Source organism: Castanea sativa, chromosome 4 (assembly GCF_040712315.1).
Source record: "Castanea sativa cultivar Marrone di Chiusa Pesio chromosome 4, ASM4071231v1".
Taxonomy (NCBI): Eukaryota; Viridiplantae; Streptophyta; class Magnoliopsida; order Fagales; family Fagaceae; genus Castanea; species Castanea sativa.
This window is the reverse complement of record NC_134016.1, coordinates 8,324,209-8,396,297: the sequence shown is the minus strand read 5'-3', so window position 1 is coordinate 8,396,297 and position 72,089 is coordinate 8,324,209. Positions and strand designations below refer to the sequence as shown.

At 33.2% G+C, this 72,089-nt stretch overlaps 4 protein-coding genes and 1 pseudogene across 7 annotated transcripts; all 5 read right to left on the bottom strand.

Moving 5' to 3' along the window:
• Nucleotides 1-1,377: 1,377 nt before the first annotated feature.
• Nucleotides 1,378-13,837, bottom strand: LOC142632395 (putative methyltransferase PMT19; annotated as a pseudogene).
• Nucleotides 13,838-15,276: 1,439 nt separating this feature from the next.
• Nucleotides 15,277-23,143, bottom strand: LOC142631593 (uncharacterized). Of its 2 annotated transcripts, none has more exons than XM_075805792.1 (5): nt 22,260-23,143; nt 21,169-22,149; nt 20,366-20,710; nt 19,674-19,765; nt 15,277-16,568 (listed from the first exon to the last, which is right to left on the bottom strand). In XM_075805792.1, the coding sequence occupies exons 2-5, from the start codon at nt 22,120-22,122 to the stop codon at nt 15,713-15,715; spliced, it is 2,247 nt and encodes a 748-aa protein (XP_075661907.1). In that variant the 5' UTR covers nt 22,123-22,149; nt 22,260-23,143; the 3' UTR covers nt 15,277-15,712. The 2 variants fall into 2 exon arrangements, with proteins under 2 accessions (XP_075661907.1, XP_075661908.1); XM_075805793.1 differs by having other exon boundaries at nt 22,564-23,143.
• A 21,255-nt stretch (nt 23,144-44,398) lies between these two features.
• On the bottom strand, nt 44,399-53,387 carry LOC142631665 (protein TRIGALACTOSYLDIACYLGLYCEROL 2, chloroplastic-like). 2 transcript variants are annotated; one of them, XR_012843638.1, is made up of 6 exons: nt 53,246-53,387; nt 51,412-52,111; nt 50,931-51,260; nt 47,530-47,645; nt 45,007-45,114; nt 44,399-44,906 (listed from the first exon to the last, which is right to left on the bottom strand). XR_012843638.1 is itself a non-coding variant. In XM_075805896.1 (6 exons), the coding sequence occupies exons 2-6, from the start codon at nt 51,925-51,927 to the stop codon at nt 44,814-44,816; spliced, it is 1,146 nt and encodes a 381-aa protein (XP_075662011.1). In that variant the 5' UTR covers nt 51,928-52,111; nt 53,246-53,387; the 3' UTR covers nt 44,399-44,813. The 2 variants fall into 2 exon arrangements, 1 of the variants encoding a protein (XP_075662011.1); XM_075805896.1 differs by having other exon boundaries at nt 45,007-45,097.
• Nucleotides 53,388-57,971: 4,584 nt separating this feature from the next.
• On the bottom strand, nt 57,972-61,668 carry LOC142631201 (large ribosomal subunit protein eL38z/eL38y). Of its 2 annotated transcripts, XM_075805306.1 has the most exons (3): nt 61,566-61,668; nt 60,322-60,505; nt 57,972-58,215 (listed from the first exon to the last, which is right to left on the bottom strand). In XM_075805306.1, the coding sequence occupies exons 1-3, from the start codon at nt 61,566-61,568 to the stop codon at nt 58,193-58,195; spliced, it is 210 nt and encodes a 69-aa protein (XP_075661421.1). In that variant the 5' UTR covers nt 61,569-61,668; the 3' UTR covers nt 57,972-58,192. The 2 variants fall into 2 exon arrangements, with proteins under 2 accessions (XP_075661421.1, XP_075661420.1); XM_075805305.1 differs by lacking the exon at nt 61,566-61,668 and having other exon boundaries at nt 60,322-60,553.
• An 8,208-nt stretch (nt 61,669-69,876) lies between these two features.
• On the bottom strand, nt 69,877-71,607 carry LOC142630659 (protein SHORT-ROOT-like). Its single transcript, XM_075804688.1, has one exon. The coding sequence runs from the start codon at nt 71,501-71,503 to the stop codon at nt 70,199-70,201; it is 1,305 nt and encodes a 434-aa protein (XP_075660803.1). The 5' UTR covers nt 71,504-71,607; the 3' UTR covers nt 69,877-70,198.
• Between the last annotated feature and the right edge of the window lie 482 nt (nt 71,608-72,089).

The following is a 72,089-nucleotide window of genomic DNA, read 5'->3' as shown; positions in this document are numbered from 1 at the left end:
ATTTATAGAACAGTGACACTACATTAGTTAATCCATCAGCCATATACCAATTTATGTCCCCCATTTGTTCACAAGCCTGGAGTATCAAAAGTAGCGAATTACTAATTTGGTTATTCAATAATTTTGTATACAAGCTGTCTTTATCTAATCAAAATTTAGATGCATAGCATTCCGGAAAAGCTATTTCACATGCCTAGCTTTGTTACAAACTTTTTTATGCATTGTAAGAAGGATCATAATCCTTTGTCAAAAAATGTGAGAACAATAGTTAAATGATTAAATTCATTATTTTCTAATAGCATAATCTTTTAGGACAATTGATAATTTATTATGGTATAAGAGCAAGTAATCCTAAGCTCAACAATATCTCCACTCTATCTTCTATTTAAAAAAAAAAATTTAAATCTAGCGTGTTGAACCTCACTTATTAAGGATTTTGGCACACGTGAAAAAGAGTATTTTGATAATAGTTAAATGATTAAACTCATAATTTCTTAATAAGTTTTTGGAACAATTAGTGATTTATCAAGAAAGTAGCATAGAGGTTTGGAATATTTCATAGAAAATTTAAGTAGCTCAAGGAAGAGTGAAGATATTTTGGTTAAACATTTATATAATTACTAATTTACCACCATGCACTTACTTTTGAACGCTGCCAAAGAATAGAGCTGTCAAGAACTATGATGATTCATTAGAAAGAAATATTTGTTGGTAGAGCTAATGAAATGATTACGATAAGAGATGCGTTATATAAGATCAGCTTGCTTCAAACCATGCAAGGTACAGTTCAGAAGCAAGTTATAAAGTACATGACAATAATAAGGTAATTTGAAGATATATATCTCTTGTACTCTTACAATGCAGTCAATGCTGAGTTCCCTGCAGATTGCTGCAGTATTTGCTATTATGCCGGAAAACATTAGTGTTTATGTCTAAATTCATGTTTTAATCTTCTAAAATAAGCTCACACATGCTTATGCAATCAGGAGCTCAGATCTCTTTTCTCGTCACTTCAATAGTTGGAGATAAATGACAATATATATATCATGGTCAAGGTCTTACAGTATGAGGATTTCACTTCAAAATTTGCCATCTCTTTGCTTTTCATTTAAGTTTAATAAAATTCCACAGGCAGAAAGGTTGGGGGTACATTTGTAGCTTAGACTCATCCTTTCCCCTTTAGCTAAAACTTTTGGGATAAGTGGTCATTTATCACTCTGTAATGCATCAATTTTTCTTGGAAATACAATATCATTCGGATAAATATCAAAAAGTTCACCTTGTGCTCTTGACATGTTATTTGTAATATTACAACTTACTGACAGCTTAACAACAATCAACTAGTTTTCTCTGGAAAAAGGGTAAGCATAAACATACCTATAAAGAGTTGTCTACAAGAAGTATTTTCTCAGAGTGGAAAGGCCCATTCTCACTGTGCAATATCTTGCCATTCTATCTCATCCGATCTGTGATGTCTTTTACTTTCACAATGATGTCCACATGTTCTCTTATTATTATAGCCCCATCAGGGCGAAGAATCCTATACATCTCAAGGAGTAAATAAAGAATGTCACACCTGAATGAGACATTACTAATTCTAGTTAGAAATACTAGAACAACCAAAAACTAAATGGTTTTTCTCTTGTAACTTCTAATTCTAAATTATTTTGCCTCTACACACCTCATAATCTCAATCCTCGGGCCAAATTGACGGCTCTTCTGAGGACATTGTAAAATATGCTATATGAAATAATGATAAAGGTAAGAATAATGTTGCTACTAATGATGATAATAACAAATAAATGGATGGATAAATAGGGTTCATTAGATCTCTGTTTTGTAAGGAAACATTAACGTGTATTATAGAGTGCAGAAAGAACCCCATATCAAGTGACATATTGACTACAATGAGTTTGCGTAGATGTTGAAGCCTTCTTTTCAATGATGAAGATGTTAGAACTTACAACCAAACTTTGCATATGGGGGGACCTCCAACTTTGATGGAAAAGAAAAAGAGTTTCCACTTGATTCTCATGTCAGCCAAAATGACTAAAAGCTTACCACTTTAATCATAATCTTTGGTCCAGTTGTTTGCACTTAAGGATTTAAGAGAAATATTAACTCAAATTTGAGGACCAATCACAAATATACAGAGGCGGAACTAAGTAAGGGCTGGGGGGCCATCCCCCCCCCCCCATCCCCCCCAAGATTTTTCAAAAATTATGCTTAGTAGGTACTTATTCTCAAAAAAATTAAAATGTACCCCAAAATATTACTTTTGGCCCCCCTCCTCCAAAAATAATTTCAAATTGACCCAATAGACCCAAAAATAAAAACTATCTACTTTGCCCGATTGCCCCATGAATAACAAAGAAAAAAACCTCTGATCAAAACAAACCCAATTGTCCCAAGAATAATAAGAACAACCTTTAGATAAACCAAAATTGAAAAAAAAAAAGAACATAAATCCAATCTAAACAAACCCAATAACACAAATAACCTTAAAATAAAATTTGAAAATTCCTCAAACTTTTTTTGGTTTATACTTTGGCCCCCTAGGCTCGAATCCTGGTTCCGTCCCTACAAATATAGATCACTTTAGGAAATACAACTAAATGCTTACTGATTCTCTCTTTTTGTTTTTCTTTTCCCCCTCCTTTCCAAGGGTGTTTTTCTTTATATCCAATTAAATTTTCCTTTATTAAGTGGGCAGGTGTTGAGTAAGAGAAGTTTTGTTGTAACCACAATTCTTCCATAAACCAGATAGAAATACGAAAGCTTACTTGTCCATGTACATGCTGAATACACCATTGGCATGTATGAAATCTTATGTTCGTGGGTATGTTGAGAAAGCCTCACACCTGCAAGTAAGCAGTAACACTGTCCATAAACTTAATTTTGTATTAAAAAAGAACATCTAAATAATGTAATATAAATTATCCCAGAAATTCAGGAACCAAAAATGGTGGGTACCGCATTGGGCAGAAGATGATCCAAAATGTGGCAGGGAGAACACTTGACAGGAGATGGGCACAGGTGGAGGCGGTAGAGAGAGGAAGAGGACTTTTATTTTTTATTTTTTCTCATATTTTCAGCCCATTCTTTTCCAAAAGCAATTCATTAACCCAATAGACTACAATATTTAATTAAAGTAGATCACCCAAAATTTTGTATAGAACATAGAGGTAAAAGTACAATATATGAAGTAAGTACGATTCTCATTGAAACATTACAGTAGTTCGGAGGGCAGATGAGTCCAGCGTATACACTTGCAACAGTCACATACCGAACTTCTGATACATTTACATGTCAAGCATGCCATAATAATAGTTACACTATTGGAAACTCATACTTTGGAAGGCATCACAAATTTTGCAATTGAGGCCAACCATAGAACATCAAGGAAATTAAATGCAATAACGCAAAAATCCATAGAGATTAACAAATTCCTTCCTCCATCTAGATCATACATTGCCCAACCTGCCTCAAGGATTCTAAAAAACATGACAAAGTACCAGATAAGAAAAAATAGGAGACAGAGAGAGGGCGTTTGGATTCCACTGAAAAATGTTGCGTCTGCGTTTTCAGTTTTTTTTTTTTTCCAGCCGCAGTTGTTGACCCAGTCTTCTGTGAACAGTGCATTCGTGCACTGTTCACGGACCTACAAATTTTACTTTTCAGCAACTTTTTCATTAAAAATGGGTCCCGCGATACTATTCACACATTTTAAAATTATTTTGCTACAATGTTTTCAGTTTTCAGTTTTCAGTTTTCAGCAATAAGTTCTATCCAAACAGACCCAGAGAAAGATATTGGCTCTAACTCTTACCAGTTTATGTAGGTTCTGATTAGGCTATGAGAAAACAAAGATTTGGGAAAAACTGAATTGTATTCAATTAAATTATCTTGTGCCTTTATATACAACATCGGGCAACCCAAAAAGAAGCAGATCAAAACAAACTAACTAACAAAACTAACAGAATCACAACAACCACTCTCACGTGTGACGAACAACCTCAAGAACGTGTGAGTTATTAACAACATAAAAGAAAATTAAGCTAAACTACAGGTCATTCTATGTATAGTACTACTAAACTACAAGTGCTTCAGATACTACTTCTTGATCTTCAGCTACATCTGTTGAGGCTTGCTCTCTCTACTTTGATTGATCACATGAACTGTGATCTTGATCTTGATACTCCCCCTCAAGATGGACTATGGATTGATAAATGTTGATCAATCCCATCTTGAACAGAAGCTCTGAAAACTGTTTATGACTTAAAGCTTTAGTGAGCAAATCAGCTAATTGTGACTGAGTTTTGACATGAATAATCTTGATAACTTTCTCTAGCACCTTATCCCTCACAACATGACAATCTATCTCTATATGCTTCGTTCTTGTATAGAAAACAGGATTAGAACCTATGTGAAGAGTTGCTTGGCTATCACAAAACAACAATGCTTCTCTATTGTGACTGACCTGAAGATCCTTTAACAAATAAAGAATCCAAACAATTTCACAAGTTGCAATGGCCATAGCCCTATATTCTGCTTCAACTGAGGATCTAGAAACAATGGATTGTTTCTTGATTTCCATGAAACCAGTGAATCTCCAATGAATATGCAATATCCAATGACTAATCTCCTAGTATCTGGACATGAAGCCCAGTCTGAATCAGTGACCTTTCACGTGAAACTCTGAATTTGCAGAGAAGAAAATGCCTTTCCCAGGATCATTCTTCAAGTACTGCAGAACCTTAAGTGTAGCCTCAAGATTTGGTTTTCTTGGTTTAGCCATAAATTGGCTTAACTTATGCACTGCATAAGTGATATCAGGCCTAGTGATAGTCATGTATAACAATCTTCCTACCAATCTTCTATACTTCCTAGGATCATCAAGTAATAGACCTTCATACTTACTGAGCTTTAGGTTCTAATCCATAGGAATCTTGACAGGTTTGCAACCAAGAAGTCCTGCATCCTCCAAAATCTCAAGGGTATACTTCCTTTGACACAAAGAGATGTCTTTGGCTGTCCTAGCAACCTCCAAACCAAGAAAATACCTCAACTCACCCAAATCCTTCAATTTGAATTTCCAATTCAACAGCACCTTAAACTGATCAACCTGCTCTTTATCATTACTTGCTATGAGAACATCATCAACATACACCAATAAAAAAAATAAAGGAAGTTCCTTGCTGCTTGGTAAAGAGAGAGTAGTTTGCCTTAGATTGAGTGAATCCAAGGTGAATCAATGTAGTTGAAAATTTTGAGAACCATTATCTAGAAGCCTGCTTAAGACCATAGAGAGATTTATTTAACTTGCATACAAGCTGCTCTCCATGCCACCCCTTGCTGTGAAAGCTTGGTGGAAGAACCATATATACTTCTTCATGCAAATCATCATGAAGAAATGCATTATTGACATCAAGTTGGCTAAGAAACCAACCTTTCACAGCAGCTACTGCAAGCACACACTTCACAAAAACCTTTTTGGCAACAAGACTGAAAGTTTCAATATAATCCAGACCCTCCTTTTGAGTGAATCCTTTGGCAACCAACCTAGCCTTATACCTTTCAATGGACCCATCTGCCTTGTACTTAATCCTATAGACCCACTTGCACCCTATAGGATGTTTGTTATGAGGTAAAGGAGTAATAGTCCAAGTAATATTGGCTTCCAAAGCTACAATTTCAGCATCCATGGCTTCTTGCCACTTTGGGTCAAAGACTGCTTGTGAAAAGTAAATAGGTTCTGTGGTAGTGCAAATAGAACAACAAAAGGACTTGTATGCAGGAGATAAATTGGCATAAGAAAGATAAGAAGATATGGGATGGGAAGTACCTGATTGGGACTAATTAGGAATGGATGCAGATGAGACTTGGTTACAATGATAAGCCTTAAGGTAAGAAGGGGGGTTTAGAAACTCTAGTGGACCTTCTAGGAACATCAAGCATAGCTAAAGTATCATAATCATCATGATCAAGAGCATCGAAAACAACATGATCAAAAGCATCAGGAAAAGCTTGATCATCTGTATCAAGATCATGATGAATCTATACAATAGAATCAGCAGTGACTGAGGAAGAAGATAAGGAATCAAGAAAAACAGAAGAAATAGGAGGTATGCTAGGTAAAGGAACCAAATCAGTAGAAGGAATGGTACTATTTGAAGTAAAAGGGAAAACCCTTTCATGAAACACCACATCCCTATAGATGAAAAAGGAATGTGATTGAAGATCAAACAATTTGTACCCTTTAATATTAAAAGAATAACCCAAGAAAACTGATTTCCTAGCCCTAGGAGAGAATTTGTGCTTATTTGGACCAACGTCAGTAGCAAAACAAAGGCAGCCAAAAGTCCTAAGATGAGAATAAGAAGGGACTTGTTTGAAAAGAACCTCATAAGGGACTTGTTTTGCAAAAAATGAGTAGGAAGTCTATTGATCAAATAGACAGATGTGAGAACACAATCACCCAAAAAAATAAGAGGAAGACTAGACTGAATTTGCAAGGCCCTAGCAGTGGCTAAAATATGCTGATGTTTCCTCTCCACAACTGAATTTTGTTATGGAGTGTAAACACAGCTTTGTTGATGAATAATGCCCTTAGAATTGTAAAAATCAACCCTATTGAACTCCAAATCATTATCAATTCTGATGGACTTAATGGTAGTCTTAAATTGTGTATGTACCATATTGTAAAATGAAACAATCAAGGGCCTAACTTCTGATTAGCTTTCAAAAGAAAAACCCAAGTAGCCCTTGATGCATCATCTACAATGGTAAGAAAATACCTATGCTCATCAGTATTAGGAACAGAAAATGGCCCTCAAACATCCTTATGAACAAGATCAAATGAATTAACAGCTCTTTTATTATCAAAAGGAAAAGGCAGCCTCTTTTGCTTAGCCAATGGACATATATTGCAATCTTTAGTACGACAATTTTGCAAGAAAGGAAAAACATGACTTAAAGAATGAAGTTTCATATCAGATGGATGTCCTAGTTTAGAATGCCATAAGGAATATAAGTTGGCATGTGAAACAGAAGAAGAAAAAACAGTAAATGAGCTGAACTTATGCCTGAGAAGAAAATCATCAAGGGACTTAGAAGCTTTAGAAAGACTTGATCCTTGTAACAAGTACAACCCATCATGCATTTGGCCCATTCCAATCGTATTCCAACAAGTAAGGTCCTGTATAAAAATAAAGGTTGAAAGAAATACAAGATGAAAGGGCTGAGAATGAGTCGAAACACTAGTAGATAGAAAGTTGAATGAAAAAGAAGGCACACAAAGGACATTTTGTGAGGATGATATGGGATGAGAGTTTAATTGTTCCAACATGAGTCACAAGAGCAGCTCCCCATTAGGCAATTCAACCATAGTATGTGAAATTTCATCAAAGGAAGTGAATAAATTCATTGAACATACTATATGATTTGTGGCACCAATGTCTATAACCCAAGTTTCATCACCAAAAGCCTTTCTATTCACAACCTTAGCAGAAAACACTAAATGTGTTAAGCAAGAAACATTACCTGCAACAGCATTGGATGGCAAAGAAATAGTGTTAACCATATAGGGTTCTTAAACTGTTGAAGCCTGTTGAACTCCAATTGAGAAGAACCAATCAAAGATAGAAGTTGTTGATACTGATCAGCTGTAAAAGCAGGTGCTTAACCAGAAACAGAATTATGATCTGCAATTGGAGCAAGTAATGACCTTAGGACTGGTCTGCAACAGATGAAACTTGATGAGCCATTACATTTTTGTTCTTAAACTTGTAACCTAGGGGGAAGCCATGCAGCTTGTAACATTTATCCATAGTATGACCCAACTTTCCCCAATGAGTACATAAAGGTCTTTTCTTCCCTTTAGGATTGTTTCTTGAACTCTTGGTAGCCAAAACAGTGGATTCAACCTTAATAGAATTGGTGACATATCGTGGACATTTCCTATTGAATGAACAAAGAATGAGCCTTATTGACAGAAGGCAATGGATCCATTAGCAAGATTTGTGTTCTGACTTGAGAAAATGCATCATTTACTCCAATGAGAAACTTCATTGTGGATTCATTGGCTTGAAGACTCTTGAACCTCTGATTAATGTTGCGCACACACTTTCCACAAGTGCACTGAGGAAATGGGCTAAGATTCTGAAGCTAATCCCACAAGACTTTAAGCTGAGTGAAGTAATCAATGAGTGATTGTTCTCCATATTGAATCTCAGCAATTTGCTTCTGAATATTGAAAACCTTAGTTGTAACGCCCTAAAAATCATAAGCAATAAAATTCTATTTAATCTGAAAAATCCATAAAAATATTAAATAAAAGAATCCAGCAACCTAAAAATTTCATCACAAATACCAGAGCTCTAATCCACCAAAAATTAAAACATCCTCAAAAAAATTCTCCAGTACAATGTTTAATATCATAAAATTAAAAATAAAATCTTCAGTCCCACAAAATAATTTGTAACTGCTGACTTCCAAGAATCTCTACTCCAATAATCCATCTAATGTATTTGTAAGGGGAAATAAAGGGGGGGTGAGATAACTCAATAAGTGGAATTCACTAACATTGGGGTGTGGGAACAACCTTTAAAAAAATAATTCTTACAAACAATTCATTACTCATACCTCATCAATATTTTATTATCAAATATTTCATATAAAAGAAATAATAATCTTTATATAGTGAGCCATCATAGTGTATATATATATATATTGATACCATCACAAACACAATTTCCTAGGCTTTACTTGTGGTCAACGTTTACGCCCCGTTGACAAGGTTATGCTATCCCCTTTTCTGGGACTGGAACCTTCTTTTCATTCCCTTTCTTAAGGATGGTTCCTTTGGAACCTAAAGGTGCACTCTCTTGCTAAGGAGTTTCCTTTTTGGATCCTCAATAGTATACTTCCTTGCTAAGGAGCTACCAAATATGCACTGTCCCCTTTTCTAGGACAGTTCCTTGCTAAGGACTAGCTGCAGTATGATTGTCCCTTGCTAAAGACTAACACAATACTGAGCTTTTTAATCACGACTTGCCATAGGTTTTCAAAACATATTCAAGATGCTCACATAAATAATCCATTCATAATTCTCAAAATATCAATATATATTCACACATACAAGTTTAAATAAATTTAGGTTGTCCCACATGTTTTTCGTAAAATGAATATTCAATGTGCACATCAAGCATTTATAAAGTATCAATTTATATATAATATCAACATATTTATTTGATATCAAATAGTTTAATAATCAAACACTGTTTTGGGAAAACCCCCAAAATTAGCAAACACCACTTACCTCTTAGTTGCAAAAAATAAAGGAAATCAACCTCCCTTGAACCACAACAAATCTGTAGAATTAGAACCTAGCAACATCGAAAATAGGTTCATCAATACACAATTTCCCACTTAAAAATCTATTTTCACGCTTAAACGGTTTTATCCTAGACAAAATTGTTATATCCAAAATCCTCTATTTATTCACTTAACTATCCAATTTAATATTGGAAGCCACATATAGCCTTAATTTATCCATCTAGTTGCTTAGCATTCCCACTTGATGCTGCTGGGTATTGACTCTAATATTATATATATACATCAAGTGGGATATCTATTGACTCTAACATTATATATATATATATATATATATATATATATATATATATATATATATTAACATGGCTCCCACGTACAAGCCTTAATTCATTTATCTAGTTGCCTATTCCTACATTAAAGCTGCAGGACAAGTTTTAGAAAACAATAAAAGGGTGATAGTTGATTTGGTCAACAATGGAGACTGTGTGAATACATATTAACACAAGCACCCTTATCCCTTTAACATAGTCACAAAGTCCAAGCTTATTACTCTATTTGTTCAATTTCAAAGTCTATGGTGACCATACGGCTATATATATACAATTCCTACTACAATAATCATCATGGTCTGCTAGAGAAGCCAAAACTCCCTTTTAAAAGCTTTAAATCTTCATAGTAAAACATTATTATACATATATCTATTCAATCAAATATAGGAAGCCAGGTAAAAGCCTTAACTATCAATCTAGTAGCCTATAATTCCCATGATGCCGTTGGACTTGTTTTAGCCAATAACAAAAAGGTGATGGTTGATTCGGTCAACAATGGAGGCTGCACTCTTTTCTAAGTATAGAGATAGTCTAGATTCATAACAATTTCTACCTATGACTATTCCAACTTCTTAAATTTAGAGCATTAGAAAATCATACCTGTAGACTCTAACTCAACACCACAGTGAAGAAAGCAGAGTTCAATAGTCAGCTGAAGTAAAAGGAAATACACGTGTGACCAAAGATGAAGAAAGCTAGGGTTTTATTTATTTAATTTTTTTTTAAAGCTTAACAAGGCCCATATATATATATATATATATATATATATATATATATACTTATGTCACCTCACTTGGGCTTCATATTCCAAAGTATATATCTCACTTTTAATATCGTAGGCCCAGATTAATTTAATCCATTTAATTGTACTCCTCTTTTATAATTGAAGTATAATAATTAAATTGGTATAAAAAAAAATACGGGGTGTTACATTAGTTCCATTTCCTTGGCTGAATGTGTCCCTAAGATCAGTCCAAATCTTAAGTGTTGTATCTCTGTATATGATTCTAGCTAGGAGCTTTGGTGAAACTTAGTTGATGATCCAAGTACCAACCATGTTGTCAGCACGAATCCATGCTTGAACAGCTATTGGTAAATCTACCAATGGAGAAGAAATGGTTAAAGAACCATCTATAAAACCAAGCTTATTCTTGATAATCAAGGACTTTCTCATTGATCTTGCCCAAGCAAGATAATTTTCTCCCCCAATTAATGGTTGAGAAGTAAGAACAGCTCCTGGATTTTCTCCAGGATGTAAAAACATAGGATCATTGAGATTATATGAATCTTTCAAGGAAGATGAAGATTCAGTGATAGAAGTTTTAGCTGCTGTTGTGTCAGCCATTAAAGAAAATGAAAAGCTTGAAGAAAAACAACAAAGATTTGAGAAAGCTTGAAGAAGCAACAATGGTGGATGAGAAAATGAAAATTCCCAAATCTGACAAACCTTAGAAATGGAAGCGTCTAGAAATTTGCCCTGATACCATATGAGAAAACAAAGATTTGGGAAAAACTAAATTGTATTCAATTAAATTATCTTTGCCTTTATATCCAATATCGGGCTCCACCCAGAAAGAAGCAGAGCAAAACAAACTAACTAACTTACAAAACTAACAGAATCACAACAACCACTCTCACGTGTGACTAACAACCTCAAGCACGTGTGAATTATTAACAACAGAAAAGAAAATTAAGCTAAACTACAGGTCGTTCTATGTACAGTACTACTAAACTACAAGTGCTTCAGATACTGCTTCTTGATCTTCAGCTACATCTGTTGAGGCTTGCTCTCTCTGCTCTGATTGATCACATGAACTGTGATCTTGATCTTGATATAGGCCTCGCTCATAGATGATACCAAGGGTATTATTTTTTGCATCAAAAGGAACAACATTCATCACCCAAACTGGAAACTTTGTCAGAGCAGCTGCAAAACCCCCAAAGCCAGCATTCATATCCATAACATTTCTAAATTTACAATTGTTGAGAGATTTGAGTATGATCCCATAGTGGGAAACTCTCCTTCGCCATAACTGAACATCTTCATACAAGGTCCTCACAGTAATTCCGTAAATAGTTTTACTTGTAATTCTAGGTGAAGCAGCATTCAACCGTTTAGGCCATTTTTCTAGAGCACCACCAGATATATCGTGGACATCTTTCACTTGTGGAAGAGGGAAAATGCATGGATCCATTTTTGTGTACCTGTTCAGAAATGCTTAAAGAATTACCCAGTACATCTTATTGCGAGCATAGTTAATTACATTGGATTTAGGAAAATTAGAAATAGAAAAAATAGAACAGAGGATGAGAGGAATCACAAATGATAATTTTTGTAGTTTGACCTTAGGCTTATACCTGTAGTAGGAAGAATATAAACGTGGTTTAAAACTCTCACAAACTCAAACTCCAAATATTAGCAAAGAGCAGTCACTCATAAACAAGACAAGAGAGTTTCTCTTAAGCCTAATTCCCTAGATGCAGCATCCACCAAGTAGAATGAACAATCAGCAGACAAACATGTCAGACCCAAAGTTGGCTAAAAACGGTGCAAGAAATATCAGGTTTCTAAACCATTTAGATTTCAGCAAGATCAAGCTTTTAATTCCACTCACGTTCAGCTAATAGCTTGGTTAATTCAAGCCATGTCATCAACACATACTGAGAGAGCATAGTTGTCAAGACTCAAAAGAGTTTGGACTTCTATTAGCCATGGGAAGTAGACATACGACCTGTGCTACATTTGATGGACATTCCACAAGACACATTGTTTTTGTAATGAAGTGGTATGCTTCATATACTTGCTAAGAAAGCAGAGGACAAGAGTATAATTTGGAATTTACAATAATAATACTAGCTTAAACTTTTGTAGTCTTCCTACTAACAAAATGTGCACTTTCTTTCAAGGTTCCAATGCTAAACACAGTAACCAAAGTTGGAACTTTGAAACCATAAGTGCAATTTGCTTTAAGTTATCCAAGTTGGACGTCTGATATCTCAGTTGGACACAACCTATGTCATTGAACTCACTATACAATGTAAATGTGAACTAGGAATAAGAAACTCACCAACCAGCATCAGCATCAGGTGAAGTGCAGAATTGAGTTGATTTGCAAGCCTTTAACTTTTGGATGCAGTGCATATGATTACTGGGTTCTCCACACAGCAATTGAATCTCTCTCTGCTATCTTTTTCCAGCACAATCGCCTAGCAAGATCTTCCAAACTGATTTGCTCATTTTCCAAGTCCTTAGCCTGTCTCTCCCAACCTTTGAAATTGACCCTCCACTTTATGGGTGGCCCAGACAGTACCCAATAGCCACCAGGACGTAAAATTCGATCAATCTCCATCAGATATAATCCATCTGTAGTAAATGAAAAAGGATCAGACTATAAAGCAACTTTAATTGAAAGAAAGTCAATCACAACCAGGCCATTGTTTCTATACTACAGAACACAATGATTTGATTATAATTCACTTAGTAATTGGAATTATTCCAGCCTCCTCTCATAGGACGAATCATTTCCACTACTGGAACAAAGACAACTTAGGATTTCAAAAAACCTAAGTCATTATTGAGGTGTTGAGATAAAGATAAATTCACTTTTGTTATTTGGTTTTGTTTGATTGCATACACTTTATTATTTATAATTTTTTTTAAATGGATACATAAATAGTGTATAAAATTAATATTTCATTTGAAATTATGAATAATTTTAGAGGAAAACTAATCACAATTGGTGCATAATTTAAGATAAAAAGTGTTCATAAGAATTTTGTTACATTTAATTTTGCCTCCCCTGAAAAGAAAATTATGGCTATGCTCTTCAGGCATATTTAATACACTGAATGGAGATTACAATAAAAATGATAATTTTTATTATTGAAAATAAAAGACATTTAAAAGAAGAGCAAAACTTTGGTACAGTACTAAGATGTTGTTCTTTAGGTTCCCCCTTCTTAGGATTTTGCCACGTAAATTTTTTCTCATAGAATGAAAGTGTATTTTTTAGTTAAATAGCCACATGTCTTAATCTTAATATGAGAACCTAAGAAACAACACCTAAGATATTTTACCTAAATTTGTTCTAAAAAAAACAGGAAAAGTTACACTTTATAACCCTAGACTAAACCTCATTTACACTTTGCAGCATAAACTTTCGAATATACATTTTGCATCCTAAACTATAATTCTTGTTACACTTTGTACTCTGATGTTAAATTTGCTATTAACTTGAAAGAAAATTCAAAATTTAAGATGCAAAGTGCAATCAGGAATATAGTTTATTATTAATTTTCGAATGCACGTTATTCTTATTAAGTTTAAGGTGCATGAGTTTTAGAATAGAAACACGGTTTTCAATTTGTATGGGTTTACTTTGTTTATACTTTATTCACAGGGCTTTTCTGTATAAAAAAGAACCTCTTTTATTTTTATTTTTAACTTTTTAATTTCATATTCTTTTGAAAGTTTCCTGAATAATAATTGAATAATTGGTGCCAGGACTGCCATTTATTTAACTCTTATTTTTTTTCTTGTTGATTATTCTTAAAGTTTTCATCTCATTGCAGGTAGAATCTATGGTGATTTTTCAATTTCCTGAAGAATAACTTCTCATTGCTACATCAAATCTATTTGATCTTCATAAATATTTTGCATCACTTTTGGAGTAAATAACTATTATGAAACGACAAATATATTAAAATTGTGCTTTTTTGTGGATGTTGAAACGTTCAACCTTTTTTTTCAACCAATCTTATGCACAATGAGTTCAGCATTTTACGTACAATATTTTGGTGATGATATGCAAAAAGATTAATAAATTAGATAATTCCAATATTTTTATTAAAACCTAAATTATTATTTGACCATTAAAGTTTAGAGTTGTTTTTATTTTGATCCCTTAAGTTTGAGATTTTTTTTTTTTTTTTTTAAATTTCAGTCCCCTAAATTTCATTCCAATTTAAAAGTGGTTTGTAACCCATATGCAAACAAATAAAAAAATATGTTTCCTCAATTTCACCCATTGTAAATATATTTAAATACAAACAACTCTTAAAATAGTTAATTGGCTCTCCTAAAATTTTGGTTTGTTTTTTCTACATGTATTTCACGTTTATTTTCTTATTTATTTTAGCTCTCTCAACTTTCACTTTTATATATTATATTAGCACCGTAAAGAGTCATGTATCCTCTGAAACCATTGATGCAGCAATAAGGTCTTGATTAAAATAGGCTTTAGGTAAGTTTGGCTACTCCTCCCACTAAAAGAATTAATATGTCTACATATTTTGAAAATTTAATCATTAGATTACATGTTCTTTATATTATTAATATGCAGTTCAAATTTTATGTCAACCAGAAGTTATTTACCATTCGATCCATAAACTTATTTTTTATGCATAATTTTAAACTAAAAAACTTAAAATTTTAACATTTGATTAATAATATACTTATTGATCTTTGATCTTCTGAAAATTTTGTAAGCATAAGCATTGCGTTGAGGATACAAAAAATAAATGTTATCGAAAAGTAAATTTGTCAAAACGCTAATTGCTGATGTGGTAATGTTCCAAGAAAACGAGGCCCATATCTGTGTTCCAAAGAATCTAAACCAACACACTGGAACTTGTATTGTTCATATGATTTCCCCCCTTACAAGACAACAGACTGGAAATGTTCAAGTTCATCCTAAGACAGCTAAATTCATAAATTCTCTTAGCAATGAAACCAAATGTTAAGAAAACAACTCTGTTCTGCATAATCTACAAGGGGGAAAAGGAAAATAAACAATTTCTCTAATTTCCAAATTGTTTCAATTTGTATAGTTTCACTGAACAAATTTCAAGAAAGGGGGGAAAAAATCCATGCACTTCATATCCAATGCTTTTCCTGTCAACTAGTAATTACTCCATCTATACCCAAAACCCATGTAGGATATATGTACACGAATAAATAGACTGCAGGCAACGGGCACAGCAGCCACAGATTAGTACCACATTTACGAACTGTAAACACCACATTTTGCGGCCAAGCTAAAATCAAGTCACCTTCTAACTTTTGTTTCTGTTGTTTGGATCCTTGGTGATGATTGTGAACCACCACCGAGTGCAGCAGCAGCTGATTCAACATGTGTAAGAAGATACTCATATATCTTTTTCCTTAACCTGTCAATTGTCTCTGCTGAAATATGTGGTGTTTCTTGTCCATCCTTGCTTGACCCAATTTGGTCCAGCCAGTCATTCACGCTCTTGAGCTGAGTTAACATTCCTGCTATTTGACCATTATCTGACAATGCCGAGGTGTCCACATCAGCATCCAAGAACCTCTCCACAAATCCCAAAAACCAATCCTGGGACTGCAGTTGCAACATCTCAGCCAAATCAACTGCCTCATCAAGGCCATTTCCTCTAACCCACTCTGGTGGAGGTTGGGCCTGTGGCTTTTGGCTGTTGGCTGAAACATCCCCTTGCCGGCGAGTAGTTCCTTGTGCAATCTTAGAACTAACTGTCTGGCGGGCTTTGCCTTGGGTTTTTGTTGAGGTATTCTTGGTAGAATTTTCTAGGACTAATATTGGTTGATTCACTGGGATTGTCTTTTGGGTAGGAGCTGAAATTCGAGTTGAGTTAGGTTCTTTGCTAAAAACAGCAAAAGATGATAGATTGGTTGCCAATGCAGCTTGGACCCAACAAGCTGCATGTTTTTGCCTGTCTGACATGACCTTTAGTGCTTCTTCTGATAGGTTTTCTTCATGATCTGGAAACGTACCACATGGAATAGTTTTTGATATAGAATCAGCAACCATGCGAGCATTATTCAAGCTCGCATGAAGAGTCAAGAACTGCTCAACTGCGGGCTGTGGGTTATCTTCCTTAGATGACGTACTTAATTCAGAATACATGCTGCAAATAGGAGAATTCACACAACATTATTGTCACAAAAAAAAAATGCATGAATGTAGATCACAGCCATAATACTGTAAAGCAGAAAAATAAATTTTTTTTTTAATTAAAAAAACCTTATAAAAGCTAAAGGATTGGTAGTGGAACTTCAGCTAAAAGTGAAAGCATGATTAATTCATTTTGCTAAATTATCAAATTCTTGACATTGTATATTTACCCATAGCTCAAGGTTAACCGAATTTTGAGCAGTATCCAGATACAGACAAAGCTCCTAATTGCCACAAAAAATTCTAAAATGGACATGTCCTTCATCCTGCTTTGCTTTTCTGAAGCAATTATTTTGTGGTTTTACCCTGACCATCTCTAATAAGTTTTTCTTTTTCATACGTAACAAAACTTCATTGAAATTAAGGAAAATATAACAAGGAACCAAAGCACACAGGTAGTGTTCTATGGAACCATCAATACATCAAAATTTTGGAATATGGAAAGTACAACTATCAAGAAAATCAGTCAGAAACAAAAGAATCGACACCCAAAGCATTAGTCCACTCTAGCAATAACTGGAGGAAAGACAGCTTCAAGTCATTGATCAATCTCTCATTTCCTTCAAAAATAAGAGCATTTCTCGCCTGCCAAATACCCCACATGCCGTGAGGGATCATGCTCCAAATCACCACAGGCATAACTATTTTACTATTAAAATTGATCGACCAACTCAATGGCAATTCCACAACACCACTCAGCATAATCCATTAGACCCCAAATAAAGAAACTACCCAGTTCCACAACTCTTTAGCCACAGGGAAGTGTATAAATAAATGATTGATCGTCTCCCCGTCTGTCTTACACATGTAACACCAATCAATCACCACTACCCGCCAACACCACTCGGATAACCCATTAGACCCCAAATAAAGAAATTACCAAGTTCCACAACTCTCTGGTCACAGGGCAGTGTATAAATAAATGATTGATCATCTCCCCGTCTTTCTTACACATGCAACACTGATCAATCACCACTACCCGACGCTTCCACAAATTATAGATCATTAAAATTTTCCCCAGAGCCACTGTCCAAATAAAGAAGCTAACCTTTATTGGCACTTTCAGGCATTCAGCTTCCAAACAGCTTTCCAAGGAAACAGGGATTGAGTAGTGGAATGTAGTACCTTGTAATAGGATCTAATATCGAAAACCTCCCTGGAAGAGGGAGGTTTCAAAATCCTCCAATATTAATTCCCAAATGCAAAAATTGTCACAAGGTGCTCTTTTTCAAGCAGGGACTGCTGTTATTGTAATTACTGCAGTTGCAGCTGAAGACAATGATGCTAATAATGTTCATAGGATGTTTCATATTAGTGCTGATGTTCTCTGATAATCTAAGAGCTTTCACCATCTTGCATTTACTTCCCAAAAAATCAAGTCAATCCCTTCCATTTTTCTAAGTTGAAAATAGCACCAATATATCAATTTATTTATTGAGTTTGATTTCAAGATACAGCTTAGAATACAAAAAGTGCCCCCTCCACTTTTCTTCCATGCCCAGAAGTGAGGATCTATCACTTTGAGGGAGCTAGTCCACCCCTCTTTCTACTTAGGCCCTTCCACTTTCTTATGGGATCCTGAAGGCTCTTCTTTCTTAATTAATAAACATAAAATATAAGACAGGTTTTGAAACTATGCTCATCAGATTTCTAAACTCCAATAAAATTTCATTACATACTTATCAAAAAAAAAATTCATTACATAGTTTTACCTCCACTCCTGCTGTGGTGGTGGAAATGCCATGGTAGATTAAGTTCAGGTATGCCACAAGGCCCACAACCCATATAATTAATTTTTTAACTCAACAACTATCAATACTAGGGATTTTCTGCTTTCCAAGCCTGCAATGGCAGGCTTGTAACATTTCATGCCCAGCAAAACATCCACAACCATGTTTTTCAATTAATTATTAATACATGATTAGTTTGTCAATCAGGTTTTTCTAAATCCACTCTACTTTACTCTATATAAGAAAGCTCTATAACTCAATTCCTCAAATACGGCTACACCAACTCCATGTTTTCTAGATGCTATCCTTTAATTGCTATAGGCCATCATGCCTCTTCCCCGTCTCACCCATGTTTTTACCCCTTGTAGCACTATTCATTCGGTATAAATGATTTTCACATGACCAAGCCATCTTATGTGGTATCCGTAATCAACATAGTCAGACTACTAGAAAAACACGAGATAATTTCAATTGCTATCTTATGCAAACCTCCAATGTCGCTGACGTATCCATAGATTGAGAAAGGGGAAAATTTAAGTTGACATATCCAAAAATTAAAGCCTAGTCAATTAAGTTAGACATATTCAAATACTGGACAACCCTACTATTTTTTTTTTTTTTTGAATGAGGACAACCCTACTATTATATAAGACCTATATAAAAAATTAAACATGAATAAAAGTTGTCCCACATGACTATCTCAACCAAAATGTGTCCAACAAACTATAGCTAATGCCCAATTTTTTAGCAAAAAACCTAAATTACAGTGTCCTTGTTGCATAGCTTTGTGCTTTGAAGGTTCTTCCTCAATTAGATTCCTAAAGACTAATCAGATGTAAGTAGAATAACTACTATTTTAACGCAAGAACGTTCAAAGTGCTTAGACCAAGCAGAGCCAACATTATCTTTCACAATCTACATCGCAATGCTTTGTAACTTTGATCACCACCATACATACAATTTCATTGCAAATAGTTTCACAACTACTATTAATAACCTAGTAGATGCTTATCTGAAACAATAAATAAATAAAATCCCCTAGTAGAAGCTGGTGCAGGCTATAAAATGATGGATTTCCTCAGACTCTAGTTACTCCATCCTACAAGTTCTGGATATAAAATGAAGTTACATGATTTTTCCCTCCAGGGTAACATCGGTTGTGCTGAATCTAGCTAAAGATACTCAAAATTTTGACCATGGGATGTATTGAGAGTCATTATCAGAAATCATAAGCCAAGGATTGATTCCAAGCTTACAAAATAACAAAGACTACTTCTACTTTCATTGCCAGTAACTTATTATATTAATTTTCATTTGGCTATTTATACCTTAGACATCGAAGTAAGCTCTCTGCCACAGAAGCCTCTTGCATAGCCTCTATTGCTGCCACCTGCGCAGCATCTCTGTGCTTCATAACTTCCTGTCAAATGAATGTGGATGCATAGAATAAGAAAAATAAAATCCAATAGCCATAGTACTTATGCTCTAAAGGAAAGAGTGCTATTTAACTAGGTGTCTCTACATATAAAAGAAAAATTGAATCAAAACCCATGCTACTGTGCAGTAACATATTGCTATATCATAAGGTTTTTTCAAGTACAACAGTACGAGATCTATATAATAGATGTTTGCCCCAAAGGAAATGATTGGATGACTCAAATCACTGTACTATTGCCTCAGAAACATATGGCTCATGACCTGAGGATTAAGCTACTTACAGATCTCTGAGCCTCAGAAACATATGGCTCATGACCTGAGGATTAAGCCACTTACAGATCTCTGACACTTACTATTGGGTAATTCTAGCTTGTTTACTTCAGCAAAACTCTTAATACATTGGGAATCTTAAACACTTTCTTTTGATTGATGTCAAAGCAATATTAAAAACTACTTCCCTGGAATTTTCTGTAGCAAACATAACATACCATTTTCTTAAGTAGCAAAATCTTTCAATAGTGATGGCTCAAAGAAGAATAGTTCAAGCGCAGGTTATCAAGCTACAATATGTTAAAGAAAATACCTTTCCAAGCTTTGCAAGAGAAGCAGGGAGTGAAGCCCATGAAACACTTCCATCTGTCAATCTTCGACTATTAAGGGAAACCTTGACCAAGTTTCCTGGGAGTCCATTACTAGATACATCTGATGATTTCTTCCCAACAGAAGCCTTTTGCTTACTTGGTTTTTCTTGAGCATCCAGAGTCCCATTTGCAGAAACTTTCTTTACAGACATTTGAACCTTATCTTCCCCTTTAGATTTCTTTGTAGATGACTGCAACATATTTTCCTCTTTGGATGGCAACCTGTCACTTGTCGTACTTATTCTTGATGACGTACTTATCCTTGATGACGTACTTAGTCTAGGAGCCTGGAAAATACATGTTGATTAGATGAAACTCATGGTTGTTTGGCTTGAAGGTGGGGAAAAAAAAACAAAAACAACACAACAATTGGAGAAATGCAGAAAAAATTGTTTCCTCAGACCTGTCAGTAATTCATGACAAATAAAAGATAAGGACATCAATCCAATATTTGGGTTTTTTAGAATTGGAAACAAACACCACGATATAAATGATGACATCAACTCAAATCTTGCAATAAACACTGAGATGAAAATTAAATTAATCTGCACACCTCAAATTTTGAAAAAACCATCATTGATGCCAAGCTGAAAGACCAAATCATAGAAAATCCATAGGAAACCCAAGGTAGAATGAACTAAATTCAAATGCTTAGCATCGTTTAGAAGTATTTGAATAAAAGAGTACTATTAATCAAACTCCTATTCTATTGAAAATTTTAAGTAATAAAAATTATATAACTTACAGCATTTCGTACTTCGTGCCTTGGATCATGTTTGGTGCCCCTCAAATTAGAACTCTCTCTACCCTTCACCTCCATGTTCCCTTCCCAGCTCTTCCTCAGGGCCTTTGCCCCCAGCTCAATCCCCTGAACAAAACTTTTAATCGGGTTTCCCATCGCTAACTTCTTCCCAGAGGGCAGAGGACTAGTCGTGCGAGCAGCATTTGCCTTTTCCACCACTCCAAACTTAGCTGTTGCCTTCCCACTCTTTATATCCGCCTGCTGCTTGACCCCATTTGCAAACTTCTCAAAAGAAGACGGCAAGGAATAACAACTCGTCGGAGATGAAGGAATAGACCTTGAATTCAACGACTTCAATCTCACCAAAGATTCTTTCTTTACTTCCACATTCGATGCCGGTTTCAACGGCTGAGACTTTGATCTACTAAAAGACCCCATTTTCTTATCCAATTGCTCATCTTTAACACTACCATTCAATCTAACTCTTTCCTTTTCCCCAACATGATTATTCCCCAATAATTTCCTAGGTGAATTCACTTTCTCTCCAGGTTTAAGACCCGAAGACAAGTTATTGTTCAGAAATCCCAATGATTTAGTTGCAACAATATCTTCAGGGCTTCCCACACAAGGGTGGCGCCCGGGGACCGGCCTAACCCCACGAAGAATTGGGACCGGTGAGGCAGCTTCCAGCCTTTCAACATGAATAAACTGACCCAACTGAATCTTATCACTAAGAATTAGATCATCATGTTCATCAGGTAGAGATACATAAGTGGCATGAGAGGAATCTGAAACCTTGAGGTAAAAACCTTGATTTGAGAATAACTCACCTCCTGCAAGAGCTGGAACAATGCTCACAACTTGCAATAAAGATGACCTGTGCTCTCCAGCAACCTTTATATCAGTATTCATGTGCTGTAGAAGCTTCAGTAGTACACCAGGAACAAGATTGGCCATTGTTTGTGACCTTCAATTTGCATTACACTGCAAAACCCAGATAGACAAATTTTCAATTTCAAGCTTTCAGATGTGAACACAAAAAATCTTGCAGAAAGAGGTTACAAGACTTATAAATGAAGTGACTTTCTCAATACCCAGATTTAAAAAAAAAGAAGCGTTTCTCTTGTCAGTGCCCAAGTTGAGGCAAAGAATCAAATCTGTGGACTCTGATGGCTTTGCAGACAAGGAAAACTGGGCTTAGACTTTAAACCCAGATGGAATTCGACGCCAAATATGGGACTCAGCATAGACAACCAAAAAATGAGAAGACTTTTACACTGATTTTAGATTCAGATTTGGAAGGTCTCTCAGCTTTTTTTGGTACTAAATAGAGTAAAGAAAACAAAAAATAAGGAAATTACAGACCAACCTGGTGGATTTTTTTTATCAAAAGATTACCTTAATCATAGAACCCAACTAGGAAACTAAATAATTTGATTCCCACAATTGGTAGTAATAATTGTGTACAGCATGGATTAGAAGGAGAAAAACAAATGTAACATTCACCAACCCAGAAAAAAACAAAGACTTAGACTTGGTAAAAACTTTTTTTTCTTTTGCTGATAACCCAATATGGGAAAAGTCACAAATTTGGAGAAGGGTAAAAGAAACTTTAACTGAGAAGAAAATAAGGGGCAAAAGTGAATGTACTGGACATAGGGATGGTGCTGAAAATTTGCAGAAAACCAAAAAATAAAAATAAAAAGGTGGGAGAGGGAATAATTTGATAGCAAGTTTATTTCATGATTGAGAAACAATAAAAGCTGTCAGAGCTTGAGACTATGACAGACAGACATATGCACACATGCACTTAAAATCAAACGGTCATACAAGAATTGGAAGCTGACCCACTTTGGCTTTTGATTGGGTTCAGAACCCAGAGAAATATTAGAGAGAGAAAGTGTTTGGGAGCTGAGAGTGTTTTTGCTGGGTTTGGTGAGCAAGTGGATGTGATGTGAAGCCAAAGGGTTTCAGAAATTCTTGCAGGAAATGGATGGGACTCTTTACCAAAAAAATATATTACATATTTAAAAAATTAAATTATTAAATTATATATTTTTATAATCATATTAAATTTTGTGTCAGTCGTTCAATCGAATTTTTAATAGATAGACATATGTATATTTAACGATTTTTAATAGATAGACATATGCATATATATACATGTTAAATTTGATGTTAATTAAATTATATTTATTATAAACTTATATTTTATACATAATTGTAATTTAAATAATTTATTGGTAACATAACAATTAATTTTTAATTTTTGAAAAAATTTGTATTTATAGAGAATATAAAATAAAAAAATAATTCAATAATAAATTTATTAAAATTTATTTTTAATAAAATGATATTAAATAAAAATATTTTATACTATGAAGATATTAAATAAAATGATGTAATTAAAATTTTTTTTTCCTGACGTGTTCATTTTGATGTTTTAAATTCCATGTAAGGTGGGTTCTAATTTTTTTAAATTTTTATATTTGAGTATACGAAAATGGGTGCATGTGCAATGTAATAGGGATGGTTGAAACAATGTGATGGGATGGCGTGTCGGCTACCTAGAAAAGTGTCACATCCCCAAGATAATAGAAGAGGTTGTGAATCTCTATCTTATTCATTTTATCTTTATGTTTTTCTTTTTCTTTTTCTTTTTTTTGGCTATGGCCTCTGTTTTCTTTATATCTTTTATATTTTTATTATTATTTTTTAAACCTCGAAGCCTATGGTTGTTCTCAATCGATATATGCACATATGCGATCCACATTAAAGGTGGACCCAAGCAAACTACTCGTCTCCAAATGGGAAAAATATACAAAACGAAGGAGGTATGATTTTTTTTTGAAGAAGAAAATAAGGTATGAATTGGAGTTTTTGGCTAAATATTGGTTAAATAAAAGTTTATTTGTAATATGTATACTATTTTAAATTATTTAATCTTGTAAAAAGACAAACAAATTTATGAGAAAAAAAGAAGTAGGAGAGAGGAGAGATAAATGATGTGACCAAGGAAATGAGAGAGAAAAGCAATTTCAGCATTGATATTATCAAAATTGCCACTACCCAACTTTTCTTCTCTATGGCTGAAAATAGGAGAGAAAAAAAATTGTATTGTGCAACACCATTTTCGAAATAGAAGGGAAGAGAGAAAAAAAAAAATTGGATTGTGATAATATAAGTGCCAAATATAGGTAAGAGAAGAGAGAAGAAAAAACTGTTTCATTCAAAGAGAAAATTTATCTGATAAAATTCTATTTTACGGCATCTTCCTATTTTGACATGGAGTGTGCAACTTTTAATTTATTGAAAAGACAAAAAATTTATCTCTCCCACTCTTTCTCTCACCAATTTCGGCGCTATCACATTACAAAGGACTTTTTCTTTTTTTTTCTTTTTCTCTTCTATTTCGGAAATGAAATTGCTAAAATATAACTTTTTCTTTCTTTTCTTTTCTCTCAAGTCAATACCATACTGGTATCTTCAGTACTAGGAAAATATACCATAGTGACCATTAAACTATTAACAGACTTACCAATACTCCTCCGAAATGTATTAGAAAAAATTCTAGGTTGTACACTATATTCATCAATACAATCCATTTGATTGAATTTATTGAAAATTTTTACAATAACTTAAAAATAAGAGTATTACTACAGACACAAACTATTTTACAACATTTTTACAAAATGATATTGTTGCCAACTTCTTACTAGTTTTCATTTAAACCAACCATTTATAATACTTTTTCATTTACCAATAATCATTCACCACATTAACAGTTTGTAAAAATTTTTATAAAATAGTTTGTATTTCTAGCATTACACTAAAATAAATCCTAAGTTTTGTTTATTAATTTATTATTATAGCTAATTTCAGGATATCACTTACTAAAGTTTAGTTCCTGGGTGGCTGTCTCTAACAGTCTAACCCTCTCAAATATGGCCCCAGCTTACCCTTTTTCTTTGTTGATTCCACATTTATTCTTTTGCACGATTTACATATTCTTAACATAACATTTGGCTGTGTTTATATCTATTGAGTTGGATATCACTATCATAGAAACGCTAATAGCCTTCGGCTCACGTTTTTTATATCTACTTTATAAAAGTTGAATTAGCATTTTCAATATGCCAAAAAAAAGTATTCTGTATATGCATACCATTAGGTAATGCTAGGTTGTCAAGGGGCTGAATACAAATTCATGACGTAACTTGCTTAATTTTCTTCTAAATATAGCTTTATGCTTTAATCAAATCCTAAATACAGACCCGTGTGCTTAATAGGGTTATTTAATTGGAAATCTTGACCATGATTTAAAAAGTTTATAAAAGACGGTTGTTAAGCATAAATCAATAAAAACAAGATTAAAGTAAATTATAATTAGTTTAATTAATAATTTTTCTTCTCATAATCCAATTCAATTAGCGATTAGGGTTTAATGATAAAAAACAATAACAATGTCATTAATTATCAGTTAAAATGTTATCGTTTTTTTTTTTTTTTTTGAGAGAGAGAGAGAGGGAATAGTAAGATTTTTTTTTTTTTTTTTTTAAGAAACAAGAATAGTAAGATTAGAATAGTCGAAATAGGGAAAAAAAATGAGCAGTTAATAATTGGCCACCAATTAGGGCAGGAAAGAGAATTACTAGACCAAGCTCAGCAACTCAGCATAGGTTAAAAAATGCAAAAATATTCTCACGCAAAACCGAGATTTGTTGTTGAACAAAACAGTGGTGCAGCATCATGTGCGAATTCTTGGAAAACGGCAACAAAAACTTTGCAAATTAAGAGGAAAAAATATTAGTTCCAAAAGCTAACAACCAAAAAAGAAAACAAATTTTATGCAAAAAAAAAAGTGACACGAAAAAATCCATGATTGGGTACTTCTTCAATGATGGACTAGTTGACATGACTAAGTCAATCCACTAGATCTATATGCTAGAGTAGTGGCAGTAATGCTGCCTAGAAGTCATACAACATGACATGCTTAATTATGATTAAGAGCACAATTATTGTTTCTTTCATTATATGTCACCAGTAATCAACCCCATATTTATTAAGTGCAAGTTAACAAAGGCATCTTTAAGAAGGTAAAGGTGGGTTTGCACACCTTTTTGGGAGAAAAAGATTTAGTGCAGTGACGGGCATAGTACATGGTCCACCAGACTTGTCCTATTGAAACCAAACCCATTGAAAGGTGGTAGTAATTACTCACCTTCCTTACTAGTAATTCCCCTCGTTAATTCCCATGCATGCTTATCTCCAATACTGACAGGAATACACTGAAAATAAAAAGTTATCTACCTACCATAACTTGACAAATAAAAAACCAATTCATTAATATGAATGTTATGTCAAAAATTTCAATTAGTTTAATTGATAAAATATTTTGAATAGAACTTGTATTAAGTGAAAATTTTTATTGGATACAGTAGAATTCGGACATGTGTATAAATGTGAACACGTATCCGCAATTTAACATGCTCAATAAAAATTTTTACTAAATACAAGTCGCGCCCAAATATTTTTATTATTAAATAAGAAATTTGAAAGTTTAGAATCATTATAAAATAAACTGTATAAATTAACCAACTGTGAGAAATATGCTCATCTACATCAACATGAACATCGTGAGGAAGCATGCAGAGGACCCTACAGGTTTCCTTCCAGCATTTCCTTTTGTTGGCTTTAATTGAGGGGGTAGGGGGTAGGGGGTAGGGGGTTAGGGGTTAAGAATATTGGAAATTCCCTTCATCTAGTTTGATTCTGAATAAGGGTCAGATTTTTAATTCATAGGCAATAAAATAACATGATTTGATTCTCTATACGTAGTATTCTCCTTCGATTTTGCAGTTTGCTATTATTATAACAAAAATGGTTTTAAAAGGTCATAAGAAGTTATATTATTTTATGTATCATTCAAGAAGTTTTAAGTGAAATAAAGATAATTGTTCTTTAGAATTTTTTTACAAGAAAATGTAAAATTGAGAGAAACACTAGATCATTTGTCCATTCTAGTAATTGCATAGCAGAAGCTAGCTGACACATCAGTTACGGACTTATTACCTAATGATATTCTTAGTTTCTTACAGGGAAATTGGTCCACTTAATTAAAAAAAGAATAAAGTCTTACATGAAATATTAGGTATGATTAAAGTAATCGTAATTATTTGCTATTGCAAAGTTAGTTAAAGATAAAGCAAGAAATTTAAGCTTCCTAAACACACTTATTGGCAATCAGACTCAAAGCAAAAAGGTCAATGTTAGTTAGGATAACCTACCGCAACTGCAACAAAGATTCTTGTTCCTTCAATCTTGCCCTAATTAATATATCTTAATTTTTTTATATATAAATAAATTTATAAAGGGTATACTAGTAGTATTTTCATTCAAAAATTAGTTAAACTTTAGATAATAACTTTATAGATATAAGATATTTCTACTGTATTTTTTTGGGTATGTATCGTTCTCGTTCAATAATTTTTTTAGATTTCCTTTCCATACATCGTAAACATGATGATGGTTATGTTTCTCAAAAAAAAAGTAAACATGATGGTTATGGAAAAACAATTAATTCAACGTTGTTGTAATAAATAAAGCCAATGATTGATGAAAAAGGTGTAACTTAAAGCTCACTTACATAAATAAATCCTAAATTCAATTCAATCCTAAGCCTTAATCAGTTAATCCTGATAAGCAGGATCCTTTAGTTGTGATAGTTTAATAGGAAATGTCTATTAAGTAAGAACCCTTAGTTGTAATAGTTTAATAGGAATGGTTTAGTGCACATCCCTCAATATACACGCATAGTACACACAACTTCAAAAAAACAAAGGAAACCGTGGCTTTAAGTCAAAGTTTTCAGGTTCAAAATAAAATCACAATTTCTCTTATTTTTAGAGATTGTGTGTACTATATATGCGTGCAAGTATGTGTTTGAATCTTTTTTTTGTTGAGAAAGTGTGTGTTTGAATCCTGGATGTTTTCATTTGAAACTTTAAGAGGTGTTAACCAATTGAGCTACAAGGTTCTTAGCCACTTTCATTTTATCAAATATTTATATTATGTCAAAGTATTAATTCATTATCATGTGTTGAAGAATACATGCGTTTATTTTTATGTATTACTTATCGATAGGTGATACATTAATTTTTATGTCCAAAATTTATATATATATATATATATATATATATATATATATATATATATATATATGTCGCCATCTCTTTGTATATATAATAAGAACATTATCTATAGTAGCTTAGTGCTAGTTTAAGGAGATTAGTTTTTTTTAGACTGCAATATATTGCATAATTAAATAAAACCTATAGTGCAATGATATAAAGACAGCTCTTTGTGTAATTAAGTAGTCAAAGGAAACCTTGAGTAATTAAATAAATTTTAGAGTGCAATTATATTTTTATAGTGGAATAAAATATAATTAATTGTAACTTTGGGTTAGTTATAAGATATCAAGAGCCTAATACCCATTGCCTCTAGAGTATGCAATGTTCTTGAGTTTAAAAAAAAATATATATATATATATATATATATATTATCAAAATCATTTCTTTCTAAACTAAATTATTGGAACAATTGATTGATATAATCAACCAAAGAGAGTGTCAATAATAAAGGTTATTTCTGAATCTTCCAATCAGTTAGTTTATGTATTTACTTACCCAATTGTGTACTAAAATTAGATTAGTAGTGGATGCTTAAACGATATTGGGCACAAACCCCAACACCCTAGTGATTTTAGTTATTAAATTTTGCCAAACTTTCTGTGTTAGTTTTAATCATATTTTCCCATATATTATTAGTGCTTTTGATGTATTCTTGTTTTTCATTTCTTGGTGGAATGATAACCTTAACTACACTACAATTTTTGTCTCAAAATTGGACAACATCAAGTAGCTACACTAGAGAAAGAAGAAAAACCATTTTTCCTCTCATTCCCTCGTTAGCTCACACAGGTTCTAGGTTTTGTCAACAAAAGAAGTGGCCACACTCTTGGCCATACATGCAGTCATTGAGGTGAAGATCAAGTGGTACAAGGATTGAACATATCTTTGGTAAGGATTTAAGTTCTTGGTTTTCAAGGTTGATATATTCATCCAGGAATGATTTTTCTTGTTATAAATTTCATATTCATGGCTGTAATGCATGTGGTTTTCCAATAGTTATAACCCTCATAGTGTTTTTTTCCTTAATTCGTTTCATTGGTTTTTTATTTTGTCAACAAATCACGTATTATTTTTTTTACTGCACATTACTTGGTTTTTTTTTTTTTTGGTAGTTATTAACTAGAAAAAATAATTGAAATACATAATTGGTTAAGATATTAAATTGATTTAATTCCAAAAATCAATCATTGGGGTCTATACTGTTCCTTTCAATTGGCATCAAAGCCTAGATAACGCTAGTCTAGAATTTTAGACTGAGTTGATCCTTGAACTTTATTATCAATGGATATTGATCATTCACTTATCATTGTATTACAATTTGGCGGCAACAAGTACACATTGAAAAGTGCATATGTGAGGGTTTTTATTATTTTTTTATTCGAAATCGATAAAATGAGAAAGTTTGATCCATTAGAAAAGAATGGACCAAGTCCGTAGCCTCAAATGTTGAATGGTCTGCATAATAGTTAGCTGTAGCCCATTAAAATAATCATTTGTGCAAGAGAAATACAAGAATCAACGTGAATCATTTTAGTTTGTGGAATCTTGATGCTTTACACACGATTTGTTCAATGTTCCATTGACATCATTTCCCCATATCCACTATATTAAGAATCTGGCATCTAGCCTAGTAATTATATATAGGAAAAATAACAAGCAAATAGAATGTCAATCGTAAAATATTGGTTAAAAAAAAAACCATAGAGTTTGGTGTCTAACATCATAACCCCACAGAATAGATAAAATAAACAAACAAAGCACACACAAATGCATACATGTATATATGATCCAATATAAAGATCAACTCCCACTCGTGACATCTGTTTTGAGTTTGGAAAGCCTCAATTAACATAGTTTTAGGATTCAAATACATAATAGTATAAATTTTTTTATAGGATAATAGTATAAATTTAGGCAATACAATATCTCAAGATAATTTTATTACAAACCTAAAAATAACACAATTAAAAGCAAAAGACACTTGAAATTTTCACATAGCAAGTCTAAATCTTGGACCATCCTTGAGCTTCCTCCAATTGCATATGTAGCATTAATTGTAGATATAGCACACAATAGATATAGAAGAACATACACTACAAAAAACGCGTTTTTTTAAGCTGCGTTTTCAAAAACGCAGCTATAGACTGTGTTTTAGCCACGTTTCACCCAAAGGCCGCTTCAGTACCAGAAGTATAGCCGCGTTTTTAAAACGCGGCTATAGGACTTTTTTTTGTAGTGGTGAAAGATTTTGTTTCTAGTAAAACGAGTTAGTGATCAATTGCTTCTCAAAAAGTTTAAAAAAAAAAAGTTAGTAATCAATTATTTAAATATGATGTTTAATGCACAAAACAAAGACGACAAAATACAAAATTCTCTTATTGTGATACCACTAAGCATATTTGATGAATTGCAAAATTCATAAGTAATCATGTATATCATGAAATTCGCCACTAGACTATATAACTAATGAAACCATAATATATTAATTCAAAAAAAAAATCATCCTAAGGCCTTGAATAATATTTCTTAACGTATTTGCAATATATTATTTTTTTAACTGCACATTAAATTCCAAATTACTAATAATATGGTACACGACTCTTGTTAACGTTCATCATAATCCCCAAACTATGTGAGACAACATAAAAGTACTTTGAAGAAAATTATTAAAGGACTTGTCATTGTAGATTTTTCATAATAAATACATTCACATTTTTTTTTTCATAATTACAAAAGAAATTGTCATTGACATAAGTACGCATGCTATCATGATAATATTCCCCCAAGGCAAAATATTTTGCTCACAAAGCATCCCAGAAATATTCACAATTAAATCAATTAGTCTCATTGTTTTAATTTATAAATGTTAAAGAAGTTTTTATTTATTTATTTATTTATACAAGATATAGAATTTCTACTCTAACCTAATCTAAGTGTATATGTGTGTAAAGCCCCTTTTTGTAGACTTGAACCTCAGCCTTTACCCCCACATCCCACATGCACTTATACTTGTGAAGTGACCACCGCACCAAGGGTGCGCGGTGGTAAATGTTAAAGAAGTTGAAAATAAAATTTTCATCCCAACAATAAATAAGTCAAGGTTTCTCCCTCATCCAATTTGTAAACATAATAATTTCGATAATTTTCTCTAATATACTATAGGTTTAAGGAAATGAAAAATAACTTTTTTCCACAAATTTCCATTTTTAAGAATAACATACTTCATTTATTTCCAGGTAAATAAATTCATAAAACTGTGGGAATTTCGGAAGCAAAATAATTAGAATTTTTTGTAAATAGTTAACTCTCATCAAAAGACTTGAGGTCATATCATTAGCTTGCACACTAGTGAGAAACATGATAACAAGGTCTAACATCACCATAATAAGTTTTCTCATTAGTATCCTAGCAATCGGTTCTCTACCAGTTCTAAAATTTCTGAATTCAAAACAATATATAATTTGGACATTAAACTCTTATGTCTTATATACAATTGAAAATTTAGAAATATTTCAAATAAAAAAAATTTAATCAATAAATTGGTTTTTTCTTAAAATATTTTTATTCATATAAGCATTGTCTAAAAATTTTGGCTTTTAGAAGTGTAGGGATAAAAGGCCCAAAAGCACATATTGGGTCATGGGTTTTGTCCGAGGGTGTTCTTTTGTCCGAGGATAGACGAGGAGGGGTGTCTTCTCGGCTAAACAAAGCAACGGCCAGATGTTACTACCTTTTGCCAAAATAATTTTCTAGAAGGTCCCATTGATGAGAATACATTTCATGGAAGCACAAAGTAAATGAACAATTATAAAATATCTAAGGGAAAGCTGTTGTCATCACATTGAATGCTTTGCATCCAAAACTCTAGCCGCATTAATGAGGAAATAATGTTTGAATAATGATTTTTAGCCTTACAGCTACTACCCAACGACTTCTAGAAGGCGCTGATGGGACAAATATCAGCACTAGCAATCTAGACCTACATGTGGAAGGGAATGAGAACAAGAAAGAGGTATAAAATAGAGAGAGATCCTTGAGAAAAAAGGGGGTCAGAGAAAAAAGAAAGAAAACACTGTAGACTAAATATTTGTAAGCTGTTTTTAAAAAAGAAGAAATATAAGAACCAGCTCCTCAGCTTGAATCTAAGGACAATTCTTCACCATACAAACTAGTCCATCATTATCATTTTGTGATATTGGGCCACTACCGTTGCTATCTAAGCTCATAAGAAAATAAATTTCAAATTCATTCTCTACAAATTTATTGTTTTGGGCTCTTTAAGCCTAACTTTTTCTATAAATTGGGCTTAGGTACAAATTGTGTCTTTACAAGAAATATGAGCATTTTAATTTAATTTTTTACTAAAATTTAAGTGATGCCTTTTGGTCAGGGTCGCAAGGTTTTATAAAAACCTTTTAATTTTTACGCATGATGTTTATGAAAAGTCAAGTGTACTTTTAAGAGTATTGCAATTTCCTTTAAATGAACATGTGAGAATGCATGATCCAATAGTCACATATTCACAATATCTTTGGTCAAGGTTCCCATTTAAATGTTTTAAAATAAAATAAAGATATAGAAAGAATGATACGCAAGTCATATCAGTGCATATGGAGTTAAAAACCATCTTACTAGTCGTTAATTAAAAAGACAACATATTGATCAAAGCTATATGCTAAAGTTACCATTCAAAAGCATATATTCGTTGAGAACAAAACATATTGAAAAAAATTATTATTTCCAATTGTGTTATCGGTGTGAGAGACCAATACAGTAGCCCATTTGTTTCATTAGACCAAACCCACTTGAATGGGTGGGATTATAATATTGTCTCTCAAAATGAAGATTCAACTGATGATATTGTTCCCCCAATAGATCAAGGGTTTTACAATTGGAGTCACCACTTATGATAATTTAAGGAAAAATAAGAAAACCATGCATTGAAATGAATTCCTCATTTTATTGATTGATAATTTACATTTAACAAATATATATATATATATATATATATAAAAAGAAATACATTGCCTTCTTCATAGATACAATCTAAAAGAAAACAATCAGGTTTTGATTCCTAGTTACATTCTAAAAGATAAAAATTACATGATTAAACTTAGTATATGACCATTGATATAAGGTCGGATGTTAAATGATGGATAGCCAGGAAGGGTGATAGGCACCCACTCCGACTAGTGAACCGGTCTTCTAGAATATGACGGCCATGGATTCATGTCATGTAATCAAAGCATCCAAACATGTCATATAATCAAGGAAACAACATGTTATTGTGTGAAAAACGGATTAAGAAATAAGGATTTTTTTTTTTTACAAAAAATGTTTTGAGCATATGAGTTTATATTATAAAGAATCTAGCATGTTTAAAGATTCATCCCATATCCATCAATTACAAACATCATGGCATATCACAAATCTTGGGCTTCTTGGGTGTAAACTACTCGATTAGAAATTCTTACGTACATGCGATATTGTATTCAATAGTGGTCTTAAATGTTCTTGTGGTCTTGGTCGTTGTACATCTCATTCTTCCTTCAAAGTTAGAGATATGGGCAGCACCTTGAGATGCTTTGATTCAGATCAAAGCTTGGTTCCGTTGGGAAAGTACCTCCATGGATCATTGGGATGGTTTGGGCAACACCTCCATGGATCGGCTGGACAACACTATTTGGATTAGTTGGGCAGCACTTATGTGGATCAACTGAGCAACACTTCCTCCTTTTGAAGTGTTCTTGAGATGTTCTTTGTGTTCTTTGAAGATTTTGGTAGAATAAAAACTTTTTCAATGATTTTTTTAGAGTGAAAATTGATTTGAGGTCATAAACTTGAGGTTTTTAAGGGGGTATAGCGTTGCGATTAATAGAAATGATCAATATTCATGTAATGTCTCTTACCCCGAAAGTCCTCTCAAAGGATTTTTGTGTGCGAAGACACCTCATTTCGCTACCACATTTAACATCATCCAAGGACGTAATGGTCATTTAACATCCCAACTGTGAGACCATAATTTTGATTGGTTGATTTTAAATGCATTTCATTAAATAATTCTTGATGTCTCAAAAATCAAACTAATAGGTTACAAGCCTCAATCGAACCCCAGATTGAAAGATATCAGGAATTCAAGTCTTAACGGTTACTATGCACTTGCATGAATTAGGTCCTGACTATACGTAATTATTAACAGTTGATTTTAATTGGTTCAATTTAGGTAAAATTTAAATTCAATGACGCATTGTAACACTGCTTATCGAGGATATGACTATTATGATTTGCATGCATATATTTCAATCCAAGGGATAGAGGATTAATTAATTCCTTAAATTCAGTAGAATTTAATTGTTAATCGATTGAAATAAGGAAGTTAGGAGTGAATTTTTTAAACTTCAGGTCCAAGGAGGGGCTAATACAATTGCAATTCGGAGAAAATCCAAGCATTAAAAGCACATTGAATTAAAAAATGATGGAAATTTGTCATAGTTGGGCCTAAGTGCCGATCAACACTTAGACTAGATATCATTCAATTTTATTTATTTTTGGGTTTTTCCTTGCTCCCCACTTTGGTCAGACCTTCATAACTCTGAAATTCAGTCCAAATTTAGAATCCTCCTAGTCCTACATCGATTAAATATCATTTTAAAATCCTCCAACACTATTCCAAAGCACCCCACTCCCTTAGAACTCAAGAGGAAGTGATAAGTAAGGTTCTTTTGGTGTTTCGGTCCTCTTGATCTCGAATCAGTACAAGGGTAAACACTAGCTAGTTCTCTTGGTCTCAATTTTACAACTTCAACATGTTACGGCGCTCCTTTAATGTTCTCTCGCTGTATCTTCATTCTTTTTACCCTTTTGGGATAAACATTAAATTCTCTTGGTTTTGACTTTACAAACCTTCACATTTGTTGCCTCACTCCTCAACAATCTCAAAGAGGAACCTCCCCCCCCCCTCCCCCTATCCCTTGGAGTGCTAGTGCAGGCAGGTTTCTTAACCCTCTCTTTTAATTATGTCCTAGTAATTAAGCATACTTTTATATTGATTATTTTTTAATGTTTGTTTTTATATAATTTTTTTTTTATATACAATATAGAATTTCTACTCTAGCTTAATCTAAGTGTATATATGTATGAAGCTCCCTCTTGGAGACTTAAACCTCGGCCTTTACCCCACACACCTCACAAACACTTATACATGTGGAGTGACCAATGCACCAAAGGTGTGCGGTGTTTCTTCATGTGTTCTTGTACGTTAGCATGCTAGATCTTATCTTAGGTTGTCATTCATTTTGGTAATAAATATGTTTCCATGTTTTTCATTGAAATAATGTGATCATATGTTTAGAATTAGGTTTTTTTCACCAAACTTTAAACATGTTTTCACTGCCTTTGATTTAATCACCATATTTTATTTCCAAGTTATTCAAATGTCATTGTATGCTTAAATTAGAATTTTTCCACCATGCATACACAAATGCTTGTTTAAATCTTAGATAGTATGTTTTTAAATGCTACAACTTATTATTTACATGATGTAATAAGATCATTGGCCACCATATTTTAGAAGACCGATTTCACTGGGTAAGGTATTAACACACTCATTTTGTAACATAACCACTAAACTTATATCAAGGGTTCATAGATTAAAGATTTTTTATGTACTTTTAAATTTCTAGATTGTAACTAAGATCAAAGTAATGTACTTGTTCTTAGATTGTATCCAGGATCAAAGTCATGCAATGTTCTAGTTTTTTTTTTTTTTCAAATGATGTACATTCAAATATATCAATAAAAATTCTGTTTTTTTTAATATGGTTTTTTTTTTTTCTTAATGAAAATAAGTGGTGACTCCATTATAAAACCATTAATCTAGGGGAAAAATATAATCAATAAAACAACCATTCTAAGAGCCACTAACACGACTTCATCCGCTCACGTAGGGTTGGCTTGAATCTGATTTGAATGAGCCAAGGTCGCAATTTCTCACAATATGCCTTGAAAATTAGGGGGTTTCCTCTATAAATAAAGTAGGGAAAAGCATTGTGCCTAAGAGTTAGGATGAGTTCCATGGCTTGAATTTCACATATTCATTTAGATAAACTGGTCGTGTACGAGCAGGAATGGGAAAAGTCCCAAAAATAAATGAATTGGGAGGGATGGACTTCAAGTGTCGAATTAGCACTTAAATTAGGCATTTAAGTGCCGATCAGCACTAAGAGTCTTCATCCAAGTGCTGAAACAGCACTTGAACCCAGTCATTCGCTTGCCCTCTTTTTTGAGTTTTAAAGAATTTGGAATTTGTTGGATCAATTTATAGAGCTTGTCCTAGCTTGGGAGTCTGAATTTAGCCTCCTAACAGTCTAGAAGAAATTACACTTTATCATCCTATTTTATACCCCATATTGCACTTTATATCCTAAACTTTTCGAATGCACGTTTTGCACCCTAAACTATGACCTTTGTTACGCTTTGCGTCCCAACATTAAGTTTGTTGTTAATTTGGATGAAAATTCAAAGTTTAAGGTACAAAGTATAATTAGGAATATAGTTTAAGGTGATAAAATGTAATTTATCTTTTATTTTTAAAACATTGAGAAGATGGGTAATCAGGTCTTTTCACGTGGTACCATATTTTTTTATCTAAGTTAACAGTAAACTTAATGTCAGAGTGCAAAGTGTAATAATGTTCATAATTTATGATGTAAAATGTGCATTCGAAAAGCTTAAGATGCAAAATGTAATTAAGGGAACGGTTTAGGGTGGTAAAATGTAATTTCTCCAAAAGTTTAATTCATTTTTTAGAATAATTATTTCTTTTAACACTTGATTAATTAGAATTTTTTTTTTTTTTTTTTAAAAAACTTATAGACATTGTCATAATTCAAAGTTCAAACTTATAGCTCATCAAAAGCAAATGCCATAGGTAAACTCTCTAACAAAAAAATAGTAAAATCATGACACCTAATTAATTATATTTATTCTTGTTTACAAACCAATCATAATTAATTATAGATAGTCAAACATTATCGCTTTACCTATGCATATGAATATTAACCATTAAACGTGGACCCAACTATATATATATATATATATATATATATATATATATATATATATATATATTTTAGTGAGTTCCAGTTAGCTCAACTGGTAAAGTCTCTAATGGTTGTATAAGAGATCTGGGGTTCAATCCTCGCTTACACCAAAAACTGATTGGTATCTTGGTCTGATGATAAAGAGCTATCATCAGGAGCGGACGCCATAAGTTGAAACTGATTGGTATCTTGGTCTCTAATGGTTGTATAAGAGATCTGGGGTTCAATCCTCGCTTACACCAAAAACTGATTGATATCTTGGTCTGATGATAAAGAGTTATCATCAGGAGCGGACGCCATAAGTTGAAACTTTCTCCAAAAAAAAAAAAAACTATATTTTTTTAATCTAATGATTTGATTTATAATTCATAAATTTACTTTCAATGATGCTCCGGAAGATTAAACAGTCAAAATTATGATTTTGTTCGTATGTTGTAAAATGAGAGTTTTATCCTTCAAATGAGGTTAAACTAACGTTGCAAAATAGGGTGTTTATAACATCACATATAAATTATAATATGGAGTCAGTATAATGGGAAAACTTTATCATGTTAAAATATATGACTACAGATGACAGTAAAGTATTAAAGGAATACTTAAAGCAAGGGGAAAAGCTATATGGTACAAAATGATCCAAAATAATGTTATTTTTAAAAGAGAGAAATTTAAAAAGGTAATATGTAATCATCTGAATTTTGATAAAGACAACTTGTAATTACTTTCCATTTTTTTATAGAAAAAAATCTCTTAGTCACTATTATAAGTTTTTAAAACAACTAATATGTATTTAGTCGGTAATTTTTAGCAAAAATCATCAAAAGCTAAGAGATCATTTGCAATCCCTATGATTAAACTAAAACGAGATTAATCAATACAAAAAAAAAATTATGTTTTTTCTTAAAATTAACAAATAGCTTAATTAATTGATGTGATTTTGAATTTATGGAAACTAATATTTGAAGTATACTCTACAACATTTTCCTAAATAAAGTATTATTTATAAAGGGAGCTATTATAAGCAACTTTTCTTAGGGAGAGATAGATTATAAAAGTGATTTTTTTTTTTTCCTGAAAATGATATTTATTGGTAAGTGTTATGAGGTGTTGGAACTTGGAATAGTTATTACGTAAGTAATTGGTAACTCTTGGTAAAAGCCATCTAAACTCGTATAGGATTTGCGAGGATTGCATTTTTTTTTTTTTTACTAACTTGCAAATTATTGGGGGAATGTGTTTTGTGTGTGTGTTTGGAGTCCCCACTTATTGTTAGCTAATCACAACCAAAAAAAAAAAAAAAAAAAATCCAATCTCTAATTATATAAAGGACAAAGTTGCCTGGGGTCTCACGGATCACATATGTGAACTGAGAATCCCATGATATTTTTTTACAGCAATTTTACAAAAGATCCAATTGAAATATGTTGGAACCCACAAATGAAAGTTATATTGCATGAGTAGTCCCATTAGAATAAGCTTTCCATTTGTCAAGTTCGAAAATGTTCTCTCTTCCTTTCTCATATCAGTCAGTCCAAGGGAGTAGTCTCATGACTCATTCTTTTTGTTTTTTTTTGGAAAATTTGAGTCATAAGAGTGTGTCTTCTAAGCCTCCTAAGGGCTGGCTTAACAGGGCAAATGGAGTAATGAGCTTAATTATTATCTCTTTTTGTTATTTTTTTGGTAGCCAGCAAGACACATTCACTGTTATAAGGGAAAGCGAAATACGAATACAAATCCTTTATCCCAAAAAACAAGAAGTTAAAGGGGTCATGTGATTGTATTGAATTGGTTAGATGTGTATTCTGTGGACGTATGTCAAGTCTCACATCAGATGTTTATTAAAAGAATCTTGCGTCCAGAAATGATTACAAGGAATTTCAATTGAAACTTGACAAGTCATTTTCAAGTGTAAGTACAATTATGGTTACAATTTTTTCATCTCAGTCTGTATATTAACACTAAAACTTACTACTATCATACATAAAGTGTTAATTTCTTGCAAATAAAGTTCCATATATAGGCCTCGGATGTCCTGGTCAAAAGTTAAACAAATCAAGTTAGACCTTACTTTAAGTTTTGATAATCGACCTTACTTTAAGTTAAGTAATTGTGTGGACCTACTTTTTTTTTCTTTTCTTTTTTCCTTCTTTTCTTTCTACAATTAAGTTGGACCACTCGAGTGAGAATTTGGCCAACTCCAACATACATTTACCTATATTAAGTTTGATTGCTATTAATGTATATTTTCTTCTTTTTCCAGATTCATAAGTTGTTTCATAAAATGAAAGTCGATGAAATGTGTATTATTAGTGACAATAATCATTATTATTATCATGGAACCGACTCAATGAATTCAGATCTAGAGACAGGTTCGTTTTTCGACTTTTGCATAAATGATTAATTGTGTCGGTTGAGACTAGGTGAATCTTATGTTCAAATGCCTTATAGTTTAAATGAGTTAGGTTGCAAAGTGTTTGTGGGGTTCCCGTTTCACTTAAAACTAACCTTTTCCTTTTGGGTTAGTCCCCCATATGACATTATTTAATTAAATAATAAATTCTTTTTTTATTTTTTTGTGATTGCTGTAACATGAATATTTGAACATTATCTTGTATAGATCCATGAGATACATAGTATGTGATTTGGGTATGAATATATCATTTGCATGCAAAAAATCAAAATCACATCTTCTTTGTAAACTCAAAATAATAGGTCATAGTTAATGACGAAATTGAGCTTTTCATCTATGAAGATTATAACATATCAACTAAAATTTATCTTGTTCATGAAAGTGAAGACTTCTAGTTGATGTGTTGATGTATTTTCTTTTTCTTTTTTTAATTTTTGATAGGATGTGTTAATGTATCTTAAGTGTATAAGATATATAGAACTGGACCATTGTAGGATTTATTATTCTAATTAACAACTGCCATCTAAATAATACATCTTACTACTTCTATTTTAATTGATACTATCTTGGGTTATAATTATATTAATAAAATCCTAGAGTTCAATTATATTTTCATAGTGGTGCTAAATATAATTAATGATAACTTTGAACTTGTCAAGAGTTAAGAAGAGACTCAAAGCCCATTAGAGCTAAAGTTTTGTTACACCTTTGATCACATTCTAAACTAGATACTAAAGCTCAATTGGTATTTCTTAAGTTGTACAACACATTTTTAAGATCTCTGATTAATAAAGAAAGTTGTCGTTTGGTAACGCTGTGCTAGTAACGTTGTTTGTATTTTTTGGAAATATGTGTGGGTGAAAAAGTGTGTGAAAATATGTATACTATTGTTTAAAAACTGAAAATATGTGTTTAAACTCCTATACCAAACGGATTGAAGGAAGGGAAGCTTCAAAGAAACTCTCACTTCACCTTTTTTTTGCTAGATGGGACTGTATGTAGGGTGATGATGTAATTTTTTTTGGATTATCTAGCGAAAATCCTTCTTTTTTAAGGTGAGAGATTGGGGTTCATTAGGTAAAAGTGATAACAGTGAAATTCTCCTTGGATGATCAAAACCTCCTTTTTACTATCAACACAATATTGAATTCATAGTGTCTTCTACTCAGATTGGGAAGATGTGTCAGAACTGACTGAGCTAGTAACCTAATTAGAAAATCAATCGATTATTTAATAAGAAGTTATTAAAAATATAATTGCTACTGCAATTATATGTAGGGAAAAAAAACAAAACAAAACAAAAAAAATTAGTTTTTTCAAGAAAACAATTTATGAGGAAAAGAACGACTAGTTTACTGAATGAGAGACCACACTTTTGGCCATCTTTGAAATTGAAGTGAATATTGAAGATCATCTTAGGATCAATTCTTTTCTCAAGTTTTAAGTTTTACTACATCAAGGTATGCTTTTCTAATCTTTGCTCCAAAATTCAAGTTTAGATGTTATCTTGCATGAATAGGGTAGATCTTTTATGTTTCTTTGCTTAGGTTACTATGTCTGCTTGTAACTTTTCATATCAATAAATTTGAAGCCAACGCTTTGTACCATTAAACAATTGGCACTGCAAGCTTTCCCATGATTTCTCATTTGAATCAAATTGTTGTCAAGAAGGATGTCGGCCAAAATGGGGATATACCATTTTTGCCCAAAAGTTCTAGCAAAATGCCTTATTTTTTAAATCATTTAGCGATATGCCCCTGTTTTGAAACTCGATTTACTTAAAATCGAGTTTCAATCACAATTTTTTTTTTTAAAGTTTGATTTGCCTATAGAAAATCGAGTTTCAAAACAGGGACATGTCGCTAGATACTTTCGGAAAGAGGGCATTTTGCTAGAACTTTTGAGTGAAAATGGTATATCTACATTTTGGCCGAAGGATGTCAAATAAAATAGTGTAAATGAAGAAATCTTCATTGAAAATCTTCATTTCTAGCACAAAATTAACATACGGTACAACCTTTGAGCCCGAAGTTGTTAGACGCCACACATAGTTGATCCAAAAAAGTATGTACTTTCTAAAACTATGCGAAATTCTCTATGACTTTGTTAAGCCAAAATTTTTCAAGAAAGCCTAGATTATGGAGAATTTCACATAAAATACAAGAATAATTAGGAATGTTAGAATTTTGTAGTTAAAATGTTAAATGATTAAATTTACCATATTCCAATAACTTGAGCTTTTAGAAAAATTAATAATTTAACATGATATAAAAGTAAGAGATTCTAAGTTCGATCCGATTAGAATTATATAATTAAATAATTAAATTCATCATATCTTAATACTTAAACTTTTGAGACAATTGATAACTTAACAAGGAAATCCATGTTGAACCACCTAAATTTGCTTGGGGTACTAACTTTGTGGGCAAAATTGCCACAAACCATGGAACAATGTTTCAAAAAGCACGTACTTCAAGGAACTAAGAGAAATTCTCTATAACTTGGTTGGCACAATGTTAGAGTAGTAGCATGGATGGCCGATTGGCTATAGCATAGCTGACCGCAGATGCTACTTCTGAGAGAGACCACAAAGCCAGGATGCGGGGGCCATATCAGCCAGACTTGTATTTTTACCAAGTGAGGTAAAACCTTGTTGAGGCCTCTTTTTTAATAGCCACGTGACATGATTTTATCAGTAACCCTCTCCATATCAACATTAATTAATTTAATTTACACAAGAAAGAAATGATGGGTTTTGGGTGGAATTTCTTTAAAGCCCAAAAAGGCCCACAACCACATGAACTGAGCTTCCTTACTAAGAATCCACATATTTTTGGATGGGGTTTATGGCCCATAATGCTCTTCAATCCATGGGATAGGCTTATGACCCACATTATTTCTCGACTTTATAGATTGGGCCTAACATTCTTATTTCCTCTACATCGGACTCTTGATCTACTATTTTTCCTCACTTCGCAGAACAAGCTCAAAGCCCAAATCTTGCTATTTCATTGATCTAGGCTCACTATTTACATTATTTCTCTCATCGTGTAATGAACTTCCTCAACGAAAGACCATATGTACACATTAATTTACACAATCGGTTCAAAGGGAAAATACCCAACTACAAGCCAATTGAATTATTTGGGCCATAAAGGTACTTAAGCATAAAGCCCATTAATATCTCTTGAAGACCAAAGTCTAAATGGATGAAATAAGACATCCAGTCAATTTCACTAAACAATGAAAAATTAGTGAGAAGAGAAAAACGCTCAAGATGCCAAATGACAAGTTTGACAAATTTCAACCAACTTTAATCAAGTTTAACAAAGGGTTGATTAAGGTCCAAACAGGCCTACTCACATTGATTAAGAATCAAAACAATGAATTCTATAAATTTATGGCCAAATCTCAAATTTGACCAACTTTGATCAAGTTTGTTTGAGTTTGACCAAGCATTAGCGAAAAATCCAATCGTTTTATTAAAGCAAGTTTGGTTCCATCTTAAAGTGAACATTCATGAGCTGAAATTGGGTTTGGAACGAGAGAAATCTCATGAAATTAGAGAAATTCGACTCAAAACACTTGGCTTAAAAATGGGAAAACTTTGATAAAAAACTATTTTGGGTTGCTATGCTGTCCTGCTTGTAACTTTTTATATCGAGATTTGAAGTGCAAGTTTATTACCATTAGAAAATTGGCGTCACAAACTTTCTAACAGACGATCTCTTAAAAATTTTAGTTAACAAATGTTCTCTCTTTCTCAAATCATTCAAAGGGAGTAGTCTCATTCTTTCTTTTTAAACAATTTGAAATTTATTCAGCTCTTTGTATTTTGAACGGAAACATCCAAGGTTTAAATTCTATCCATCCTATCGTAACTAAACAATTAAAAAAATAAACTTATAAAATTTGAGATTCAAGAGTGGGTCTTAAAAGTCTCCCAAGGGCTGGGCTTAACAAGGCAAATGAAATAATGGACACTTTCTTTTTTGGGGAGATCTACTGCCAATTCCTATCACAAACCAGAATGACAGCCAATGCAAGATTTAAGTAAAGGCAGAGCAAATCAGTGAAGTTGGCTGCTATGTGTGGACCATAAGATAAAGGTGGGGGTACATATCCGGGTTAAGCTATACACCTTGAAGAAATGATCAAAGGTCGGATATGATTCACAGTGGACCAGGTATGCCGACTGAAATTTAACATTTCGTATAACATAGCTTATACACATCCAAAAAATAGTTTGGCTTGTGATGTATACATTAACAAATATAATAATAATAAAATAAATAATGAGAACAAACAGTCACCGGAAGATATTAGGAAAAGGAGGCAATCAACACCAAAATATTTAGCCAGTCAATGAGTTTATAAAAGACATCGTAGAATAGGATCCATACATTTTTAGGGTGCACTGGTAAGTCAGTCACAATCTGAAATTAGTCTTTAGTTGACAGGCACAATTAACATGATATACTTCCAAAAGCTTTCAACATGGAGAAATGGACAATTACATACTGCCAAACATATTTCTGGCTGAACACTTCTGATAAGTGCCATGGAGTTCTTTGTATTTTATTAAGCTAAAAGAACTGAACAGATGGAAACAAATGGATCCTCCAAGATACACTTAGGTGTCCAATTTTCGACTTGAAATTAATGTTTTCTATAGTAACAAACATAATCTCCACTGAAAATCATTAACATTTTCACTGCTAATAAGGGAAAGGATAAACAGTCCACAAAACTCATATTGACATTTCCACTCTGACAAAGAACGGAACAATGTAGTATAGCGTTGGATGCTTTTGTGCTACCCAAAAACAAAAAACTTAAGGAGCAACACTACGGTTTCTCCCCACTGATAAATGGAGGATAGCATTTTTTTTAATCAGCTAATTTGCCACTGTAAGCTACCGTCCTATTTCCACCTTTTCTTTGTCTTCACAATAGCCTGCTAAGGGACTTGATAAGCAATTTTAAATTCCGTCTTGTAGCCTCATCACCCGTGAATCCCAAAATATCAGAGCTTATATTCTACAATGGTGAAAAAATAAATAAATAAACCAAATTTGCGCAAGAAATTACTTTGTAACTTCTGCAATTAGTAAGCAAGCAGCTGCAAAAAGGATCTCACCTCAATGTTCTTCAAGGTAAAAATCAGGGTGTGAATGGATTTTTGAATCACCTCAGTGTTCTCAGGGGTCATAATTGATGAATGCACCCTTCTGCAGAAAAATATACACTAAACCAAAGTAAGCCAGTAACTGAGAGAGACAGAGAGATCAACATCTTATGAACAGTCCTAGTTTCATAACAGGTCATGCACAGAAATCACATTCCAGCATTCTTAAATAAGAACTTGAACAAGCTTAAGAGTGAAATATGGACAAAGTCATTCCTCTCTCTGTCTCTCTCTATCTCCCACCCCCACCCCCCGAGGATAATTTCACCCTCCAAGCCTATTTATAGGGGTTAGAGATGCCATTTAGTCTAAAGACTACTGAAATTTGATCAAGGTCATTCTAAAATACATTGAGATCAGATACCCAAATCGCACACTTTAAGGTAAAATTACTGGACAACTATGATGGACAAGCAACCAGCAGTCCAAAAGAATCTATGCCATAACGTGTATAACCTAGATGTTATGTTGGTATCCTAGACTAACAGTGTAAAGGTGCGAAGGGTAGTGTAGTGGTGGCAATGGTGGTGGAACAGGTCAAGATAGTTTAATGGAAATTATGACAAATGTGAATCGGGATGGTGGAATGGAATGATTGTCAACAATATTTTTCTAGGGAAACATAAAGAGTACAGATCCAAAATCAAGGATTACAATTTTCAGGTTTCACAAGTTATCTTATCCAACCCAACCCAAAAGGATTCAGTTTCTAAAACCATGTTTATTCTCAAAGTCAAATCCATACTAAAGTAATAGTAGCATCCTAGGTCTTATTTTTCTCTTATGAAACATGGTTAAATTTTTTATTTTATATATATATTGGTAAGTTTATATATCCACTTGGTGGGTTTTGAACCTACAACCTTACCCTCCATCCTTTTTTTAGGGGTGCGGTATCATTAAATTTGTTTGGAATGCTAAAAATTAATGTTTGGAAGGTTTTTCAGCTTAAAATTCTTCTTGAATTAATCCATAGCAACATCAATATCTTCCTTGGTCTTGACTTTTCCATAATCAGCCTTATACTCACCTTTGCTCATTTGTGGTCTCCATTGTCCATGTAATGCATTCTTTTTACTGTTCTTGAAACGGACAAGTAGTGAATTGCAAGGACAGATTTCTCTCTTTAAAGCAGCACCTTGATGTGGTAGCAAATTGGCACAGCTGCATCCATCAGATTTTGAAGGGGGAACGGGTGTAATGTTTGCCAACAAGAGTGTAGATAAACTTGGGTCTAATTTAGAATATCTAAGTTCTTGATCGTTTCTGTTTTAACAGGATATTTTTCCAAAAAGCAACATCGGCTTCTCCAAATTTACTCACATAGTATACAAATCTTCTAGCTTTGCTTTTATGGAACACACCCTTTCATTCAGTTGTTACAATTTTTTCTTGGTTTCTACAAAATTTTATGAAAAAACCTAAAACCTTGAATTCTGTTGGTGACCACCATCTTGAATAAGAAATTTCATCAAGCAGTTGGTGAAACAAGACATGAGAAGATTGACATAGGAGAAATTGAGAATTTGCCTATTATGGTGGGTATAGGGTTTTGATAGGAGAGGCAAAGAACTTGATTTGGGGCTCTTATTAGGAAGGAAAAAAGAGAAATATATAGTGTTTAGGGGCTATATGAACAATAGTCATTAACTGTACCACAAGAAAGAGAAAAACAAAAGAGAACAAATTCATCTTGAATATACTTTTACTTCAATCTCACTCCACTCGTATATATCTTGAATATACAAGTTTGCAAAGTAATAACAAATTATTCTTCCATGGCAGCGTCATTGTTAGACCTACACAAAATGCAGCTCGACTTAATCCCATAACTAGCTCAAAAGCAAGCCAAGCATGAGCTGCAAAATTATGTCTGATAGTCAAGTATGAGAAGAAAGGCTAGATAAGTTTGGCACATTTAGCTCATGGAGAGGTTTGGAGCTTCTTGATTTTCTTATGTCTAAGTTGAGGTAAGGCAAGCTTGCCTTGAGAAATTCTTGGTTTTCTGGTGGTCATCATTTTTCAAATTATTGCCCAACAATACCATGGGCTAGTACAAAAACAAGCCCCAAAAAAGTTATCATTTTGAGACTCAAGCTTGGCTTGCTTAGGAATAGCATTTTGTCTCATTTTCTCAACCTAAGCTTGGATTAATAATTTTATACATAAAAGTATCACAATTCAGGACTTGTCATGACATGCCTCATCATATTGAACCAAGAAGGTGATGAAGGTGTCAAAGTAACAATAAGACTTAAACCAAGGTCTGGATATTCACAGACGTTACCAAGGTCTCGCTCAACCAAGACTAGTAATTTAACAAAATCTCCCTCTCTCTCTCTCTCTCTGGTGGCATTTTTATTTTTTTTAAGAGGGGGCCTTTGACTGTTAGTTTCCATCTTCTAAAATATATCCAAGTGATAAAAGACCCTGCAGCCAAAAAAATAAAGACTAAAGGAGGTTGCAATAACTCACCTCAAATCCTCAGACGCTTGTGTAAGACTTCTGGTTAGATTCTCAACTTCCTTTAGCAGACCACTGTCACGAACATCAGCCAGCAAAGGTTGAATATCATCAGCCATGGCTTTGATCTGAAACATCACTACAACAAATAAAATAGTTCTGCATTAAAATACATAAAATACTGAGAACAACTGTCAATATGAACTTATGAACCATTTACGTAGGACACAAGCACATAAACTCACACAATGATTCTTTTTGGAAAAGTAAACATACGCACAAAATACAGTGCCGTACATTACTAACTTGCCTCTGACCCTTACCTTTTTAAAACTTATATTTATCAGATATAAAAAGGCATTGCTAGAATGCAGTGCCCTCACAAGAAATGATGTGGTCCTGCTACGGCTTAATGACAAGGAGGCACTTGCAACAGATGTGGAGAAGATAAAACTTAGTTTGGGAGGACCAGATAACCTAAACTGAAAGCAAGTCTAAAGTAAAATTGCCTTCATAGGGGTGGTATGCTATGACCAATAACTTCAACTGACATATTTTTCCAATTCAGAACTTCAGAAAGGAACATGACACACACCATCTAATTGTTTTCCATCCAGCTACTCAATCAAAGTATAAAGCAACATACTAGATGACTTTTGAACATAAAAATGGAAATTTTTTTTTTTTACTAGATGAGTTTTGAACATTAAATTCAAGTCCTTTTATTCCCACAAATTAACTGCAGCAACAAATTGACATGCTTTGAATCAGAGTTCTAGATCAAACAAAGTCAGGTGTGGTGTCGTTTAATCAAGCTTTATTAGGGAAATGGCTGTGGAGATATGGTCATGAAGTTACCCATCTTTGGCGGAGAGTTATCTCCACAAAATATGGTGAGGGTCAAGGGGGGTGGAGTACTAATGTTTGCAGGAGGACTCATGGATGTGGCCTTTGGAGAAGCATTCATGAAGGGTGGGAGAGCTTTTCTAAGATTTGTCAATTGTAGTGGGTGAAGGCACTCGTATCCGCTTCTGGCATGATAGGTGGATTGGTGATAATACCCTAAAAGATTACTATCCTGAGCTCAATGTGTGTTCAGCTGCCAAAGATACTTGTATCTCTGAGGTTTTGTGGATTCCAAAAGGGGGTACTATTAGAGTGTGGGATTTAAGGTTTTATAGAGCTTTTGAAGATTGGGAGCTAGCTACATCTTATTTTCTACTTCATTTTATCCAAACTCGTATTCCTCAGGGTGATAGGAGAGATACTCTTTGTTGGCGGCTAAAAGATGATGGTAAGTTTGACACCCGGTCTTACTACCATGCGATTCGGGGTACTCCGAATTCTTTGTTTCCTTGAAAGGGTGTTTGGAAACTAAAGGTTCCTAAGCAAGTGGCTTTCTTTTTGTGGACAACTGCTCATGATCGGATTCTCACTTTGGATAATCTAAGGAGTCACCCTTTGGCAAATCCGTATTGTATGTATTGTTTTGATGGGGAGTCGGTGGACCACCTTCTTCTTCATTGTCCTATTACTCATACCTTATGGACTTTTATGCTTCAAGCTTTTGGTATTCATTGGGTTATGCCAAGATTTGTTATCTTCTTGGCATCAATGGCTTGGGAAGTATAATTCGAACATTTGGAATTTGATTCCAGGGTGCTTAATGTGGATTGTTTGGTTGGAATGAAATCGTCGCTTCTTTGAGGACAATGAGAAGACGTTGGATGAGTTAAAGGTTTTATGCCAGCGTAGTCTTTTGAGTGGTCTCGTTGTTGGGGTTTTACTAATTTTTCTTCTCTCTCTGAGTTTATGTTTTCCCTTAGATTAGTTTCCTGATTACCCTCTTTTTTGTTTTTCTGTTTTTTCTATTTTTTTCTTGTTGTTCATCATCATGAACAACTTGTACTTTTCCTTATTTACTCATTAATAATAGTTCTCTGATTACCTATAAAAAAAAAAAAAAAAACAGCTACATTCTCCTAATACTAAAATTTGAGAAATGAGAAGTTTCCACTTACAAAAAAGATTGGTGTCCACCAACATCGTGTAACACTCAATACTAAAGAAACAATTCCTCCCAGCTGATTTCCTTTAAAACAAGATGCAACTCACTCTAAAATATGCTTATCTCACAGCATTTTTTTCACAAAGGCTTCACAATTTCACCAATGATTTGAATTTTATTTTGAACATGTTCTTTTAAGGTTGAAACTGAAAAATAAAATAAAATAATATACATTGGTGAATACCAAAGATTGTATGAACTATGAAGTTACTCACCAGGACACACTCACACACACTGAATATTAATTTCAAGCAAAATATCCAGAAGAATTCAGGTTTTGTTAATGCACATGAAATTGTCATTGGCTTACATATATAGTGCTGGTTTGGATCCAGCTTATTATGCTGCGTCTGCGTTTTGTTTTGTTTTTTTTTTTTTCTTCTTCTTCTGCTGCGGGGGGGGGGGGGGGGGGGGCCAACCGCGCACTGTGCGCGCACTGTTCATGTACGTTTTTAGTAATTTTTTATTAAAAATGGGTCCCGCAGTACTATTTACACATTTAAAAATTATTTTGCTACAGTGTTTTCAGTTTTCAGTTTTCAGTTTTCAGCAATAAGTTCTATCCAAACGGACCCATAATAAAAATATAGTTCTAGTTCTGTTAGTTTAATGCTCAATTCTTACTTAGCAAACATTCAAAGAATTTTTTAAGTTTATGTACCTACTTATCAAAAATTTAAAAAGTTCATGTTCCAACTTGAATTGACATCCATATACACTTGATACATTCATAACCTCAGTAAGATTACTGCTTGGACACATCAATGAGCTACTTCTTTAATTTTGCAAGAACTTCCCTCATTTGTACAAATCCAAGGAGAGGCCCAATCTCTCTCTCTCTCTCTCTCTCTCTCTCTCTCTCTCTCTCTATGTTGGATGCCAAATGGCTAAAGCCAATGTCCCTAAGTTTTCTCTCTATTAAATTTTTTACAATTACTTTATACACACGCTATAATCCTTTGCCTTCCAGCATATTGGTCGTAGTCCAGCATATCTTAATTAACAAACTTGTATCAGTGATGTTTCCAAAGGTTGCACAGCCATAGATCACTCACAAAAAAGGGAAATAATTGTGCTCTAAGTAATTACATGAGCTCTTTAAAGAACTAGCTCATTTGGTGCACATAAGTGATATGAATAATAAACAGCTTGGTGCACATAAGCGATAAAAAAACTTAGATAGTGAGGCTCAGTTTTGATTAGTTATTACCAAACCACTTAGTTTAAGTATACTTTTCCTCCTTCCTACTCTAAGATAGCCTATGGTTATTCACTTCAACAATTTATTCAAGAGAATAGACTCATCATAAATTGAGCATAAAATAATAAGAAAGGCACATCACACCTTTGTAAGTAGTGGCTTTGCCTCTTCAACAACTAGAGATACTCGTTCAGCCAGCTGATAAGTATTGGCAACACCAATTTCCTCCACCTCCCGTCCAATACGGGTAAATATCCCAACCAAAGCATCCAGACTTACTCCTTGATATCCCTTCAGCTTCTGCCTATCGCATAAGATAAGACCCTCTTTAACACATTCTTTGTCAAGAGGCCCCGCTGAAGGTGTTGGTATTGGATCTTGAGGTGTAATATCAATCATGGTTTCCATGAGAAGACCTGACTGGTTTACTTCAACCAGGGAATTCCGAGGTATGATTATTTTATCATCTTCAACCTACAAACAGGTGAAAAAATTAAGTAGGATCCACACCAAATAAAATCCTGATCGCATCAACTTCAAAAACAACAAGTCCAGAATTTGATTGTAAGATGGAAACATAAGTAAAATCACATAACCATAATGAGAAAATGGCAGTCAAACACACCTCAACCTCTGCTTCAATACTCTTCAGGGAAGGATTAACGCGTATGACATTGCCAACAGTCACCCCTCTAATCCTCACGGGTGTTCCTGTGGAAATACCACAAGCCTGGGAAAATTCAAAGAAAGTATTGTACCTCCTGAATTTAGACCGGATTTGGAATCCCCTCAACCAAGCCAAACTGAGCGCAAAAATAACCGCACCAGATACTAGAAACAACCCCACCCCACCTTCCCAAATGCTCCCACGTCCAAAACCAAAATCACTCAATGGCCGTAATGTTTGCTTCCAAATGTTCCTAGGAACGTCCAAAACAACTGCAAGCGGATTCTTTTTTGTTGAAGAGGATGGCTGGCTATGTCCTGCATCAGCAGACATGGCAATTACTCTGGTGAGTTTCTTGCATGGTCTTGACGGAAGACAAGGCAAGCAATTTGAAGAACTAGGTGGGAGGGTAATCAATGATGAAGACAGCACTGTTGGGCATGTTGAGACCTGAACAAAAGATTTACCAACCATCTTATGCACAGTCCTAAATGGAGAAAAGATTCACCAATACTGAGATTGCAGAAAATTTCTCCGCGCTACTTGTTCTCAATGCTGACTTCTTGAGCCAATTCTAACAATCTAAAAAGGGGTTTCTTATGAATCTAAAACTGCTGAAACTTCTACAGGGCCAATTCCATGGACTGCAAAACAAACCCTAGAAACAACGGGGGGGAAAAAGATTCATCAGGAATAGTTGTCATAAGCCTAACAATGGAACAAAAATTCAGTCAATTATAATAGGCATACACTGATAGAAAAATCATTCATGCACAATTTGGTTAACAAAAACATGTTAAAAAAGTTAAAATAAATATCGAAAGTAAGCTTTTATGTAAGTTGTTTTTAGTTAAATTAAAAGATAAAAGCTAATTCATAATTTTTGCATAGAAAAGGGAAAGTAATTAGATTCCAATGTTCTTTTTTTTGTTTTGAAACTGAAAGTAAATAAATAAGTAAAATTACAAAACATCAAGTTAGCAAAGCAATAGCATTAAGATCAGTTGCACAGAGGTAAGGTAATGTCCTAACCAACCACAATCTATTACTTCAAACACTGTTTTCCCTCAATTGTTCCTACATTTTTCTTAGCAACCAAACAGAGCATTGGACTTCCCCCCATTTTCCCAAAATTTTCATATAAATCAAACAATGCTTACATTACATATCTTCAAACCACTTGTTTTAATCAGATTCAACGATAATCCAGAGTTGCAAATTATTAAGTAAATAAATAAATCATCTCGACATTACCAAATAACTAAAATCACACAAATCCCACAAAATCTACTAGATTCAAAACCTAAATAACCCTTTGTTTGAATACCGAAAATTTTCAGGAAATGTGAAAGACAACTAAAAAAACACACTCATCTGAACTACAGTACTACACTTAGTTTGTACTAACATAATTGAAAAGAAAAAAAAAATTGAGCTTTCTGTTTTGCCATTTACTTTCTCTAATCTTACAACATAATGAACACATATTTGATTGGAATTCATCAAAACAAAAGATAAATCAACCCAGTTAAGCAACCCACTCACAGTAATGGAGATAAACAATATGTCCCAAATGGGTACAGTATGCAAGCTCAAAATCAAGACCCACTTTCAACTAAAAATGAAACAAACCCAAGTACAAGAACCAAAATCTTTGAGTGTCTCAAATTTTTGCAGGCAACAAATCCCAATCCCAATCCCAACAAAGACAAAACCCATTAAAATCAATATAACTCTTGAAATAGGAAACCATTCTCAAAATGGGGACATGGGTTTTTGTTCTTTTTTTTACCTTTGAGCTAGGGTTCGAGGAGTCTGAGGATTTTTTATTCCAGTGTCATTTGCATTTTCTCGCAGATGGGACAAAGCAAAACGAGGTTTTTGATGATTTTATTTACTAGAGGAAACATAAACGTGCAAAAATGGTAAAGTATTGAGAGTTGGGTCATTTTGAAGGTTTTGAGGGAGTGTATTGGTAATTTTAATAGGAATGGTTAGTGGGAAATGGGACCCGCATTTTTTTTATTCAACCCTCTTTGGTTTTTTAGTTGGGTGACTCGGGTCTGGTTCAAAGTTCAAACTAGGGCTGTCCACGGGTCGGTCCGGGTCGGGTTTGTGCCCAACCCGCAACCGACCCGGTCAGATCGGGTGGAGAATTTTCAGACCCGCCGCCGACCGCGAACAGCCACCGGTCGGGTCGGATCGGGGAGCGGACGGGCGGCGGTCGGCTTTGATTTCGACCGAAATACACAGATCAAACACTAAAGTTTGATTCCTGAAGAACAAAATCAACAGATTTACAACCCAAAGAGCAGATCTACAAACCTAAACAACAGATTCACAAATCCAAAGAACAAAAACCCAAAAAACATCTACAAATCCAAAGAACAAAACCCAGAAAACAGATCCACAAATCCACAGCAAAACGAACCTAAGAGATGAAACAAGCTGGGACGAAGAGCGGAGGTCGACGACGAAGAGCGCTGATCGACGATGGAGAGGCATAGGTCGACGATGGAGAGGAATAGATCGAAGACGAGTCATATCGGCGAAGGGTAGCAGAGATCGTGAGAGGAAGAGCTGAGTTGAGAGTGAGAACTGAAGATTTTAGATCACCTAGCATATATATGGCGGTCGGGTCGGGTGGCTCGGGTATTGGAGGAAGAGACCCGCACCCGATCCGCCGGAATCGGTTTTGTAAAGTGAGGACCCGCCGCCGACCGCCGGAGTAGTCGGATCGGGCGGCGGACGGTTCGGTTCCGGTCGGTTTGGCCGGGTGGGTCGGTCTTGCGGGTTGTTTGGACAGCCCTAGTTCAAACCATTATCACTGTCATGATGAGTTTTCTTTCAACATTTTCCTTATCCATAGTGAACACAAACCCTCAAACTAAACTAACAAACCCACAAAAAAATCAAGGGTAAAATATTATTTTGGTCTCAGAACTTTACCAAAAATTTCGTTTTTATCTTTAAACTTTAAAATTTTCATTTTTTGCCCTCAAAACTATTGAAAATATTTTATTTATGTCCTTAACAATTTCTTTATCCATCGTCAACACAAAAAGTCACAAACTCTCAAAGGTAAACCAACAAACCCACAAAAAATCAAGAGTAAAATACTATGTTGGTCTCTAAACTTTATTAAAAGTTTGGTTTTTATTCATAAATTTTAAAAAATTTATTTTTCATCCCTAAACTATTGAAAATGCTTTATTTATGTCCTTAACTTTGCCAAAAATTTGTTTTTCATCCCTAAACTATTGAAAAAAGTTATTTTTTCATCTCTAAACTATTGAAAAAATTCTTTACAAAGTTTAGGGATGATAAAAGTACATTTTAAAGTTTATGAACAAAAAACAAACTTTTGACAAAGTTTAAAAATCAAAATAGTATTTTATCCAAAAATCAAACAAACAATGGGAAAAGGAGGAGATTTTTGGCCAAAATTAAAACTGAAAAAATAAGGGAGAATGAGAGAGAGATAGAGAGAGAGAGAGAGAGAGAGAGATGCCCACCTCGGCGATGGTGGTGTTGGCCATATGGCTTAGGCCATGGTTGGGCTTGTGCGAGAAGAGAGATAATCCAATGGAGGGAGAGTCTTAGAGTGGGGGAGGTTTGGTGTAGGGAGATGAAGAGCCATGGGAAGCACTTTTTTTTTTTCACAACTCTTTGGCATGAATTTCACTTTTTTTTTTTTTCCTTAGCCACATTGTTTTCTCTTACTTCTAGCTAAGAAAGGGAAAAATAAAATAAAATCATTTGTGTGCTAAGTTTTGATATTAGAATCTCCATATTGCAGTACTATTTGATTGATTAATTGAAGGGTTTTCTTCGATATTATTATATTTCAACAATCGGGCTTTAATTCCAAAATTTTTAAGATTGGCTATTGTCTTATAAACTATCAGCATATTAGCTAAAATTTGTCATACGTGTTGTAACAAATGTCATAACGTGTATCTCAACTCTTCAAATATATATATATATATTCATAAAAAACAATTACCTATATTTTAACCAAGATAATTTTGTGAATAAAAATTAGAAAAAGAAACCAAGGTAATCCTCTCTCAAATCCTAATTCCTGACCTCATTACACAAAATTGAATGTCCTTTTTTCTCCTCTTTTAATTTATTCTAGGAAGAAGGCTTTTGATGAAATGCAAGGTATGAAATGTAGCTTCCATGCACCTTGGTTTAACAATTAGCACATTAAAGCCCAATGTACCAAAAGTAATTATTTTATGATACAAGAAGTTCAAAGGATGCCAAATTACAAACATGATTTAGGATGCCAATTCGACATGGCCTCCACCTATATCAAAATAGATAGTGCTTATTCTTTCTTTTTCTTTTCTTTTTTTTTTTTTTTTGTGAAAAATTTGAACCTTGATCCTCCTTATAAAAAAAGAGTAAGCAATATTCTTAAAGTACAAGGCTCTAGACAAATTGTGCTTATTCAAAATGAAATGCTTAAGGTGCATATAAGTGTTAATGAAGATGAGTTTAAAATGCTCTCAAATTGAAAATATTAAAATGACATACACAAGGAATGCAATTAGGGATAAATTGCCTATAGAAAGATGGTGGGAAAGGATTATGGTTTATTAGTCTGATTACAAGCATGAAGTCATTATTTGGTTAGCTATCAAGGATATAATGCTTAGAAGAGATGGTCATTTAGGGATATAAGGGGGATTTGATGTGTGTGTGTGTGTTTTTTGTAGTAGATTTGAGTCTAGGAAACATACGTTTTATAAGTGCTTATTTGTTATGCAAATTGGTAGCGAGGGCCGAGGATGCTAAATTGGCCTAGGTGATCAACCACCTAAGGGTGCAGGGTTAGGGCGTAACATGACAATTAACTCTTAAAATAACATTCATACTACAAATTTCTCTACAAAATAATGCATCCACCCCTTTATTAGCTTTTTTTTACTGAATATAATCCCATTTCAGCAAGCTTTTTCCTCCAATAGCAATTTAAACAATATACATACAAACGAACTTTGGTTGAATAACTAATTATACCAAAATTTTGCCAGAACTCACGCCATATAGTGACGATATCTGCCACTGAAGAGAGAAATAAGTAGAACACATTACTACTTTATCATAAGCTACAATCTCAAAGCAATATTCTAGTAGTATTTTTTTTTAATTTAGTTAATATTCTAAAAATACTTAGAGCATTACCATCAGGTGTGCCAAATGCCAAATATTTGGCATTTGACACACCTGATATTTGGCATTTGGTACACCAAACACCAAAAAACCCTTTTCATGAGGTGTTCTAAATCCTATAAATTTTGACACGTGTTAAAATAATTATTTTTTTATTCATTTCTCTCCCTTCTTTTTATTACTTTTCTTTCTTCTCTCTCTTACTTTTTCCTTCTTTTTTCCTCCACTTGTTCCTCATGTTCAGTCACTCTCTCTTCCCTTTTTCTTCTTCTTTCTTCTCCAGCTTCTTCATCTCATGGCCTCGGTTTTTTTTTTTTTTTTTTTTTCACCTCTTTCTCTATTTTTTTTTCCTGTCACTATCTCTCGCTCTCTCTTTCTTTTCCTGTCACGAAGAAGAAGACGATTCTAATTTGATATTCACAGATGCGCTAGAAAGACTCCAGCTGCGAGGTCATCGAGGATTTGAAGCTCAGCTCGCTAATTGAAGCTCGTCGATCTGAAGCTCTACTCTCCCAGTGGCAGTCACCGATCTTTGCTCGTTGTCCTCCACAGCTCTCGCTGCCGATAGTTGGTTAAGTTTGGTCATTAATTGATCTGTTGGGTTGAGTTTTTTTTTTTTCTTAAAAAATTTTGTTGAGATTCTTAGATTTGAAAATTTGTTGGAAGATCTGGTAATTGTGATTGTAGTTTGGGGCAGTGGTTGTTGGTTCTTGGGTGGTGGCAACTACCACTAGCTATGCATTTGTATGCGCATTTGTATCTTTGCTAAGTTTTGAGATCATATATTATTTAATGTGTTCTATATATTATTTTAATGTTTAGAATCAAAGAATAGAAGATGTGATAAATGATAAATTGTAAAATACTATGTTAAAATAATAAAGTAAGTTTTTGGTGTGTTAAAATAACATTTTTTTATAGAAGAGCCGATGAGAATGCTATAATAAATTTAGCACATGCCAATTTATAATTAACTTATATTATTTAAATAATTTATCTTGAAAGAAAAAGAAAAACGCCGATAAAAATAAAGTGGAATCCTAGCTCAAGTCACTTTTCACCATTATGAGTTAAACCCGACTGTACCACAAAATTTGAAACCGAGCGCTATGGCAAGGTGGATGAGGTGTTTGACACTATGAGTAGTCTTTTTACAGGATCCAAACATTTAAATTGGGATCTTGATGAGATTTTGCTTATTTAAGATTTAATAATGCTTAAGGGGATTTCTTGATTTCTGACCATGAACTCTAATTAGAAAAGTGGGTACGGTAGAGGATGATAGAATAAGCAACTGGCCAGAGGATAGATTGCAACCATCGCAGCTAAAAACATAACAAACATGTAATATGAACTATCAAATAGAAACTGGAATAATACAAAAATTAAGTTTAACCCAGAACCAACTAATGGCAAGAGCCAAGTACACCTAGCAATCAAGTAAATATCAAGCTCAAATTCGTTATAACGATGTATTTCAATTACTGTGAAACAGCATAAGACAAAAATCATCTCTCTAGTAAACATTTGACATGCTTGGGTCCATGGTCCACATTCACAGGTCTTGCACACTCAAACCTGCAAACATGAAATGTATGAATAAATTAATAGATCCACACACCACAGATTAACATAGACAACAAGCATAGCTCTCTCACACCACGGTGAAGATAGAAAATTGGACACATAAAAGCCAACACTCCAACTTACCAACCAGAGAACATTAAAATCAAGTTTAAATGCATGAAAAATTCTTATATATTTGTTATAGAAACATGGTCAGAATTATAATAAAACAAAATTAACACACACAGTAATAGAGTTGCAATTAAATAGCCCAGGAACTAAAACCTTGCCTTTTAGTTGAATTAAAATCAATTGGTGAAATCATATGTATAGTTTCAAGACAACACAGCCTAGGAGGGCACAATTAACAATTCATTTGGAAGGTCATGCATTTGACCATGAGAAAAAGGTTTAGAAGAGGGAAGGCTACTCTGTGAGTTAAAGAAGTCTTACACACAAGAAATTCACTACCTCATTCAGTGTAAGCAAGGCTTCATCACTTGACCCAATAACATACACTATGTCATGACCCAAATCTCAACAGGGTATAGGCCCATGAGTAATGATAACTAGGAACCTGTAAAAACTTTAGAATCCACAAATCGAAGAAATCCCTTGTCTTGCACTTAAAACATCTTGGATCATCTTCCCACTTCTACAAAGATACCGTTTTGTAGCTAGAATATTCCAAAAATATTCTAAACAAACATTTCGGGCTTAAATAATAATTAACAAGACAAGAGGTCTAGCTTGAATTTATGGACATCAAAAATGTCATTTACAGGTTATTACCTTTGTGGTTTGAGTAGTGAGAACAAGCATATAATATGGGGTAAAAAAACCAAAATCAGACAAGCATATTTGAAATGGCATGGCACACTGTATAGAAGCAAGTCTGAATTTGAATATTTGAAATATATCTGATTTGTACTACTCATTTATGTTGCAAAGATACTAGTAGTGCTAGGATAGATAACCAAAAAGCCCGCATGAAATTTGTCCTTGTCGCTAACAACTTGGCCCATAGTATGTTATTCACAAATAGCTAAAAAGTTACACGTTAATTTATATATAACAATTAACAACTCCTCGGTGTGTGACAAAAACATTATAGTTAATATTCTAGAAATAACTTCCCACCTGGCACTCTTAAGACACTATGTAAATTGTGATTTTTGTTATATATATATATATATATATATATATGATTGTGGTAAGGATGCCTGTAAATTGGTAATACAAGCTTAGCAATATGGAAAAATCTGTGATTTTTTTTTTTTAAATTGTAATTTTTTGGGGGGGGGGGGGTGAAAAGAGGTGAGGATGTGGTTAACATTGAGCTGGTAACAATAAATCAATTAAGAAAATGGTAACACGTAATACAACAAACTAACTAAAACAAAGATCAACACTTAAACAAAATAAAGGAATCAGCTACATCGCAATCCATAACAAATTGTGATGTTATGAGTGACCATATAAACAAAACATATTATAATGGTTTGGTAATTGGTATATCATCTCTAATTGGCTCCATAATTTGAGAGTAGAGTGGAATTGAAAATATGGCCTACTTTATTAATCTTAAGTAAAGGAGCTATCTGACTATAACATTCTCGAAAGAGCAAGACTTAGATACAGTACTTAGGTGCTATTCCTTAGGTTCCTTCTCTTAAAATTCTGCCATGTGGTTTTTTCTCATGGATGGAAGAGTATTTTTTTAAGTTAAACAACCACATGGTATAATCTTAAGAAGGAAACCTAAAGAATAGCACCAAAGGTACTTTACATAAGTTTTGTCCTTCTCGAAAGTACAAGGCCTCGTCCAATTTAATTATGTAATTACTTTCGGTTCTTATTTGTAAAATGTCAATAAATTTTAAGATAATATTCTATTTTCAAGACATAAAGTCACATTCAATGCAATGACATCTTAACTAGTTAATTGACACAAAAAAAAAAAAAAAAATTGAATGAATGACAATTTTGTTGTTACACTACAAATCCATAAAGAAAGGAAACAATTACCCAACCGCATTTGTAGTTTATTCATCATTAACAAAGATACAATTTAAAGACAATACTTGTGATTCCTAATGATAATTTTGCATCACTAACCTGGAGGAAGAGACTGCTTCAACTTGTCAGCCTTCTCAGAGTCGAAGACACACAAAGTGTACAGATACTTGGAGCAACGAACCTTGAACTTAACCACATCTTTGCTCCTCTTGATCTTCACAGAGCGTGCATCTTTCCTTCTGGCCGTGAGAAGGAAGTCCTTAATCTCATGGATTTGCTTCGGCTGTAAACCAGAATCCCAAATAGAACTTTGCATTAGAAGACAATAAATAAAAGCAAAAATGGCATACAATATCAGTGAATGAGTTGGCATCTCAACCACAGAAACCAAACATTTATAAAATTAACACAAACCATAGGTAACAAGTAAAACACAAATGACATAGATAAGTCAGCATACTAGGTGATATGTCAACCACAGCAACCAAAAATGACAATATTTGTAAACTTAAACTAGAACCTATCAAAAAAAAAAAAAATGCAAGACACCATACAATGCAACCGGAAAAATATATCTATATTTAATACAGGATCTTTTTGTCACGAAAACAAGTTAAAAGAGGATAATATGGATGATAGTTTAATCCAAACTCAACATGACCCATATAAAGCCTAAATCACTTTTCTCTCAGCAACCACAGTTCATGCTCTACATGTGCATTTTCATTATTTTGCTACTTTTTTCCTCACAAAATACCATATACCTTAAACCCCTAAACCCAACTATTTGAATTTCCAATAAATAAAAACCTATACTTCTCTCAGCAACCACATTTCATGCTCTACATGTGCATTTTCATAATTTTACTACTTCGTTTCTCAATTTCTACACAAAGCCATATACCTTAAACCCAACTATTTTAATTTCCAATAAATAAAACACTATAACTTAAACCCTAAACCCAACTATTTGATATCCCATTACAACTAAATCACAAAATAAGAGAACAACTTCCAATACATAAAGCCATATACCTTAAACCCAGAAAACCCAACTATTTGAATTTCCATTACAACTACACCATAAAACAAAATAAACCCAGAAAACCCAACTCTCATTTCAACTAAATCCTTCCACATAAACCAAAACCCAGAATAAAAAAAACACTAAAAACCCGTTTTCATACACTCAAAACAAAGATCTAAAAACCCATTTTCATCATCAAATGAAAAAACAAACACAAATATACAGATGTAACTACATGCATATACATATAAACATACTCAAAAAGTACCAGAAAACTGAACAAAACAAATGAGCAAGAGACAGAGATCCAAAATACCATTTTGCTTTTGGGGATTTGAGGGCCTCGTGGGTGAAGTTTTGCAAGCTCCGAACCCTTACTAAGTTTGATTTTTAAATATAAATATATAGGTCACTCATAAACCCTAGAGTTTTAGGTGTATTGTCTGTTTTAGCCCTATGGATTTGTTTTTATTACGCTCTGGACCGTGGAGCTATGGGCTTGGGTTTACTTGGTTTAGGCCTAATAGAGTAATTGTTTTGGACTGGGTTTGTGTTTAACTGAGTATCAATACTCCATGGCCCATTTTATTATTAAAAAAAACACTATGGCCCAAGTACTTTTAATGGGTTGATTTCTTAGGCTTGTTGGGTTAGCACAGACATACCCAAGCCCATGAGATAATGGACTTGAATAATAATGTTGAATATGGAAAAAGGAATCTTATTTATTTAGTACTTTCCGCTCAATGAGAAAATGTGCCATGGAAAACTAACTATTATTTATATAAATAATAAATTAACATTGCTACATATTTTTGAGGGTAAATTTTTTTATTATTAATTAACATTATTATATATTTTGAAAATTTTAACGTGCATGTTAAATTTCATTCAATCTAGATATTATTTATTTCGTGATTCATAAATTTATTTTTTATACATAATTTAAGACTACAAAAATTTGAAATATAAATATTTGATTGTTGACATAGCTATTAATTTTTTATTTTCTGAAAATTTTGCATGCATGGATAACATAATAAGAAAATGCAATCTAATGGTGGATTTGTCAAAATTCATATCTAATAAAAAAAATATAAGGTGAGTTTGTTGGCAAACTTTGTTTTTGTTTTTGAGGAAAAAAATAATACTAAAATTTTAGTTTTAAATGATAATAGATTTTTTTTTTTGTTTATTTTTTGAATTGTTTTAAAGAAAGATTCTTCCACATAAAAAAATCTTCAATTTATTACATAATGATTAAAATTCATTCATATATTCTTTTAATCACATGACATACCTAATATTGATATATAAATTATTTAAATGACTTAATAAGTCATGTGATTAAAATACATGTGTGTCATCTTCTAAATCGACATGTATAAGTTAGAGGATCTTGGAGATAAGATTTATCCTTTCATTCATCAATTTTTTCACTAAATATTTTCAAAACACCTTTTATCTATAACTAAATTTTTAAATAAACGAACTAAAACTTTTATAAATAGCATGTTAGTTAGAGAGGTTGGCAAGCTACTATGATCTATAAATTCCCATCTATATCCAATCCCCACAAGAATAGAAGCGAGTTGCTTCCGGCATGGCTTGTAGTTGTAGTCTTTTAGCTTATGTGGTGCCTTCCTACATGCACGCGCACGCCAGAATGCCTCCTTGATTTTAGATGATATTTATTTGTTTGAATAAAAATTTTAATTATTCTTTTGTTTTCTCATCCTTCTTTATCCAAATTGCACTCCATCATCTAGTTTTTCTTCTCTCAAGAAAATAGGAAATATCTTAGTTTTTCTAATAATATATAATAAATTTTTTTTTTCATAAATTTCGTGTATGCATGTACCATAAATTGGTTTATAACCATATTCAAATTTATGATGACTAAAAAAGAAAGCTGGCTCCCAAAAATATCTTTTAATTAACATTTCATTTGTTTCAAAATCAAGGTGTGCATGGGTTAGATTAGAGAGTTCTTTCAAACCATTATGACCTTCTTAAATTGAGAAATTTTTAATTCAATCCAACACATCACATGTGTAGAAACTAACCCAAACCACATGAGTCAGGCTAGCAAGTTTTATTGAAATTCATATCAGGTAAAAAATTGGGATTTATTCAAGCCCTTTTTTTAATAAATTATTATAATTCACACAATATGCCTAAATTATATTTCAAATTTCTAAATTCATCAAAACTAATTCTCAAAATTTCATAACAAATCAAACTAAAAATATTATAATAAAGGTGATAAAATAAATTTATATGCATCAAGTTAGGCTCGATGAGTTGAAATAAAATCAACCCAAACTCAACCTAATCCCTGAGGTTCAAAATAAAATTTCAACCTCACTTGACTCATGACTAACCTACTTGAGGCATTTGAGTTGGGTTAGGTTGAATTGAGCTAGGTTGGTTTTGTCTGGTTGATGGGTTAGGTTGAATTGAGCTAGGTTGGTTTTGTCTAGTTGATGGGTTAGATGCATAGCAGTAATTTCAATGGAAAATATTTTATGTTTTTTCTTGTGTTTGATGTGCCAAAAGATCTTGTTTAACTAAAAATCTCTTCCAAAGGCAATAGAATATAACTCAAAGAGGATGAAAGTGTTTTCCAATTTTGAAAAGCATGGAATATATATTTTCCATTATTCCTTTGTTTCCTTGTCCTTGTTATTTCTTTGCACCACCATTGATAATGTCATCACTCCCACTGTCACTATTGCCATTGCCACCACCATCACCACAATTGTCGCCATCACCATTATCATTGTCGCTGTCACTGCTAAAAACACTACCACCATTACATAATTTGAAAATCTAACTATTAGATTACAAATTTGTACATGTTAAATTTCGTTCAAATTGGATATTATTTAATATGTGATTCATAAACTTATTTTTTATGTATAATTTAAAATTACAAAATTTTGAAATATAAACATTTAATTGCTGACATAGTTATTGATTTTTTATTTTTTATTTTCTAAAAATTTTTGCAAGCATGGGCGACATAATAAGAAAATGCAATCTAATGGTGGATTTGCCAAAATTCACATCCAATAATATATATATAGTTTGTTGGCAAACTTGTTTTTGGTTTTTTTTTTTTTTGGAGAAAAAAATAATAGTAGCATTCTACTTTTAAATGATGATATATATATATATATATATATATATATATATATTTTTTTTTTTGAATCATTTTAAAGAAAGCTTCTTCCACATAAAAAAGTTTTCAATTTATTACATAATGATTAAAATTCATGTAAATATTCTTTAATCACATGACATACTTAATATTTATATATAAGTTATTTAAATGACTTAATAATTCATGTGATTAAAATACATGTGTATCATCTTCTAAATCAACATGTATAATTTAGAGAAATTTGGAGATTAATTTTAACCTTTTATTCATCAATGTGTTCATCAAATATTTTCAAAACACCTATATTTATAAATAAATTTTTAGTTAGAGAGGTTGGCAAACTACTATGATCAATAGATTCCCCATCTATATACAATCCTAACGAGAATAGAAGTGAGTCGCTTCCAACTTGGCTTGTAGTTGTAGTCTTTTAGCTATACACTCCCCTGAGAATGCCTCCTTGGTTTTGGGCGATATTTATTTGTTTGATTAAAAATTTTAATTATTCCCTTGTTTTCTCCCCCTTCTTTGCCCAAATTGCACTCCTCCATCTAGTTTTTCTTTTCTCAGGACAATATGAAATATCTAAGTTTTTCTAATAATATACAATAAATTAATTTTTTTTTTCACAAATTTCATGTATGCATGTACCATAACTGGTTTACAACCATATTCGAACCTATGATGACTAAAAAAGAAAGCTAACTCCCAAAAATATCTTTTAATTAACATTTCAATTCTTTCAAAATCAAGGTGCGCATGGGTCAGATTAGAGAGTTCTTTCAAATTATGATCTTGTTAGGTTGAGAAATTTTTAATTCAATCCAACACATCACATGTGTAAAAACTAACCCAACCCACATGAGTCAAGCTAGCAAGTTTTACTTAAATTCATACCGGGTAAAACCTTGGGATTTAATTAATCACTTTTAAAAAAAAATTAATTATTATAATTCACATAATATGCCTAAATTATATTTCAAATTTCTAAATTCATCAAAACTAATTCTTAATACTTCATAACAAATCAAACTAAAAATATTATAATAAAGGTAACAAAATAAACTTGTATGCATCAAGTCAGGCCATATAACTTGAAAAAAAAAAAAATCAATCAGAACTCAACCTAATCCCCAAGGTTGAAAATAAACTTTCAACCCAACCTAACTCATGAATAACCTACCTGAGGCATTTGGGTTTGGTTGAGTTGAGGTAGGTCAGTTTTGTCCAATTAGATGCATAGCCCTAATTTCAATGGGATATATTTTGTGTTTTTCCATGTGTTTGATGTGCCAAAAGATCTTGTTTAACTAAAAATATTTTCCAAAGGTAATAGAACATAACTTCAAAGAGGATGAAAGTGTTTTCCAATTTTGATAAGCGTGGGATATATATTTTCCATTATTACTTTGTTTCCTTACCTTTGTTATTTCTTTGCACCACCATTGATAATGTCATCACTCCCACCATCACTATTGTCATTGCTACCACCATCACCACAATTGTCGCCATCACCATTGTCGTTGATGTGTTGTCGCTGCCAACAGCACCATCGTCATCACCACTATCACTATCTCATTTTGTTACGCTCTGTTTGTTTTAGTATCAACGTTTTCTGAAAAATGGTTCATTTTCCAAAGAGCATTTTCTGGAAAACTATATCATTTTTTAGTGTTTGGTAACGACCTTGAAAATGAGTTTGAGAATGTTTTCTGGTGTTTGGTATGCAAATTTTTATTTTTATTTTTTATATTTCTTGTGTAATTTAAAACATGTGTATTATGTAAACCAACTAATGTAATCAATATAAAAAAAAAAAAACCAAGAATGAATTTGGTTTTCATACTAAAATTTTGACAATAGATACAATCAAAATTAGTTGTCAAATTTCATAATCTCTACCACTCATCATACTCATATATATGGACAGAAATGTCCACACACACACACACACACACACACACACACACACACACACATATATATATATATATCAATCGTTTATCTATATACATAAAATTGACAAGGGAATACATCTTTTATAAGTACAAATAACAATAACTTATAATTGTCTACTCTTTTTGCTGGTATACTAATTGTCTACTATGGTCAACCACAAGTCTTTAATATTACTCAAAATTATGTATTCATATAATGTATTTACATAATATATCATTACTACATAGTATTTGCATAATGTATCTATCAACGAAAAAGATTATTCTATGTAAAAGCAATTTAGAGCCATATAGGTACTGTGTTTAAAATTTTCGTCTTTTACTTCATTCATTCATTCTTTCTTCTTTTTTTTTAATATTTTTTTATCACTTTTATGTGCAAAAAAACTTCTACGTGGAATCCATCAAACCAAAAATTTCTTAGAGAAAAAATAAAATCAAGTTTGAAATTCAAAGTAAAGAATTAGGATTTTGGTAAAGAGGAATGAAATAATTACCGCTGCAAATATGTTCTCTTTTGCAAGTTGGTAGAGAGGAATGAAATAATTATTGAGTAATGAGGGGAAAAAATCTACTTAGAGAACTGTGTTATAAAGTGGAAGAGAAATATGGAGAGAGAGTGAGGGATAGAGATCTATGGAAGAGATGAGACCAGAGTTAGTGACAGTAAGGGCGTGAGGAAAGAAAAAGAAAAGGGAAGAGAGAAAGAGTGAGAGAGCGTACTGTGAGAGAGAGATTGTTTTCCAAATTTTTTTTTTGGAAAACAACTTATAAAAAAAAAGTTTTATTTTTATTAGGATTTTTCATTGACTAAAGATAGTTTTTCGTTGACCAGTTTTTTTTTTGTACTACCAAACACTGAAAAATATGGAAAACTATCTTTACAGAAAGTTTTCCAGCAAAACAAACAGAGCGTAAATAAATAATAATTTCAATTTCATTTTGTTAAATTTTATACTTAAACCATGAAATTTGATTATCTATATAAAATAACTTTAATTTGTTAAGTTTTAATTCATTGAGTTAATCTTGACTTGGTTATTATTAAATAAATTTATTTACTTGATATATAAATATTTAAATATTACTTAAATTTATTGCCTTAGACCCCAAACCATATTGAGTGGCCTAGTTAAGGGCCAACAATTCCCACATTTCTCCGCTCTCTATTTGTAAAAATAGAAACCTGTCTTCTCACATTTACGAAAACCGTTACGCCATTTTGGGGACTTAGCTTTTTATAAAGTTACAGATATTTTTTTACAAGCTTATCTGCTTTGAAAAGAAACATTGGCCGACCTTTCTCAAAAGATTAGTACTAGACATTGTATATAGTCTCGAAAAAAGGTGGAAAGAGAAAAATAATTGCAAAGTAAGATGAAAAAATGTTCTCTAATAAGTGTCCATATGTGTGCACATACGTGTGCACAAGCATGGCACAAGGGAAATGTGGTGAGAGAAAGAGAGTGAGTTCCACCATTTCCTCCCAAGAAGATATGATAAACAAGTAACACTAAAGAGAACTGATAGTACCAAGTCTTATCTAAAACTAGAAAAGTTGGTTTCCACTATATAATGTTGGCGTAAAGCCAGTACATGAGTCTGGTAATTAAAAGGCAAATATGCTATTCAAATCACTGGACAGCAGAGCAAACATGGGATTCAGTGGCTGGCTTCTGCTTGCCACCAAGGTTTGTTTTGGGACCCCCCCTCTTATTCCTTTATGTCAATTTATTTGTATACTTCCACACAACAAAGTCTCTCTATAGTCTACACCCTTAAAAACTTTTCCAATGGTGATTCTTCTTCTTATTTTTTTTTATAGAGAATTTCATGAGGCAGTTTGTTTCTCTCTTATGGCCGGAAAGATGAAAAAAAAGAGAGATAATGACTGATTGCTCTCAAATTGCCAAAGGTGTTGAAATTTGTCAAAGTGGGGTCTTGAAAATTGGAAAACTTTTGATGCAATTCTAACCTTCAACTATTCTGGTCTGAATAGGCTGCTCCTGAAATGATTTAGATGGAATGATACAAATACATAATTCTACAAAAGATATCCTGTCACTCGAGATTCAGAATGAAAAGAAATGATATTGTGTGTATGCTCTTGTTTAACAAAATTTTCTTTTTAGTATTTTACCTTATTTACTTATGTATAACTTCTTAAAAATATAATTTTTTTAGCTATAAATATATTTTTAATCATTTTTAGCAAATAAACTTTTAGTAAAGACATGAATTAGTTCCAGTGCATTAGAACCAACATAATATGGACATGTGTCTGCATCGTATCGACTCCAGTGCACTGAAGCTAACCCTTACTTTTTTGAAAAGGCTCATGATGCATGTGTATCAGCCTTAGGTCAACATGTAAATTATAGCCTATGTTTTAGAAATATAAGCCTATGTTTTCTAGTCTCCCTTGAATACCTCATCCCATCTATTTGCTTACCTTTGGAGAAACACTATATGGCACTTCATAGGAACACTATATGTGTAAACTCTCTACAAAGTCTACTACATATTAGGGCACTTCATATGACAATGCCACCTTTTTCATTTGATTTTTTTTTTTAAATAAATAAAATGTAACTTGTGGTTCCTGGGCGAATGCATGGGAATGATGATGTTCTGTGATATGCATAAGATGACAATCAACTTTCTGTATCGCTTTGTAAAAGAGCTCTTGTAGTACTTTTGTACGTTAAGCATTTTTTTCTGAAAAGGAGAGGTCCCAAACTTGATTCAAAATATTTGTAAAGCTTAATTATTATTCAAATTTAATTACCAATGATTATTTTAGCTTTTGTTTACTGATTTCATCCAAATTGTTTTTTATTTTTTGGTTCTCAGTCATGAATTTACTTTTATTTCTGATATTACATCTACTTTCCTAATTATTAGTTCTAGATATGCATAATACCATTTCATACCATTAAGATTAATTCAACATTGCTGTTGAGAAAACCACATTAGTAATCCACAGAATAGTTATTATAGATTTGCAAGCCACCCGAATTTTTAATAAAATTAAACACAACCAGATAGCCAGCCAGATTGGCAACTATTTATATTCTGGTCTCAATATTTGGGGTCTATATCAACAGATATGAATTAGTAGACTTAAAAAGTGAAAAATGTTGGCAACATTTTAATAGAAAACCTAGTTTCAACCCTATTAGCTTATTTGCCAATTTATTATTTGCTGAAAGTATATAAAAGTACAGATGTATCTCAAAAAAAGAATTAAACAAAACGCATTAATCACTTGTATGTATATACTAAAATTGCCATAGGCAAACTCTCCCAAACTACTCATGAGTCCTGAGTCATGACACATATCTACCCACACCTTTGCAAACTGAAAAATGTAATATAAATAAAATCGATCTGTATTACACTTCAAACACTTACACAATGCGCTCACACACATGTACATAGGCGTTTATATGCGTGTAATATTCCTCATACATAAATCCACTTACGGATGAGAGGGAAGGAAATAAGCAAGCAATCCAAACGGGAAGTACAATGCCATTGGATAAATTATAAAGCGAGGCACAAGTGCAAACACCTTCAAACAAGAGCAATGAAATGAAAGGAAAAAGAAGCAACACAAACTCCCAAGCATAAAGCTGAAGAAAAGTTGGACATAAATATAAGACTACAAAGGTGCATGAATAATAAGAAGATAGAAAATAAAAGATAAGACTAGCTAGCTTGAAACTCCATATAATGTTCATGGCTTCCAATAACTTGTGCATTAATCCCATGCTAAACTTGAGTGTATAGGCTAGCAATGGTCCTTATTATACCATATATCAATTATGGTTTCCATGCTGAAGCCCAAAGTACTGGTTCTTCCTTCCATGTCAAGTAAATTCCTGAGTCATCATGATCTCCTTGTGGTAGCACAAGTGCCCAACCAGCTTTGTACCTCTTTAGCAATGCCTTGACATCATCCACAACATCATCACTAAACCCAACTGGTGAAAATGCCTCCTTGAGCCTCTCAGACCATTGGCTCCCTCTCTCCCTTCTCTCACAATCTTCTTCACTACTTTTTTCATCATCACAAGCCAAAACCCTAACTATGCTCCTTGAGCTCTCCCTCTCCAACATTAATCTCTCATTACTTGTTGGGACAAAGCTCTCCTCTAGCATCTCAAAGTACAATGTATAGAACCTAAGGCACTCTTCAAAGCACTTCACAAAGTCATCTCTTGAGCTTGATAAGTCTGCTTCTTCCTCAACAATGGTCACAACTCGAGGCCTAAGCGATTGGAACATTTGAATCACAGCTCCTCTTTCCTCTACTTCCGCTCTTCTCAAGGCCCCAATACAATTCACCACAATAGCTTCATCCTCTTGAACACCTAGTACTTCTTTTGTGAGCTCTGCCAAATGATTTAGCCCCATTATAGCATTAAACTCAAAGGGTACTCCCATTAATCTTGCAAACTTTTCCATTCTCTGACCTACTTCCTTCATGACTGACTTGACTGTACTAGTTGTCACCACAACAGTAAGCTTTAAATGAGGGGTATCATCATTTCTTGTAGCCAAAGCTTCTAGCAAAGTAGGCCATTGGGTGCAAAGGGTATTGCTTATATCAATTATGTGAAGTTTGGTCTCACCCTCTAAAGCTTCCAAAATGGCACCATTTGAAGCTACATGACCAAAAGTCATCCATGGACTTACCTCTTGGAACTTTAGTATCAATTTCCTAGCTGAATCAAAGGAGTGGCTCTTTTCAGCCACTGAAGTTAGTGTTTTGTAGCATCGTTGGCCGGACTCCGTGGCCTTACAAAATAGAGCTTGTAAGAAATAAGATGCTAATTTCTGATCACAATCTCCATAAGGTGAAGCAAGCTCATTCAACATCCATAGAAGTTGATGGATTTTGCTAGAGTCCTTCTCGGATATAGCTTGTGCACACTCCTTGAGAAGTCTTGAGGCCCATTTACCTGATGCACTAGGCAGCACACCAGAATCAGATGATCGGCTTGTCGATGTGTGGCTATTTTGAGGCTGATTGTTGCTATGCATATCTATTGCTGCCTGACCATTGCTCTGCTGGGTGGACTGGAAGAAGGGTGATTCTTCCGGAGTGAAAAGAGTTATGTCCATGTGGGTTATGGAGCCCCTTTGACTCTAAGCCACATTTGCAAAGCTCAATTTCATTTTAGGCTCAGAAATGGCCAAGTATAACACTGTAATATAGAAAGCAATATATAATAGTTGAGGTCGTTTTCGTTCTAGTTTATTTATAGCTTTGTATCACTATTAAATAAAATATTTTTAAAGGCTTATAATTATTTAAGACAAGGTACACTTATGAACAAAAGCGAATTGTTTTCTATGCTTGAAAGAATACAAAGATTGCAACCACCTGGGAACTGTATGTGTGGCTCTAAATTAACATAGTGAAGGTAAAATTCAAAAACTGTTACTTCGCAAAGTTAAAAGAAATGTGTCAATTAAGTTACTATGAACCCATCTCCCTCTAAATCCTTAAGAAAATGTCTATCCGCAATTTTAGTTGCCACGGGCCAGGTTCTTTTCTAAACACCGGTTTAAGGAAGAAAGGAATTAGGGTCAACAATTTATCGAAACGGAAAGAGCCAATTTCACAATTATAAGTCATAACTTTATTATTTGGATCTAACAATTTATATAGTATTATATCGTTTATAACTTTAAATGATGTAATATT

Coding starts and splice junctions, on each gene's coding strand:
- LOC142631593 (XM_075805792.1), bottom strand. CDS start 22,122: ATGGCCAATCTTGTTCCTGGTGTACTACTGAAGCTTCTACAGCACATG. Junction 20,711..21,168: donor GGCACGAAGTACGAAATGCT/GTAAGTTATATA, acceptor TGTATTTTCCAG/GCTCCTAGACTAAGTACGTC. Junction 19,766..20,365: donor CTCTTGCAAAGCTTGGAAAG/GTATTTTCTTTA, acceptor TTCATTTGACAG/GAAGTTATGAAGCACAGAGA.
- LOC142631665 (XM_075805896.1), bottom strand. CDS start 51,927: ATGGTTGGTAAATCTTTTGTTCAGGTCTCAACATGCCCAACAGTGCTG. Junction 47,646..50,930: donor CAAAGCCACTACTTACAAAG/GTGTGATGTGCC, acceptor GTGATGTTTCAG/ATCAAAGCCATGGCTGATGA. Junction 44,907..45,006: donor TTACCTTGAAGAACATTGAG/GTGAGATCCTTT, acceptor TCACCATTGTAG/AATATAAGCTCTGATATTTT.
- LOC142631201 (XM_075805305.1), bottom strand. CDS start 60,538: ATGCAAAGTTCTATTTGGGATTCTGGTTTACAGCCGAAGCAAATCCAT. Junction 58,216..60,321: donor GAAGCAGTCTCTTCCTCCAG/GTTAGTGATGCA, acceptor TCATGTTTGCAG/GTTTGAGTGTGCAAGACCTG.
- LOC142630659 (XM_075804688.1), bottom strand. CDS start 71,503: ATGGACATAACTCTTTTCACTCCGGAAGAATCACCCTTCTTCCAGTCC.